The sequence below is a fragment of the Pteronotus mesoamericanus genome, unplaced genomic scaffold (genome assembly GCF_021234165.1).
Source record: "Pteronotus mesoamericanus isolate MK-2021 breed Mesoamerican mustached bat unplaced genomic scaffold, CSHL_Meso_final contig_20, whole genome shotgun sequence".
Classification (NCBI taxonomy): domain Eukaryota; kingdom Metazoa; phylum Chordata; class Mammalia; order Chiroptera; family Mormoopidae; genus Pteronotus; species Pteronotus mesoamericanus.
In genome coordinates, this window is record NW_026555085.1 from 72,131,896 (window position 1) to 72,203,984 (window position 72,089).

Sequence of the window (72,089 nt, forward strand, 5' to 3'; positions counted from 1 at the left end):
TAACCAATCATTGTGAAGAATGAAGTCACAGCTTCCATGCTATATAAGCTGCTTTATAACAATATGACTCTTAGCTTCATCCCATGTTTTGGTTGGGTGCTTCAGGCTTGCAAACTGTATTTTTGGTATGTGTACAATAAACTTTTACTAATTACCATTTTAGTGATTCATTAATTTTACTATTCTTCTGAATTTTTTGGCAGGTTAAAATTAGTGTTTGATGGGATCAGAGTTTACTTATATAGACCTACAAGAGAGAATACATATATTCAATCTCATCTTTATTTATATATTTTAATATGTAATTGTCACATTATATATAATATAATTAAATTATATGTGTGTGTGTGTATATAATGTGTATATATATATATAATCTGCCTCCAGTCCTAGGCACAAAGCTCCTACAACCTTTGTAAATTCCTAAGTGATAAGAGCAATAACAGTGTCTTCTGATCTAACATTTGTCTTTGACCATGTCCCTGACACAGGGCTTCTAAAACCCTGATAGACTCCTAACTGATAATATCATCAGGGACATCTTTTGTTTCATGAAAGACTTTAGATGGGCTCCTGGATGGTTCCTGGATGGGAGCTGGTCACCACAAATACCAAACCAAGATTGAAGCTTAGAGTTTTCAGACTCAGTCCGCATCCTCCACAGAGGAGAGATGAGCTGGAAATAGAGTAATAACAATCATACCTACAAGAGGAAACCTCTACAAAAATCCTGATGTTGTGGGGTTTGGAAATCTTCCAAATATATGAACATATCCACCCTCAGAGGGTGACACATCCCAACTCCACAGGGACAAAATATCTCCTATTCTCAAGACCCTATCAGCCCTTGCCCTATTTTTCTCTTTATCTGGTATGTTCATTTACAGTATATACTTTATCATGCTCTTTAATACATTGGTCAACATAAGTATTTCCATGAGTTCTAAGAGCCACTGTAGCAAATTAATCAAACCCAAAGAGGGGGTCAATTGAACCTTCTATCTATAGCCAGTTGATCAGAAGCACGGGTGACAACCTGGGCTTGCAATTAGCATCTGAAATGGGAAAGTGGAAATTAGGCAGGGGAACAGTCTTGTGAGAATGAGCCTTTAACCTATGGTATCTGACACTATCTTCAGGTAGATAGTGTCAGAGCTGAGTTGAATTATAAGACAGCCAGCTTGTGTCACAGAAAATTACTTGGTGTGAGGAAAAATCTCCACACATTTCATGACTGGAAGTGTCAGAAGTGGAGTGTTCTGTGTGAGTGGTAAAGAAGACAATAGGAGAGAAACAATTGGGAAGAACTGGATTTTTCCCTACTCAGGTGGAAAACTAAGTTTTTTGATATTACTGGACCATAACATGGCAAAAAAAAAGTAATTTCTTTTTCAAACTCTTAATTGCTGTTCACCAAATACCATCAGAACCATAACTGTAGTGAAAAAAAGTTGTGTATGACTTCTTTAAATGAAGGTAACCACATACCACATGGATCCTGGGGCATGTAAACAAGAGGATTTTTTTTAGAAAGACATGTTAAAAGGATTAGACTTGTATTGGGTGTTTTGGAGAAAGTTCAATGAAATGTGATTTTCCTGTGGTTTGGATAATGTTAGAAAGAGAGAGAAATTCTGTGTTTGAGAGATTTTAGACACACACACACACACACACTTTTTTATTTACTTTTTTAAATTTAGGAAGTAGAAGAAACAGAGTGAGGCTGAAAAATGAAAAGTATCTCATGAGGGAATTTTCTCAAGTGAGCCAGAAGAAGAACATGGTTTGTTATCTTTGTGAATCAAACTATATCCTTGCTTTTTTACTGTGTTCAAACATGTTTATGGAATTATTTTTAGTTCTCCATCATGGCCAGAAAGTGATCTCTGATAATGGTATACTCTGAAATTGTTACTGTTCATTAGGAAAATATTCTATGATGATTGAAAGGAATGTATAATATAGAAGATGTTAGAGAAGTCATTACTACTGATCTCAATGAATATTACCAATTAAAAAGAATACAAGTGTGTTTTAAATAAGATGTCATTATTATTCCTATTTTATGTAATCAAGAAATTGAGGCTGAGAGTGGTGAGTTGTGCCTGAAATCACACAGCTATTAAGTGACAAAACTGGCCTCACTTGAGTCTGTGTTCTTGTTGTAGCTCTGTTGGTTGGCACCTTCTCCCATTCAGTTGGCAACTGAAATGTTGAGGGTTTGATTCCAGGTCAGAGCATATACCTATATTGTGGGTTCAAGTCCTGGTCCAGATGGGTACAATCCCCCATCTGGACAAGTACTAGAGGTAACCAATCAATGCTTCTCTCTCACATCAATGTTTCTCTTTCTCCCTTCCTCTCACTCTAAAAGCAATGAAAAAAAAAGTCCTCAGGTGAGGATTAAAAACAAAAGAGTCTGTGTTCTTATCCAATAGGCCTTGCTCTCTCATTTCCTCCTTATGACTCACTAAGTTTCAAGGGACTAGACACTGTAGAAATGGATTTATTGAGATAAAACACTGTATAGGAACCATTCTTATTTGAGGGTGTTATAGCAGAGTTGAGTACTAAACTACAGAAAATTATAATTTCCACAAAGCAAGAAAGCTGAGGGTAGATCTATTATTCAGTAAATCTGGAAAAATCCATATATTCGATCTTACTGGCATTTATTTTCATTCAAGAACTAAAATAACCCTAAAATTATGTAAGCTTCTTGCTGTCACAGAACAATTAAAATTTCCAGTTGTGATAAGACCCTGTGTTAGGTGAATCATGTCATAAAAAGTTGTATATATTTATTTTTGAAATATATACCACTTGAGGGTTGAGGATAATGGGATCTATTTATGCTGTATCTGTCCTTGGTACCTCTTTGATTCTGCTAAAATGATATAATCTGATAAATCGAGAGAGCAAACTAATGTTTTAAAGATTGTGTGCTGGCAGGGAAATAGGCTTATGGAATGTTCTCTTTTTTCAATTGTAATCCATCTGATAAGAATCAGGAGCCAATAGCCATACCTGAAAAAATGGAGTGGGTTGATTAAAATGGCACTCTAAGAATAGTAATGTGGAAATAAATTGCAGGCTGCACTGAATAATTAGAGAGATTAAGTCAGGGGAAAAAATAAGAAATTTGCTATCACGGGACATGCACATTGATTTAGAGTAGGCAGTGGGAATGAAAAAGATACAGCAAATAAAATGCAATACAATGAATCATGAATTAACATTGGAGAAGAAAAATGAGAAAGAAAATTGTGAGAGTAAAATCCAAGAAATTAAGTATTATAGAATCTACACAATAAGGAAGCTGAAGAATGAAAAGGAGTTAGTAAAAGAGACATGAAAAATCATAAGTTAACTAATTATGTACTTATTGATAAGTTAAAGAAATATTTAATGAGTTCCTACTTCATTCCAGGAATACCCGTAGGTGCCAAGGCTATGGCAGTGATTGAAAAGACATAAAAACAAATTTCTTAACTTTATGGTGTTTACATCATTGCAGAAGGAACAGGTAATAGACAGATAATCATAAGTTAGATGATGAAAAGTGCAAGGAAGTTAGAAGGATGGTGATGAGAAAAAGATCGTGTAAGTGTTTCAGAAACTGAAAGAGTTTTAAACTGTCTGATTTATTTTAAAGTAAGTTGGTTTAAAACTCTGAAAGAAATTGAAATTGGTTTAAAAGAAAGATTGAAGACAATTAAACATTGTAATTTTTAAATAAATTAACATGTAAAATAAGAGTCCTAGCAATGGTACTGCTTTAGACTATAAAACGTTAAACTGGACCCCCAATCCCAATATTTTATCATGGGAATTTGTGTTTTCTCTTTCACATGTTATGGAGTGTCCTCGATGATCTCCCTTTAGCTTGGTTCCTCAAAGACTTTTGATTTGCATTGCATACAGGTCTGTATTTCTGACAGCCTTCATTTCTTTTTATATCTCAGCTATCATGCATTTGCTAAATTTAGATATAAATCATTATCCTGCCCAGTTGTTGCCAGTAACATATTTGTAATCTTGGAGAAATTATTTAAACACTTTGAATTTATTCTATCATTCATAAAATGGGGATAAGAGTCTAACAACAACTATTGAAAGAATCAAATGAGAACCTATATAGAAAAGTGTTCTGTAAACTTCAAATTCAATGAAATTTAATAGATGATGATTTTTTTAGTGTGTTACCTGAAGTGGCACATCAGTGCTTCTTAATACTAATGTAATTGCACAAGATTCCTTGACCGCATTCTCAGACTCCTGTTTCCTTTTAAATTTTTTAGCAGTGCAGATTTAAAAAAAATAGTGATATACATAAAGTGTCATCATTTATATTAACAGTCTCCTTTAATAACTATTTTTAAAATTCTATGACTTTAGAAGTTTTGGAGTTCTACCCTCTCCTATCAAACTAGTTCTGCTTCATGGAAATCCGCATTCTATTTTCAGCCCTCGGTCACTCTCATTGGATCTACAATTTTCGAATGCTGTTCAACTGTAAGTGGCTGACTCTGCAGTCTTATTATTTATGCCAGTTTTCAGTATCTCTTCCACATTTTTTCCACCAACAGCATATGGCTTTGCAAGGTCTATTCAGTAAATACTCATAATTATTCCACTGAGCTTTGGTGACGGTGAACGTGTGTTATTGGAGATAAATTGTGCAATCTGCAAGAAAAACAAAGATGAGCTTTTGCTTGGGTATTTTTATGCATTCTGTGGTGAAGGCAGATGCTTTACTCCATACTGAAGCAGGCCATTGCTTTGTGTATCCCATGCTTTGCTTTTTCTTTGTTAGTGCTTCATGATTGATTAGCATGCCTTCCACAAGCATTCTGATGTATGGATTTAACTACTTTCCATACAAGGTTATAAGATGAAGGCAATGCAAGCAAAAGATTACTCCTTACAATAAGCAAAACCCAAACTGAGTCCAGATGTAAATATTGCTAATATGCAATCAAAATATTTTAATATATTTGAATTAAGTATTCAAAGTTGCTTTTCTTCTTGTGTTCCAACACAATGGACATGTAGTCAGACAAAAGCAGTAGATGAAGTGGTATCAGCAACTATAAAGGGTTTTTGTTTGTTTATTTTTTACTTTTCCTCTGCTGACCATTACCCTTAAAACTAATAGAGAAAAGCATAAAGCCACTCTTCTAAGTTTTACAGTGAAATGAAATAGTTGCAAATAGTTCCCAGGAAACTAGAATTACTGCTGTCAAAGAAAACCAGATGCCCAATTACCAGAGTTTCATATTTCTGAACACAAGTAAATATGAAGTGTGACCCAAATTCTTCTGTGCATCAAAGTGGGAAATACACTGAGATTTTCTTTTCTGTGAGAAAATAATTCTTTATGAGAAAAGGATGAACCAGATTTAATGTGGTTTTACTACTGCCATTGCTGTCTGGGGTAAATCTTCACATTTTTCTTTTAAACCAAAAAGAAACCACAGGTCACAGGAGTGAGCGAGCCCTTTCATACAAGGTTGAGGTTTCACTCAGTAGAAACTTAACCCACAAATTCTATGAACAAGGACATGAAGGTCCGTATACTGAATCTGCAGTTTCATAAGTAGCTAATTCAAAGCAAAAGGGAAAGAAAAGAAGGAGGTATCCCTCATCTTCTGAAACATATCCTTTGGATTCTAGCACAGTCATTACAAAACACCAGGAGTACCTTCAGGCACAAAGCAATAATGCCCAGTCTTTACAACTTGTTTTAGCTTATAAAAATGACTGCAACCTCACTCCATTTTGTTCTTGACACTTCTGGAAAGCAGTACAACTTCACCTTATTTTAATACTCACCAGCCACCTAGCTAAACGATGTCAGTTAATCCCAGCTATAATGTGCAGAATATTAGTATTCTGAAGGAGGCAGGGAGAAAATTCTGAACTACATGATACTTTTGTATAGAAGCTCATCCAGTACATCCTTTTTTAAAAGGCTGCTAAGTAAGACAACAACAAATTTCCTCAGCAAACCCATTTCCATGGTCCTTTACCTCCCTTTGCAATCTCTTGCAAATGAAAGAAAATGGGGGTATCTCTGAGGTTGTATGAAAGCAGTGCAGAAGAAAAAATCGATGAGGGCAAAGTGCCTTATTTACATTTATTGGGTTCTTGGCCAGTAGCCTTTGCTCAAGATTCTGCTGGAGGCATTCAGGTTGTTTCTAGGCACACTTGACTGACTTCTAATGGACTGTTGAGGTCCTGCTCAAATAAAGTAAGATGGTTCAGGGCCACAGGGATGCCACTGCCATCTCCTCCTTCTGCATTTTGTCTTTTGTTTTTGACTTCGGAACAATCAGTCCTCAGAGAGCTATTATCCACACTGACAAATGAAACTTGATGAACTCTGCAGCGCCCAAGGGATGCACCATCAGTTCACTCATTAAGCAATGGTGGCCTCTCTTTTAAATTAGGGAATTTTGTTGCTTCCTAAAAGAACTCTCAGACAATGTAAATGTTCATTTGTTTGTCTCTATGTTTGTTTGCATAATTGTAGAAGAAGAAAGTTTCCTTCAACTCTAAGGTACAGTATACTCAGAGACACTTCTTTGGTTCTCAAGGACTACATTTACAGACATTTTATATGGCAGAAAAAGCACCAAATCACTAATGTTCTGTTAAAAAAGCCAAAATGATTGCATTTTGTGTGAGCCAAACTATCTCATTATATGTGGGGTAATATTTGTTCTCATTCATACTTCAGTAATTCATCATTGCCCAACAATTTTTTTCAAAATTGATTTATGTCATTTTGTAAAAATATCCAAATGAGGTGGACCTATTTTAAGGCAACTTACTCAGAAACAAATTTTGAGATAAATATTCAAATGAAAGTGAAATATTAAAAAGAGTTCTTAAGAAAAAAATATAGAAGACAGGGGAATTGGAATCTGGAAAAGAATTAAGGTTACATAAGAGTGTAATGTCAAGCAAAGTCTGCAAATCCGCAGTCTTGTCCATTCCACCTGAATTCAAACTACTTCTGATTATTTTCCCTAATGGGTATAAAAGAGAACACTCATTTGTAGATCAAATTGCATATCAACTTCCAGAGTTCCTGCTGATTTGTTTTAGCAAAGATACCAAATCTAAAACAGCAATGTGGATCAATAGCCACAGAATCCTTCAGGGACAATTGGAGGAATCACCACCAAATACACTTACCATTGTGTTAGAGGGTCCTTTCTAATGAACATTCATATCCTCTTTTAATGTATGGGCCCTTTTTTTTGAACCAGCTAAGGGTTAGTGTCCTCTGTTTGCATTTCAGTAATTCAGTGCTCCTGTTCTCTAAAAGTTTAATGCTGTCACTTAGTGTCTACTCTTCTGGAATCTTACTACACTCATTATCACTAGAGAGCTTAGTTTCATAAGTACAACCTCCATCATTAACCCTAATCTGTAGAGGACGACACACACTAAGTTTCTTTATAATGTCAGTGCCTCTACCATTAAAGTAATCTTAATAACCTAAGTAAAGGTTGTGCCTTCTGAGGCCTGTTAGAGGAAAAAGCCAAGTGAAGGTGGAGGTTGAGGTTATTGGGTCTTCCATAATTGATCCACCTAGAATAACCACCTCTCTTAGGCCATCTTCATATTCCTCTGCTAGGGCATTTCTGGCAATGCTGCCTCACTGCATATAAACTTTTACTTTTTTTTTTAAGCTTTGAATAGTCATCCCCATTATAGTCAAATATTATAACCAGATCAATAATCTTAAGCATAGGCTTGGTGTTTAGAGTAACGGAACTAGAAAAAGTCTAAATGCAGAACCTCTGCATATCTCCTGTGCTACAGTCACAGTCAGATAGGGAAAGAGTAGGACTCTAAGACTCAGGAGAGGTACATCTGAATAGACTCACTAAAGAATACTAAACCTCTTGGTCTGTTAAAATGCCTTGCTAAAAGATTGCAAAGATAGAATAGGTTTGAGGACCATACAGAAGATTCTATTATGGTGGATAACTGGCAAACTGATCATTTTCCTTATTCAAGACCTGACATCTGCCTCTCCTAGCTATGAAAATAATGGCTAGGTCAAGTTGCAGCATAACCAGCTGGGAAAGATAAGCCTTGTTAAAAAAAATAATAAAAGAGTTATTGCTTGAAAAAGCTATAGGTCCACATTAATGTGCAATAGAAAAAATGGCAGACCATGCCTGAGAATGGGTCTTTAGAGTGTTTTTCTTATAAAGGAATAGTGAAGTAGGACCAGGAAGAAAAGGGAACAAGTAAGGCTGCAATATCAAGCCATGTCTTGTAAAAGTTAACTCTGGCTCAATTTGAAAGAAGAGTTGTGGAAGTTATGTTGTTCCCGTCTCCAAACTGTCTGCCATACAGGGAAAAGATATGAATTATTTATACTCCTGTGCCCCATAGGTATTTGTTAAAAGTTGCCCCTCTTAATTAAAAGGAATGTATAAATTTCCAGGCAAAATGGGCTCTCTGTGGGCAAAGGCAATATGGTTCTCGCAGCCTGACAAAAAAATACTGATGTTGGCTTTTAAAATGAAAGTCTTACTGTGTATTGTGCATAACAGTGTTCTAGGAATTCAGACACGTATGCAGAGCATTGATAGTATTAGCCACAAACCCCTTTTTATTATGCTCCATGGTTATTTAGAAAAATTACTCTTTTATTCAGAGAGAGTGAATTTACAAGTTGCAAAGGATGACCGTAGGAATAATAAATACACTGTCAAGTGGTTTCATAGGTGACTGTTTTAATCTATTTTCGTTGGAATGTGTGCTTTTCCAGTTGTTCTGATGGGTTTATGTTAGATTGAGCCATTCATGATTTACAAGCAAAAATGTGGGTGATTTGCACAGAGCTAGGTCTTGGTGTGCAAACTACATCTGCAGAATAAATTTTTTTGTCCTTCAATGTGAAGCCTTTATGCAAGTAAGGCCTGATTAATTCTATGCACTAACACATTTAGTAAATGGCTTTCTGAGAAAACTAGATGAGGAATGAGGGCAGGCAAAGCAACAAGTAGTTTTCTTCAGAAAGAGAGATGGTAAATAAGGTAATCAAATCAGGAGAAATGAAGGCTTAAAGAGAAGGCACTATCTCTTTTTAAATATTGAACAAAAGACACAGTTACTAGAAAATTAAACTGTTCTTTCAACATGATATAAAAACTTTTGTAGATTTCCTAAAATGTACACAAAATTATTAGTCTTTTGGCAGACAACAAGACAGGGATGCATTTTTAAAAATTATATTATAGACTCATTTGTGGTAGGTATAAAATTAACTTAAATTGCATAATAAGGCAGAAGGAAAAAATGAATGAAATAAGGACTATTGCCATGGGAACACAATGTTCCTCATAATGTCTGGTTCAAAGAGAATGAAGAGGCACATGAAACCGCCTGGAATATCTCACAAAATGCTCAGCTGGCCTCAATGCTGAACCTCATTTGCCCCAAATGACTCACATGTATATATAAAAATATAAATAATTGTTGTGGAAAGCCACTAAGATTTGGAATGGTTTGCTATTTTAATAGATTAATATAATAGATCAGTCCTTTAAATCTCAATATTCTACTTCTTTTATACCCACTATATATTCTGACACTACAAAAAAATATATTAACTCTTTCCAGAAAAAGCTTTATACATCTCCAGGGAAGATTGGTTAGGGTCAGCAAAAATGAGGTTTTAATGAAATAAACTATTGTATTTCAGTTCTACCATTTAAACCTGAATTATCAATGACCTTAAACATCTTTCCAAATATCTGAACCTCAAGGGAAATGCCAGAGAAAATGATCTCTAAAATACCTTTAATTTCAATATACTGTGATTGCTTGCATTATGGTCTTTTTTTTTCCTTCATTTTTTTATTGTTGTTCAAAGACAGTTGCCTTTATTTTCCCATCACCACTTTCCCCTGCCCCACCTACCTTCACCTCCCACCCTCAATCCTTCCGCCCCTTTGGCTTTGTCCATGGGTCCTTTATACATGTTCCTTGATTTGACCCTTCCCTTCTTATTCCCGTTATTCTCCTCCCCCTCTCCTCAGGTTCCTGTCAGTTTGTTCTTTATTTCAATGTCTCTGGTTATATTTTGCTTGCTTCTTTGTTTTGTTGATTAGATTTCACTTATGGCTGAGATTATATGATATTTGTCTTTCACTGTCTGGCTTATTTCACTAAGCATAATGCTCTCCAGTTTCATCCATGCAGTCATGAAGGGTGGGAGCTCTTTCTTTCTTTCTGCCTGCTGTATAGTATTCCATTGTGTAAACGTACCATAGTTTTTTGATCCACTCATTTACTGATGGGCACTTAGGTTGCTTCCAACACTTGGCTTTTGTGAGTTGTACTGCTATGAATATTGGGGTGCATAGGTTCTTTTGATTTGTGTTTTGGGATTCTTAGGGTATAATCCCAGCAGTGGAGTTGCTGGGTCAATAAGCAGTTCCATTTTTAGCTTTTTGAGGAAATTCCAAACCGTTTTCCACAGTGGCTGCACCAGTCTGCATTTCCACCAACCGTGTGCTAGGGTTCCTTTTCTCCATAACCTCACCCGCCCCTGTTTTTGTTGATTTGTTTATGATGGCTATTCTGACCAACGTGAAGTAGTATCTCATTGTGGTTTTAATTTGCATTTCTCTGATGGCTAGTGATGTTGAGCATCTTTTCATATATCTCTGGGCCCTCTGTATGTCTTCCTTGGAGAAATGTCTGTTCAGGCCCTTTGCCCATTTTTTGATTGGATTATTTGTCTTCCTGGAGTGGAGTCGTGTATTCCTCATATATTTTGGAGATCAAACCCTTGTCCAAGGTATCATGGCAAAAATGTTTTTCCATATAGTTGGTTTCTTTTTCATTTTGCTGATGTTTTCTTTAGCTGTGCAGAAGCTTCTTATTTTGATGAAGTCCAATTTGTTTAATTTTTCCTTTATGCCCCTTGCTCTAGGGGACCTATAGGTGAAAATATTGCTGCATGGAATATCTGAGAGTTTCCTGCCTATGTTCTCCCCTAGGACTTTTATGATGTCATGACTTATATTTAAGCCTTTTTTCCATCTCAAGTTCATTTTTGTATATGGTGTAAGTTGGTGGTCTCATTTCATTTCATTTTTTTACATGTAGCTACCAGATCTCCCAACACCATTTGTTGAAGAGGCTATTTTACTCCATTTTAAGCTCCTGGTCCCTTTGTCAAGTATTAATTGACCATAGAGACATGGGTTTATTTTTGGGCTCTCTATTTTGTTCTATTGATCTATGTGTCTGTTCTTTTACCAGTACCAGACTGTTTTGATTACAGTGGCCTTATAATATATTTTGATGTCAGGTATTGTGATCCCTCCTACCTTACTTTTCTTTCTAAAAAATTACTGCAGTTACACGGGGCCATTTATGATTCCATATAAGTTTTTTAAATGTTTGTTCCATATCTGTGAAATACATCATTGGTATTTTAATAGGGGTTGCATTGAATCTATAAATTGATTTTGGGTAGTATGGTCATTTTGATGATGTCAGTTCTTCCAATCCATGACCATGGTATATGCATCTATTTATTTGTGTCTTCCTTAGTTTCTTTCTTCAATGTTGTGTAGTTTTCTGAGTACAGGACTTTTACCTCCTTGGTTTGGTTTATTCCTAGGTACTTATTTTTTTGTTGTTGTTGCTGTAGCAAATGGGATTTTTTTCCTGATTTCTGTTTCTGATATTTCATTGTTAGTGTACAAAAATGCTTTTGACTTTATATACTGCTATTTTGCCAAATTCAATTATTTGGTCGATTAGTATTTTGGTGGAGTCTACAGGCTTTTCTATGTACACTATCATGTAATCTGCAAACAATAACAGCTTTATTTCCTCCTTCCTAATTTGGGTGCCTTTTTATTTCTTTTTCTTGTCTGGTCATTGTGGCTAGGACTTCCAGTACTATGTTGAATAGAAGCAGTGAAAACAGACATCCTTTTCTTGTTCCCGATCTTAGTGGGAAAGCTTTTAGTTTTTGCGCATTGAGTATGATGTTGGCTGTAGGTTTTTCATATATGGCATTTATTGTGTTGAGGAATGCCCCCTTTACTCCTACTTTGCTGAATGTTTTTATCATAAATGGTGCTGTACCTTGTCTAATGCTGCTTCCACATCTATTGATATGATCATGTGGTTTTTGTCTTTTCTTTTGTTTATGTGATGTATTATGTTTATTGATTTGTGAATATTGAACCATCCTTGCATCCCTGGGATGAATCCCACTTGATCATGGTGGATGATCTTTTTAATGTATTGCTAGATGTGATTTGCCAATATTTTGTTGAGGATTTTAACATCTATATTCATCAGCAATAATGACCTGTAGTTTTCTCTCTGTTGTGTCTTTCTCTGGTTTTGGGATTATAATGATGTTGGCCTCCCAAAAAGAGTTTGAGAGTCTTCTCTCTTCTTGTATTTTTTGGAATAGTCTAAGAAGAACAAGGGTTAACTCTTCCTTAAATGTTTTGTAAAATTCTCTTGTGAAACCATCTGGTCCAGGGCTTTTGTGTGCTAGGAGTTTTTTGATCACTGATCCAATTTCACTGGCTATTATCAGTCTGTTCAGACTTTCTACTTCTTCTTGATTCAGTTTTGGGAGATTATATTTTTCTAGAAATTTGTACATTTCACCCAGGTTTTCAAATTTCTTGGCATATAGTTGTTTGTAGTAATTTCTTACAATCTTTTGTATTTCTGTGGTATCAGTTGTAATTTCTCCTATTTCTGATTTTATTTATTTGGGTCCTCTCCCTTTTTTCCTTGATAAGTCTGCTTAAAAGCTTGTTGATTCTGTTTATCTTTCAAAGAACTAGCTCCTGAATTTATTGATCCTTTGATTTGTTCTTTTAGTCTTTATGTTATTCTGTTCTGCTCTGATCTTGATTATTTCTTTCCTTCTACTCATTGTGAACTGTGCTTGCTGTTGTTTGTCTAGTTCTTGTAGATGTAGGGTTAGGTTTTTTTTTTTAATGGTTCTATCTTTTTTATGTAGGCCTGTATTGCTATGAACTTCTCTTTCAGGACTGCCTTCGCTGTGTGTCCAATAGGTTTTAGACTGTTGCGTGCTCATTTTTATTTGTCTTCAGAAACGTTTTTATTTCTTTTTTGATTTCATTATTTGGCCCATTCATTGTTTAATATCATGCTTGCATTATGATCTTTGTTAAGACTTGCTGCTTGGCTGTGTAAGTAACATGAAGTCCAAGTCCCAGGCCAGGATGCTAACTGTAATAGTCCCAATCGTCTCCCCACCTACTCCATTCCCTCAATTTCATTTTCATGAAACATAGGTGTATATAAAACAGCTACTCAGAGGTGATTTGTAGAAGTTATGGTTGCAAGTTAGCAGAGTAACACAAGCAAGTAGGTAAGAATAAGCAAGTTGTCATTATGTATAATAATGAAGAAATAGCAAGGTAGGTAAAGAAAACTGTTTCTGTTAACATTCACATCAAGGATGAGTGGTGCTAAACATGGCACTGTGCTTATAGTCTTTGTGATGGGCTTTCCATTCTTATGGGAAGTAGATCCTGATCAACTCAACATGTTTGGAATTACTCATATGTAAAGGACTGAACGTAAAGATGAACTGCAGGTGAAGGTGTGGTGCTGCTCTACACATACAGGCGTTAGTTACCCTGCTCCCTGTCTCTGTCACGGTCAGAATTCAATTATTCTGTCATTTTCTTCAACTGGAACGTGACTTGAAGAATGTCAGAAAGCTTCTTTCTCGAACTGTTTCTCTCAAGCTAGCTTAAAAAAAATACCTCAACTAGTACCACTGGTCTATTTCCAACATTTTCTGTGAATCACTTCTAGAAGGATGAAGTTACATCATTTTGTAGCTATTGATATATTAATAGAGATATTAATAAAGTAGCATATCACTGAAGATTTCCTCCTTTATCTCCATCCTCCAACATACAGTTCTGCCTTAGTGACTGCTAAATGAATTCTAATTCTTTTAGTTTTCCCTAATTCAGGTTTAGCTCCTCTTTTTCAACCACCTTCTAAATTCAACTATTTTTCTATATGTATTAATTCTAGATTTAAGTCAGACATAGTTTTGAAATTATAGTTTATATTGTAAAATACACATTTTCTTCTTTTATATTTAAAAGTTTGCTTAGATAATGTTCACTCGGTGTAGCATGTTAGATAATGTTAATTATTATCAAGGAAAATAACAGCAGAAAAGGGAAAAGAAAGTGAAAGTTTGCAATTTTAATTATAGTTTAAGGCAAAAATCTTGTAGTACCAGTAAATGGCATTTGAATCAAAATTTGAGATTGTGAGAGGATGAGCCATATGTTTATTTGGAGAACATGCCGGGGAGAATTACTGCAAATTGAAAAGGCTCTGAAGCGAGCACCGGCCTTCTGTGTTTATTGTTTAAGACAAAATAAGCATAAGAGAGACTTTTAAAACATGAGGTCAGAGAGATGATGGACAGATAATGAAGGGTCTTTAAGGACACTGTAAAGAAATGCACTCACACCCACAGACACAGAAAGCAGTGCGGTGATGACCAGAGGGAAAGGGCGTGGAGCTGTGTGGAGGTGGGCACATGGAAGGGAAATGGGGGGATCTGTAATAGTGAACAATGAAAAGAAAATAACATGAGATGGAAAGCCTTGGAGGGTTTTGAGCAGCAGAATGATGCAATCTGATTCAAGTTCTTGTTAGAATAACCTTGTTAGGTTATTCTAGCCATTGCCCTGGTCATTGATCTATAAGGGCAAGGGCAGATGGCAGAGAAGTTAGGAGGTTATTATGGTGATTTCAAGTGACAGAGAATGTGACACGGAGAGTAGAGTTATTGAGACCTGATCAGTTTCTCCAGAGATGTCGAAGCTCAAACCAACAAGTTTCTGGTAGTATTGGATATGATTTGTATTTTTACTTACATCTATGAAGCATAAAAAAGAAAATTTGACCTTACAACTGGAAGGACCGAGTTTCCATTAACTAAGATGACAAAGCAGTGAAGGGACATATCTGGAACTTGGGTTTGATTAAGTTATATTTAAGATGCCTAATAGACCTCCAAATAAAAGTAGAATAGGAAGTTTAAATGCAAATCTGTAATTCAGTGTAGAAATACAGGCTAGAGGTATAAATCTGGGAGACATGACCACATAAATGACATTCAGAGCCTTAACTGGGTGAGAGCACTAAGAGAATGAACGTGTAGGTGGAGAGAAAAGTATTGATCTATGTCAAAAGCTGCTGAAAGGTCAGAAGATGAGTAATGATTAATAACTACAGGATTTATCAACATGTAGGTCATCAGTAACCTTATTAAGTGGTTTAGCAAGAGTATAATAATGAAAGGTAAATCGTGGTTTTAGTAGTTAGAAAACACAGTTGTGAAATTGACTCTAATGAGGGCAAGTAAGAGTTGTAACTCATGAAGTGGTGTATCTTTCATAAACACTTCCTCCCACTAAATTCACCAAAGTGAAGCTAACTTTCAGCATGTGATTCTCATAAAAATGTATTTGCCCTTCTTTGTAACTCTGATCACATCTTTTCTCCTATTATGGTTATCTATGCTTATTGAGAAGGGGACTGTACCATACACAGCTATGCTGTACTTCACATTCGTGTGACTATTTTGTAACTTCTGTACTTCTCAATCCTTTCACCTTCTTTACCCAGTCCCCTCATCCCTCTCCCTTCTGGCAACAGTCAATCTATTCTCTGTATCTATGAGTCTATATCTGTTTTGTTTGTTTATTTATATTGTTCTTTAAATTCCACATATAATTGAAATTGTATGGTATTTGTCTTACTCTGACTGACTTATTTCACTTAGCATAATGCTCTCTAAGTCCATCCATACGATTGCAAATGAAAACCATGTACATTTTTCATTAAATTTATGAGGGTGACATTGGTTTACAAAACCATACTGGTTTCAAATGTACGACTCAATGAAACATCATCTGCACACTGCATCATGCGCCCATTGCCCCAAGCAGAGTTTATTTCCATCTCCATTTTCCTTCCCTGCGCCCTCCATTTGCCCCCACCCCCCTTCCCTCCGTCTATTAACATTATGTCTGTGTCTTTGTGATATAGATGCATGTGTGTGTATATATATGCGTGTGTGTGTATTTGTTTCTATATATGTATGTGTGTGTATATGTATATGTGTATATATTTGTTTATATATGTGTGTATATATATATTTGTTTAATTCCTTTACTCTCTTTCATCCAGTCCCCCAACTCTGCCTCCCCTCTGACAACTGCCAGTATGTTCTCTGTGCCTATGCCTCTGTTTCTATTTTGTTCATAAGTTTATTCCATTCATTAGATTCTACATATGAGATCATTTTGATGTCGAAAAGGTAGAAGTAAACATGCACAGTAGGGAAAAAGCAAATCAGTAGAACCAGGAGTAGTCTTACCAGGACTTCAGGAAAGTAAAAGATAGAAAAAAAAGCCCTGTGTTCCTAAGAAACGGAAACTAAGGTTGAGTTGTGAAGCAAAAATAGAGGATGGGCTACACTATTAGGTAAAGGATATCACAAATGCTACTTAAATCTCACTAAAATTTTCTCTTGTTCTTCAGAAGAATCAGCCTGCCTGAACCTTTGACTAGTAAAGTGAAGATATTTATACTGATTGAAGGTATATTGAGACTGAGTTAATAATTCATGATGTTCAATTCCAAGAGTGAAAATTTTTTCCTGCTTGCATAGCTTTACAAAGAAAATTCAGATATTTCTTTTCTGTAACTTTTCATATAATATATCATAATTAGTATAATTTATAATTATCAAAGCAATATACATAGTGAAATCACAGTCCTTTTGAACTCTCTGTCTCTCCCTTTATATATATTTCATACACCCACCATAAACCCTTGTGTGTGAGTGTGCATGGGGTTGCATACATTTGTGTGTATGTAAGGAAATATATTCAACAACAAAAATGATTTTCTCTGAGTAGGAAGATGATAAATGGCTTTTTTTATCCTTTTCTTTTTTTTTAGACAGAGAGCTTCTAAATTTACAACAATGGATATATTTTACTGTTAAAATCGGAGAAAAAAAGGTTACAAAGTGAACATCCAATAAAACCTGTAATTTATTACAGAGAATATTTTTTCTCAACTAGCCAACTCTGTAGAAAATAACAGTTTAGATATTAACTGATTTATTCTATAATCTCATTTGATTATGAGGAAAAGATATTCCTGGAAAAGTCCCTGGTGAATTGTATAATTTTCTTGTTTGAGCACAAGTGTTTGAATTAATAATGAATGTAACAAAATGTATTTTATTCTGAAAAAATGTATTTCTGTGGTGAGAGAAGACAAATTACACACACACACACACACACACACACACACACACACACAAGCTCTGGCCTGGTGGCTCATTTGGTTGGAGCTTCATCCCATACACACAGACAAGGCTGTGGGTTTGATTCCCCATCAGGGTACATACTTATGTTGCAGGCTCGATTCCCAGTTAGGGTGCAATGGCTTGATGTTTCTCTCTCACATCTATTCTCATTCTCTCTTTCTTTCTCTCTCTCTCTCTCTCTCTCTCTCTCTCTCTCTCGCATCTGTGAACATATCCCTGGGTGAGAATTTTAATTAATTAATTAATTAAACAAAGAAGAATAACAATAAGACAACACTAAGAAACTAACACATATAGCCTTTTCTCCCTTTATTCTGTAAATCACAGAAAAGTAAAAATTAAGTACAATTTGGATGATAAACAATGAAGAAAAAGGTGGATCTGTTGGAATATTAAGATTTCCTTTCCTTCTTTATCTTTTTAACCTCCCCTTGAATATTAATGTACTTAAAGAGCATCTCTTAATCAAGTAACAGCTATAGTCAGATTTTAATCAATAAGACGGAAGAGACCATTCCGAGTGTCCAACATCAATAAGATTTCATCATACGGAAAACCTATTCTCCTTATAGTGCATGAAGATTTCTTCTCTAATTCTTCAGTGACATGACAATTTTAACTAGGTTGCTTAAAGACAGGAACAAAAGAAACTAAAGTTTAATTATACGGTTTTATTTCCCTTGCAGCTGTGCCCCATTAGCTACTGAGCAATGGGAAAATTCTTTGTAATCTTTGACCCTCCTACCAACCCAGTCCTGTGCAAACTGGCAATTACAATCAATTATAGGCCACAGAATGGTGAAAAAGACACATTTTTTCCCACTTACAAAAGTCTATGAATTAATTTTATAGTCAAACTATAACTCTTCAATTTCTGGGCCTGAAGCTACTAATGAGTTTAAGATTTATGGTTGTCTTTAATATTGTAATAACCTAAGAACTGTGTTGTTTTCTAATTCTAATATTAATCTTTAGAGGTTGATTTCTTTTAGAGTGTAGGCATATTTTCACATGTTTTGGGGCATCAAAATCAAACAAAGCTCCTACTGGAAATGTCCATGACAGAAAGAATAATAAAAGCATGTAAAACTTTACTACATTTTAAAATACATTTAATGTATTGAGGTATTCAAATCTCACCATAAACTTAAAAAGTAGGTACCAATATTTACTCTCTTTGATGCCTGGGGAAGCTGAGGCACAGAGCAACGAGTATTTCTTTAAAGTTACACAATTAGGAAGTGCTGGTTCAAGGAATTATACTCAAGCCATTTAGGTCAGAGTTATCCTCCTAACCCATGTGCTCCACTGACTTGTTGCCTAGTGGGATTTTTATGCAACTATAAAACATTCATAGGAAAGGGCCATAGTAAAAAGAAGAATAAACAGGTAGAGATAGCACTTACTACACTACTGAACAGCACATGAGGATCAATAGTCCCTTAATGACCGCCTCTTCTCTCATTTAGCTTTAAAAAGAATGTGACTTTCCACTGAAGATGTGATTTATCAGATTCTCATCACATGCTCACTATAATATCATAAAGAAAAGGCAAATGGCTTAGGTCTGAAGGTTTAGTTTAAGTACCTAAAGATTATATCTTCTAATGTATCCCTGGCCAATGCAGCACTAAGTAGATGCTGGAGCTCTAAATAAAGAATGAAGGAAGGAGATAGTAGTAGGTGTTTTGAGACACATTCTTCCAATATGAGAGGAAGAATTACTACTTAAATAGTTGGCAATGCTTTGGATATGATAAACTAACAGCCTCTATGTCCTCCATCACAGGACCTGCCTCATAATTTTCACAGTCAAATTAAAAGTGAAAATGTAGGGCCCTCTTTTCAACAGGTGTTAAGAATTTCAAGGCAGTAAGAGCAGAATATTCAACCAGGCATGGGACCCTTCCGAGCACTGGGTCTTGTGTGGCTGCGCAGGTCTCATACCCATGAAGCTGACCTGGCTCTCTGCCATTTCTAAAAGTTGATTTTCACTAATCTGAGAGCACAGACCAGCTTTACTCACTCAAGTCTAACGCAGCTTTTCCTAAGGTTCTTTCTGTCCCTCCTGGCTAATAGTACAGGACACATCCTTCTCCTATGGAACTGGTACTTCCAAGACTTGTGATCAAAGAAATGTTTTCCGTCTCATACAAGTCTCCTGCACACCAGGCTAGACTTTGAATGTTCCCATCAGGTGTATAGAGATGAGACAAGCCAGTAGCCCATTCCTTCCTAGCCTCTGGCCTGGCTTGTCCCAGAGGTACTGACAGGGAGAATAATTCAACCCTCAGTTCATCCACTCTCTTGTTCTCGATGGCTTCATAAAAACTTGTTTTCCAAATATGGTATAGAAAAAAGTTTTCTCATTTTCCCTCCTTTGCAAAAGACTGAAAGATTAAGATAGCCCTATCAATGATCTTTCATATTTCAATGCCAAAAACTAGAAATAAAGTTTGTAAAGGTCAGTTCCAGGAAATGCATTTTAAGAAAATTATATAATAGTTGAATGTATCTTCATTCTAATATTTTTTTTGTGTTTCTGTAAAAAGAGAGCTTGCCCAAGGTTTTTTTCTTAGGGCTGTCTATTTCTTAGTCACTTTTTTTTTCTTTTTGACAGCACTTTTGTGGAAAGTTTATCTTTTATTAGCTTTTAGGTCTCCAGTCATCAGGCACTGCAGAATCCTTGGGGGCATGTTGAACTTTTATTCTACTGTTGTCTCTCTCTCTCAAAGTCTTATCACTATCATTTCTTTGAAAGGCTGTCCCCAGCCTAATATCTGAAGGTTAGTCTCTGATAGAACCTTTTAATCACACTAGCAGAGAATTCAACCAGCAGTATTACTATTCCAGTCTCATACTTACGAGTTTAATTAGCTTTGCTAGATATATATAGCAGAGAATCTTTGGCCATTAAATAGAATTTGTTGATAATAATTTAAATTCTTGCCTACCTTTTAACAATGTACCTGCATGTTCTTGTAATTAAATAATTAAATATAGTGCTGAGAGAATAATTTAAAAAACCCACTTCAAGTCATTCTTTCCCAGTCCAAGGATCTTTGGGAACCCAAGGACTTCAGCGCAGACATTGCCAAGTCCAAGAACCATATCACCTACAGACCGTCCCCAAAATGGCACAGAAATGGCATCAAGATGCCTGATTACAAAGATATAAGTCTCTTGTGGGGTATAGGGTAGGTGGCTGCAGTCTGGCTCCCTCACCCAGGTGCATGGGTAACTAGAGGGAGCAGCTCTTCTCAACCTTGAAGGAGTCTGACAAAACAGTGTTCCCACAGCCTTGAGCTCCTGTCTTACGGCCTTGAGCCCAGATGTGATAAACTACCAAGTAGCCTTGGATAGGCTCGCATGCGCAACTCATATTTACTTCACCTTCTGGCCAGTAGCCTGCTTTGTTTAGGGATAGTATTTAAGGGCTAGGAGCTTTGGACAAGGTGGGGAGTCAGGACACTAACTTGGACATGGGCTTTGTGGCCTGTGTGATTTCTCTGGACCCAGGCTTGCGCCTGTGTGACCCTCCCAAATAAAGGTATGTCAGACATCCCCAAGGTCCCACGCATCTTGCATCTACCTACGCCCTGAGTGGACCTGCCCAGCCTAGAGTGGCTGCAACACAAAGGGTATACCCCCAAAGTTCTTGAAGAAAAAAAGGACCTGAGGAACATGCAGGATAATGACACCAAAGCCACGAGTGCACATGTTGAGACTATCAAGCTTCTCACAAGCCCAAGGGGGTCAAGCCCAAGCTCCAAATGGCAGCTGCTGCAAGCTCAATCAACTTCCCCACAATGCTCACTCCAAGTTTGGAAAAGAGGTCATGCTTGCATTGCCAAGAATCAGTCTCAGACCCTGCTGGCCACAGTCCAAGGCCAAGGCTCAAACCAAGGCCCAGACTGAAGCTGCAGGTCAGGTTCAGGCTCAGGCTCCCAAAGGTGCCCAGGACCCCTCAAAGTCTCCCGAGCAGAGGCCTTTGTCTGCTAATGTCAGGACAGGAGGACAGGCGTGACCCCTGGGTGCTGTCTCTGCATAGGGCTGTGTTCTCCTGGGCTATTTGTACAAATAAAAGCCTGTTTAAAAAAACAAAAACAAAAACAAAACAAACCTTGATTATTTTTACAGATATATTAAAAATATAAACATATATGAAAATTATTATCTTAATTTCCCTTAGCTTTATACCTGTTTTCTTTTTTTAAAGATTTTTATTTATTTCTAGAGAGAGGGGAAGGGAGGGAGAAAGAGAGGGAAAGAAACGGAAGTCTGTGGTTGCCTTTCACATGCCCCTCACTGGGCACCTGGCCCACCACACAGGCATGTGCCTTGAGCAGGACTCAAACTGGTGACCCTTTTGTTTGCAGGCGGGTGCACAACCCACTGAGCAACACCAGCCAGGGCTGCAGCTGTTTTCTAGTGAGGAGCTAATTATCAATAGCATGTTACATGTTGTCTTTAGTAAATAGGTACCACTTAGATTAAAAAAAAAACACTGAAAAATCACATTAAAATCATGTTTTCAGAAATATCATTTTATGGTTTATGCCAAATATACATATTATTTAAATTAAGCAATTTAATTACGAAACACTTATGTTTTGACCCTGAGCATCGTGGTAGTCTTTGAGGCTCATTAGCAGAAGAACACACAAACCTGGAATGGTCTAAAGGAAGGTTTATTTTCTTTGTTGGGCTCCAACAAACTGCAGTAAAATAAATCTAGCACTTTTGCCAACTCCTGGAAGAGTAAGCAGTCCCAACTATAGTCTTTTGATGTGGTCATATATCTATTGCCAAGTTGCCTTTTAAAGTTCCCAAATAAACATGTCTGCCAATTAAACAGTATGAAAAAGGAAGGAACTTCTTGTGCCCTCATGCCATTTTGTCATTAATTCTAGGAAATGACTCTGGGAATTCTTTCCATTATTATCCAGTATATTAAATGATACCTTCTCTATTTGACTTGACTCAGGTAAAAGTGCCAGGTTTACTTTCATCTTGGACTCTATACTCTTTGAATGAAGACTAGACCAAAGAGTGCCCTTTGAGGTTGAGAATACCCTTCTTCATAATGCCATCTATTAGAGAAAGGTTTGAGGAAAGGTCAGTTTTACTTCAGTGTAAAAGGCAATTCATATAAAGCCACTTCTTGCTGCTTAGGAGTATTTTCATTTCAAGGTTTGTTGCAATAATTTTCCCATAAAAATAGACTTGAAATACCAAATAATAGACTAGAGGTATATTCATAATTAAATGACATATATTCTGATATTAATTTTTTTTATTTCAGACAATGCAGTTTTGAAATATGGGGGGAGAAATCATTAAATAGAGTAGAGATGGTCTCTATCAGTCTAGAATCCAGCAGGAAACAGCATAAAATATTAATTGAAGAGAATATAAAGAAAAAACTATTTGCCATAACATGGCCAAGAATAAGAGAATAAATAAGATGCTATGAAGTACACAATGACAAAGAACAGTGGAGAACCATGAACATCTCTAGGTTTATAGGGATAAGGGGACACAATAATATAGCCAGAATTGGACAAATGCTGTAGCCCTGGGAAGGAGGACTCAGTATAGGAATTCTGACTGCAAGTAAAGGAATATGACTCCAAAACTGCAGCTAGTGACCATAAGGATCAAAGTCTTTTCCTTTCTCTCTATTATCTCCTAATTATACCTTTCATTTACCAGGCCAAAGGAAAGCAAGAGAGAAGAGTACCCTATAAGATTAGGACTTCTGACCTCAAAAGAGATTGGAGAAGCACAAAACATTTATCTGGGAAAGTGAGGCAAAACTAGTATCCATATATTACAGATTTTCAACTTGGAAATTGAAACTTGTATTTCAATACATACATTTTTTTTTCAGCATTCTTACACTTTCTTTTTTCTTTTTAAAGATGTTATTCATTTATTTTCAGAGAGAGGGGAAAGAAGGGAGAAAGAAAGGGAAAGAAACATCGATCTGTTGCCTCTCACACACCCCTAACTGGGGACCTAGCCTGCAACCCAGGCATGTGCCCTGACTGGGAATTGAACCAGCAAACTCTTGGTTCACAAGGCAATGCTTAATCCACTGAGCCACACTAGCCAAGGCACATTCTTGACACTTTTTAAACAACAGAAGTCTGGGAATAGAGGTCTGCCAAATTGGGAATAGCTTGAAGAAAAAAAATTGTTATGGATAAAGACATTAAACATTTAAGCTGTTTCTCTCTAAGTGAAATCATTATGTTAAAAATTACATTATTTTTACTTCCTCCTCACATCACCAATACTAAGATGTCCTCTGATAATTATAACCAGAGACTTCCATTTTGATTTTAGCCCTAGCACATTAGTTATATAATCTTTTTAGAGATATTGCAATAATAGGAGCTGATCTCACATCAAAGAACCAGACTGGAACTTTTATTCACTTTATAATTCCTTGCTGTATACTTATAAAAATGTACACTTCAATGGATATTTTACTTTTCTTTTATCATTAAATATTACAGCAATGGAAACGGGGAACAACTATACAGATCCCCACATAGAAAATTTTTTGTATCTATATCTCAACCTAAGAATCATACTGAATTCCTCTCAATTCAGAAGGGGCATCCCACCTTTACTTATTTTTAATAACTTTATTGTCATCTACAATAAGAATCAAGACTTAAACAAATGAAAAGTTCCACATTAATGCAATTGAGTAACCAATATAATACAACAAAAAATCAACTCTATCATAGGAACAAAGCTCACATTCTGCAGTTCTGACATGTCCCAATTGGCCTTTAAATAATGCTTATTTAGCATTCATCCCTTTGGAAAAAAGATCCTATGAATATGCTCCTTGGCCTTGTGAGAAGCACTCAGCCCTAGGCTTCAAAAGAAATTTAATCAAATTATGAAACCTGTTGGTAATGTAATCTATGAATCAATTTCGGGCTTATAAGGCAGGATATAGGGAATAAAGACACTGAAAAAAACAAACAAACCAGTCACCTGGAATTTTCTTTCTCTGGGATTGATCACATATTCTTATTACTCTTTAAATAATAATTTGAGATTTATCTGCAATAAATTCTATAATGCTTTCATGTAGAATATATATCTGCATATTTGAAACAACATAAAATCCACCTATTTTATTTTGTACCTTAAGTCCAGATAAAACTAAAAATAGTCCCCAAATAATTGTGAAAGCTGTTTTCAGTATGGAGTTCTTTGTAGGCACTGCTTTTATTTTAATGTTTTTAGTTGCATACATTAAAATTGAGTCTTTTTTTTTTTTGTGGTACAACTCCAAAATCAGGATACCAAATGGAACCATAATCCCAAAAAAACTATCTTATACTACCCCTTTATGGTCAAACACACACCCTTCCTTACCCCATTGAAATACTCTCCATCACTATAGTTGTATCTATTCAAGAGTGTCATATAAATCAAATCAAAATTATTGATTGTATAAATATTTGATACTGATTTCTTCCCACTGGTGTAATGCCTCTCCGATTCAAGTTGTTGCACATATCAATAGTTTGCTGAGCTTTGTTGTGGTGATGGTTCTTAATTGCTGAGTTGCAGTCCTTTAGGGATTCACCACATTTTGTTTACTGATTCACCATTAAAAGACATGTAAATATTTTCCCAATGTGGTGTAATTATGGATAGAGCTGCTATAGACATTTATGTAGTTTTTTGATGATCGTAAGTTTTTATCCCTCTGGTATAAATAGAAGTGGTGTGACTGAGTCATACAGTAAACATGTTTAAGCAACTGCCAAACTGTTTCCCATAGTGGCTGTGCCAGTTTGTACTCCCACTGAGAGTGGATGCTAAATCTGTTTGCTCAGTATCCTCTCCCGTATTTGGTATGGTCAATATTTTTTATTTTATCTATTATAGTAGATTTGTAGTATGTCTCATTAAGGTTTTAATTTGCATTCTCTTAATAAATAATGATGCTGTAGAGAAATGGTATCTTCTTTAAGTAGTTGGTTGATTTTGCTAGTTAAATAATCTGATTGGTGACTTATTTTTAGAACTATTTTACAAATCAAATTTCTATAATAGTTACCTAATTTCTTTTCTATTCTGGGTGAGTTTTATTCAATTGTACTTGACGGAAAAAGACCCAGATCATCTGAGTTGCCAAATTCATATGCCTAGAGCTGTACATGTTCCCTGATTATGCTTTAAATATCTTCATAATCTAGTGCCAGTTCTTTCATTGCTGATATTGGTGATTTGTGTCTTGTCTTCTTGGGAGAGGTTTATCAATTATATTATTTTCAAAACATAGCTTTTAGTTAGTTTCATTGTTTTTTCAATTATATGTCTATTTTAAATTACTGATTTCTTTATTATTTCCTTCTTCTGCTTAATTTGAATTTATTTTATTCTTCTTTTTCTTCTTTAATCTAAGTGTAAACTTAAAATCTTCTCATAATATAAGCAGTTAATACTAAAAATTTCCCTCTATGTATTGCTTTAGTTGCTTTACACACATTTTGATAGTTGCATTTTCATTGAGTTCTGATCTTAAGGGTTATGTAGAAGTATGTTGATTAATTTTCAAATTATTGTTCTATTATTTTTATGTTTTTCTCTAGTTTAATTTCATCATGGGAAGAATATCTGTGGTTGTTGGGTATTGTTCTTCAGAAGTCCAATTGTTTCAGGTGGTTGATGGTGTTATTGATTTCTTCTATAAACTTCTAGATTTTTTGTGTATTAGCTGTATTGATAACTGAGAGATAAATGTTGCTATCTCCATCGATAATTGCAGATTGATCTGTTTTTCCTGTCAGTTCTGTAGTTTTTTGCTTCATACATTCTGAAGCAAATCTATGCATTTATATTTAGAATTATTTTGTCTTTGGTTTGCTGATTAGGATCAGATCCATAAATGTGCAATTTGGGGCTCCATCCAGGAGTTTATAGACAAATTGATAGCATTTATTGCCTGAGTTCTTCCCTCCTAGTGTTCTCCTTGGGCCTTACTTCCCTGGATCCCCTTTACTTTCCTTTAGAGAGAGAGCTAGAGCTTTATTTACCCAGATCTCTCACAGAGTTCTGTGGCTGCACCATCTCTGAAGATAAGGAGAGGAAAAAAAACACATGGGTTTATCGCCACAATTTTTGTGCTATTGTTCTACTAATCAAAGAGAAAAGTTATCCTCTCTCAGAATTTTGGATCCTGTGATTCCATAAGAATATTTTAGTCAAAGAATATTTAGTCAAAAACCTATTTTTTCTTACATGCTCATATAATAGAAAGGTAGCAATTGTTCATTAAGTTGTAATCAGTCTACTATAACTGGTCAATCTACTAATAGTAGCTGCTTGTGCTAGTTCTTCCCTTGTTTTCTTTTTATATTGTTACAAGCAAATAAAAAGAGAATTTAATGACATAAAATTTTAATTTATAGTTCTTAAACTCAAGTTAGTTTTTAAATTTTAAATATATATATTGTTTGTTTTTTTAAAAAAAACTTTGTTTATAAAGACATGGAAAACATCAGATGGTTTTCTAATAGAATTTCTTCACTCCTAGTTAGTGAAGATCTACATATAAGAAGCAAGAGATTTTCACTTTTTTATGAGGGTTGGTTTTATTTTAAAGTTGAACAAGAAAGCAGAAGTAGAACTTTAAGGCAATTAATATGGATGTTGTAATAATGGTTTTTTTTTCTGAATATAGTCTGAAATTTTTCTATTTGTAATATAACAACATAAATGAAAATTGTACATCAAATCTAAAGAAAACTGCTTCTTTCATAAAAGAATTTAAATTTATGTATTTCCCTTAGAGTTTTAAATAATCAGATTTATTATCTATCATTAAGGTAAAATTTATGCAATTTATATTTGGATATATTAATATGTAATGATAAACTTGCATTTGTTGAATTAATTTGACAAATTATGGAAATAAAGTCAAGAAATTCTTAAAATGTAAGTATTCAACTTTTTACATTTTATTAAAATTATCTTTAGATTTCTAAATGTAAAATATTTTTAAGTAGGTTAGCTACAGTTTGTTGAGAATTTGCTCAGGTTTATTTGAGGACTTTAGCATATTTTTCTCAACTTCCTTTCTCTACTAGTAATTTAAACCCTTACTATCTACATATATGTACAGTAATAAAGAGAAAATTTCATAAAATTCTTTTAAGTTTTTTATTGATTCCTTTGTGAAATTTCTAGCAAATAATATCCTTCTAGAACCACTACAGGTATGGTGTTGGATCAGCTTAATATCTGTGAAAGAATTAGTAGATACATAATTTTAGTTCTGTTCATAGATCTTTTGAAGAATGTGAACCTACTTTATTTCTTCCTTTAGCCCAATTCTGGATTATTAGGTAAAATAAGTGATTTCAGAAAAAAAAATTAGTTAAGCAGTCTTTTATTTTAAACTGCTGTGTAATACAAGATTGAATAATGTTAGGTTTAATATACATTAATATATAAAATAACTAAACATTTTAAGTGGTTAATAGTGTGATTAATTAAAGTCAGTCTAAAAGCTGGCACACTCCAAAAGACTTTTAAAGAATGATCTCCATTATGATTAACATGTTTTGCACCTGCCAGATAAAGCAGGTCATAGGAGATCTTACAAGTAATTTAGAAAAGAAGGGGCACAGCATGCGATTGGGTAATGCCTAACTTTCTACCTGTTTTTAGTTACTTTTAATGAACAAAAAATTCTCAAGATTCATATTTTTTGGTTTTAGGATTTTAAAGAAGTAATCAGAAAATTTCAAAAAATATTTTATTTCTGATGTTGTGCTTGCTGAAAAATGGTTGGCTTCTGGAATCCACAGAGAAACAATTTTCAACACTAAGTCTGTTGGTTTTTGTGACCTTGGATAAATCTGAGAATCAGATGTTTCAACTTAAAGGCTAGTGTAATTATATTTACATCATATGGTCATTATGCTGTTTTTTTATTTATTCTTATTTTTTCTTATTGTTCAATTACTTTTGTCTCCCTTTTCCCATCATCACTGTCCCCTGTCCCACCCACTCTCACCTCTCCCCCTTAATCCCTCCCCACTTTGGCTTTATCCATGTGTCCTTTATACATTTTCCTTGATTTGACCCATCTCCTTCTTTTCCCCGTTACCCCCTCTCATTATTGTCTGTTTTTTTTTCTTTCAATATTGCTGGTTATACTTTCCTTGCTCATTTTCTTTTGTTGATTATGTTTCACTTATCGGTGAGATCATATGACATTTGTCTTTCACTGCCTGGCTTATTTCACTTAGCATAATGCTCTCCAATTCTATTCATGCCATCGCAAAGGGTAGTTGCTCTTTCTTCTTTCTTTCCTTCCTTCCTTCCTTCCTTCCTTCCTTCCTTCCTTCCTTCCTTCCTTCCTTCCTTCCTTCCTTCCTTCCTTCCTTCCTTCCTTTCTACTGCACAGTATTCCATTGTGTAAATGTTTCACAGTTTTTTGATCCACCCATTTACTGATGGGCACTTAGGTTGCTTCCAACACTTGGCTATTGTAAATTGTGCTGCTATGAATATTGGTGTGCATAGATTCTTTTGAATTGGTATTTCAGGATTCTTAGAGTACAATCCCAGCGCTGGATTTGCTGGGTCAAAAGGCAGTTCCATTTTTAGTTTTCTGAGGAAATTCCAAACTGTTTTCCACAGTGGCTGCACCAGTCTGCATTACCACCAACAGTGTGCTGGGTTCCGTTTCTCCATAACCTCGCCAGCACCTGTTGTTTGTTGATTTGTTTATGATGGCCATTCTGATCTATGTGAAGTGGTATCCCATTGAGATTTTAATTTTCATTTCTCTGATGGCTAGTGATGCTGAACATCCTTTCACATGTCTCTTGGCCCTCTGTATGTCTTCCTTGGAGAAATGTGTGTTCAGATCCTTTGCCCAATTTTTAATTGGATTCTTTGTTTTCCTGGAGTGGAGTTGTGTGAGTTTTTTATATATTTTGGAGATCAAACCCTTGTACAAGGTATCGTTGGTAAATATGTTTTCCCATGAGGTTCGTTTCTTTTTCATTTTGCTGATGTTTTCTTTAGCCATGCAGAAGCTTCTTATTTTGATTAAATCCAATTTGTTTATTCTTTCTTTTATGTCCCTTACAGTAAGGGATATATTGGTGAAAATTCTGCTGCATGGAATATCTGAGAGTTTCCTACCTACGTTCTCCCCTAGGAATTTTATGGTTCCACGACTTATAGTTAAGTCTTTTATCCATCTCTAGTTTATTTTTGTGTATGGTGTAAGTGGGTGGTTGCATTTCATTTTTTTGCATGTAACTACCAGATCTCCCAACACCATTTGTTGAAGAGACTATGTTTACTCCATTTTAAGCTTCTGGCCCCTTTGTCAAATATTAATTGACCATAGAGACATGGATTTATTTCTAGGCTCTCTATTCTGTTCCATTGATCTGTGTCTATACTTCCGCAAGAACCAGCCTGTTTTGATTACAGTGACCTTGTAATATAGTTTAATGTTAGATATTATGATCCCTCCTACTTTATTCTTCTTTCTCAAAATTACTGCACCTATTCAGAGACATTTATGGCTCCATATAAATTGTTTAAATGTTTGTTCCATACCTGTGAAATACATCATTGGTATTTTAATAGGGGTTGCATTGAATCTATAAATTGCTTTGCGTAGTATGAACATTTTGATGATGTCAGTTCTTCCAACCCATGAACATGGTACATACTTCCATTTATTTGTGTCTTCCTTAATTTCTTTCTTCAGTGTTGTGTAATTTTCTGAGTACAGGTCTTTTATCTTCCTGGTTAAGTTTATTCCTAGGAACTTTATTTTTTTTTCTTGTTTTGCTAAACAAATGGGATATTTTTCCTGATTTCTGATTCTGGTATTTCATTGTTGGTGTACAAAAATGCCTTTAGTTTATGAATATTGACTTTGTATCATGCTGTTTTGTCAAGTTCACTAATTAGTTTGAGGAGTCTTTTGGTGGAGTCTATGGGATTTTCTATGTACACTATCATGTTATCTGCAAACAATTACAGTTTTAATTCCTGCTTTCCAATTTGGATGCCTTTTCATTATGCTAGTTTAAAAAGTTGTTGAAAGGACTAGAATAGTCTAGAATAGGGCAAAATATATTTTTATAAAACATCAGTTCAGTGATAACATTACTATATTATTTAATAATAATCAATAAAATAATCATGAAAGTATGAATTTGGAGTTAGGCTCATCCTAAAAGAGGCTAGCAATATTCAACAAGAAAGAGAGTAAAGTCAGGAGTAATAACACAGAGAGATTAAAAAAAAAACCTGACAAACCTTAACCTGACTTGTCACTGAGTTACAAATTGAACCTGGTGCTGGCTATTTCTTGACTGAGCATGATGGCATAGAAACAATGAGTAAGTAAAGTATCAAGAAGTCATTAAATTTTTTCTCTTACAACACATTTACCAAATATTTACATGTATGAATCAAATAGTCCCATGGATTACAAGATATTGAAGAGGTAAAAACCAAAACAAACTAAAAAACCTGGTTATATCAATCCCTTGTTCTCTATCTCTTCATCTTCTATCAAAGAAAGCTCATAAAAATGTGCATGAGAACAAGTGGGGTTATTATATGGGTCACCTTAGAAGTATTCTAATTAAAATACTAAATCATTTAAACAGTTCAATAACTTAACTCTAATTGTTACAGTATTATTTGATCAAATTCATAATGGAGCATGATGCCACAGTTCAGTCAGCACCACTGTTTATAGAAGGCATATTAAATGTCATAAAATTTTGAAATCTTATTCTTTGTAGTACTTCATTTATCATTATTGTTTATGTGGGCTATAAGTAGCAACATTTTTATAGTTTATGGAATTATCACTCTAATTTTATTCCATCTTACTTACCTAAAGCCACTCAGCATGTTGACCTATACTATATAGTGAAAAGAGTAGCATCTAGTGACAGCTCCTTTGAATTATATATTCAATTAAATTCTCAGGTACTAGTATCTCACCTAGTTTGTATTGTATTTTTAAAGTTTTCATTTAGCCCCTCTACTTCCTCTGGACCAATGTCTAATTCCAGAACAAATTTAATAACAAAGTGAACATCCCACTCCATATAGGTACAACATTATATATGTACAATGTCAGTCCTTCTGCCCCAACTATGAGCTCTTAGTAGACTTCAATAATATTGCTTCCTGTACTGACTACTTATTAACTGAAACATCTTCCAGTAAAGTTCAAGGACAACAGCTTCACCAAATTTCTTTTATCCCAATCATCAACACCATTATGATGGGTTGAATCAATTTCAATTTTGTCTTCTTTTAAAAGTCACTGACAGCAAAAATGATGTTTGATAAGCATAGCAGGCTATAGCTACCAGAGAAGAAAAGACACTCCTAACGTAATTTTTTAAAGAATGAAGAAATATTAAAAAGAATTTAAAACCATTGTCCAAGAGGATTCTGTCAATAATTTTTTTTAACCAACTCCATATGTGAACATGAAGGCCTGCATTTCAAGATACTCCGTGCTCATACATTCGGTACTCACTCCATAAATATTTACTTACACCTGCTGTAGACTGGACATTGCAATGGGCATTACTTCCCTTTGTTGTTTTTGAGCTGAAGAGAATTTCTCAAGTCAAAGGATATTCAGGCATTTTCTCAACATATATTTGTCCCAGAGTATGTTTTTAATGATTTCTCTGCTTTTGTATTTGCTTACCTTTTTTTTGAGGGATGCGAGAGCCACCTACACTGCAGGTGTTTTGGTTCTGGGAAGTGCCTGCCGGCTGGCTCACTGCTGTTCCCAGAGGCTGCTTCCACTTAAACCCTGGGTTTAACGGCAGGTAGGGAGCTGGACCAAGCATAATTCTCACTACAGCAATTTTCAGCAAATTGTTCTGCTAAATAGAAATATATTACTTGAAGGCTGGAAGAATGATGATAAACCTGACCCTTAAGCTCTGCTTTTAAAGGTCGTTTTGGTTAAATGTAAGCAAATTGTGGTACAAGGTACCTTTTGCTTGCTGTTTCTCACTTATTATATCTCCCCTCATACCTCATTATGCTAATATAATGACTTATTTGACAGAATAGTTTCATCCATAATCTTGGAAATATATAATGGATTTAATTTTCAAGGTTATATTTTCAGAAAACTATTAATGTCCCTTTCAAAGTCATTGAGACTGAATTATGCTTCAGCAAAATATTAAGTACATTAAAGGTCCCTTTTAGATTTGAGTAAAGTCAATTGGTAATCTAGTTGCAATTATTTAATAGCTTTGAGTCTTGAATTGTTAAACTTATTATGAATTATCCATGCTAACCATTATCTTGACAAATTAAACCCTCTGCCACATGGAAACTTCCCCGAGACTGTCACCAAAATAAATATGGATTTTTAAACTGTCAGAGCTTTTTATTTTTAAATGTCTTTTAGATAATGATCCTTAAGTATTTAAGAAATCTTTTTACCAGAATTGAATAAGATTGTCTCTTGTTAAAAAGTGACTTTTTATTTCCAGCAGAACACAAGTATTTGTGTATACCATCTTTACTTGCATGCAGGTAACCAGACCACTTAAGTTTGTGTATGAAATATTAAAAAACCACCAGTCCCAGATTTCCATAACAATGATTGGACCTTACAACTAAGTCATAAAACCCCTTCAGTCTGGGGACGGTTCTCATTAATAATCTGATCAAAAGCTTAAGAGAGAATACATGTCAACTGGGGGAAGTATCTACTGATTTGGCCAAAGAGTCCTTTTAGTTTTTTCCATAAAATAAAAGACACTTTTCATTTTCACCAATAACTTTATTGACTCAGATATTTTGAGTATGTTGATTATCTTACACCCATGTGATGTAACATTGATTGTTCTCAGTTAATGTCTCTAGTTGATTGCTATCAACTTCAACTGGTCTACCTGACTATGGAGCATTGTCCAGCGAGAAATCAACACAAAACCACAAACCATTTTGGACACATTCAATCAGTCTCAGTATCTTCTCTGTACATGGCACAACTATTTCTTTGTGATTCAGTTGTGTTTTTACCTTTCTTGAAATAATAAAGCAGAATATGCCAAAAATGTTGCTTATTTTCTTCCATCTTCAATATTAAAATGGCTACACAAAAATTCAGCAATTTTGATGTTTTTTTAAATGTATGCTTATATGACAGCTGTCAGCATATAACAAAATTGTTTTGAATGAAGTTAAAGACAACTAAATGCTAATAGAGCCATCTTATGGCAAAAACAAATGTACTTTTTAGCCAACCAAAAATTAATGGTCCTGGGAAGGCAGTCTCAGTATTCCTGAGCTAGTATGGGGCCGTTTAGAATCATCATTGGTCCACATCTTTCCTTGCAAAAAGATTTAGATTTCTTTTATTATAGTTACCCTGATGCTTATCCTAGAAAATTGAATACTTAAGATATGTCAAAATATACAGTTGATATGATGGGAATAAATAATATCAGACCTGCGTGTGTATTTGTCATAACTTTTTAAGCTTTCATGCCATTCTTGATACCTTACAAATTGTGCACTTACTCCCTTATTATCTAATATGTAGCACCAAACAAAAACACATAAATAGTGTATGTTAATACTTGTAAGATAGCATTTAACCTGGAGCAGAGAATTAAAAGTCTTCATCAGAGGTAAGAGGTGGTGAAGTTTTGGTGAGGTTGTGTATCACTTATTATGTATTCTTCTAACTCAAAGACATTATTCTATAACTTCAAAAGTTGAGTATGTATCAGAATTTTGTTTGTCTGTTTGGTTAAATCAACAAGGCCTAAGTTTCCTGAACTTGCTGCTTTACTACCTCTAGTATGCTAGGCTCACGCATTTTTAAGATGACTTACTATCCTACAAACATTCCAGCAGGCGAGAAAACGGACAAGATGAAGTGAGGAACCAGAAGTTGTGTACATTGCTGCACTCACATCATACTGGCTGCCCTGTAGGTATATGATCACTCTTAGCTGTACTGGGATCTGAGAAATCTGATGTTTATTGCGGATATATGTTTACTTGGCTAAAATATGATGCTCCTGTAACTAAGAAATACTTTTTTATAAGAAAAGCTCAAAACAAAACAGATATGCTGTGTAATTAGAGCACTGGGCACAATGTTACAACAGAAAGATAAAGATAGAAATAAGGTGGCCAAGCCAGCACATGTGAGGGAAGAAAGGGAGCATTCAAAAGGTCATTTACATGTTTAAGGATGGTTTTGTTTTTTTGTTTTTTTTTTAACTGTAAAACAACCAAAACCAACTCTGGTTATTCAATGGAAATAGATTTATTTAGAAGGCATCAGGTAGTTAATAGAATAAATAAAAAGACTAATGAAATTGGCCGAGAGTTCTGGAGCTTAGTATAAGACGAGATCTGTCCAGAATGTATCCATTCATGTACTATGAAAAATGGAGGCATTTATTGAAGAAGCTACAAGATACAAGAAACATTGTATATAGGACAACATGGCCTCAGTCCTCTTCAAAGTAGGCACCTTGGGACTTTACAAAATTTCCCCCAGTTGCCATCAGCTACCTTGTTATACTTTCCTGAATCTTATTGGTGGTGTGAAATCTCTTCCCATTCAAAGGTGATTTTAGTTTTGGGAAATACCAGAAGTTGCCGGGCACCAAATCTGGGCTGTCGGGGGGCTGAGTCACTTGGGTGATTTGATATTTCTCCAAAGAACTCAGCACAAGACGTGATGCTTGAGCAGGCATGTTGTGATGAAGTTGCTAATCACCAGTTGCTCAGAGCTGTGGCCTTCTGAATCATCCCAATAGTTTCCATGGAGGAATGTTCAAGCTTAACACAAATTTTGATGCAGATCCGTTGACCTACTCAGTCATTTTGAATGAGAAGGCCACACAGTCACATGCTCACTCAATGGCATCTACCGCTCCCACTGACTAATACAATGAAGTTGTTACTGTTCACACATGCGCATTCCAGTCCACTCTCCTTGGTTGCTAGGGTACATCGATGTTGCACAAACCATTCTCGTTATATTAACTATGCTTGGACTTTTTCTGGAAAGACCTCATGTATCGGATCCTTACCCTGGATCAGTGTAGTTATAAAGCCAACTCTACAGGCACCTTCACAGTCAAACACAGGCTGATAGTCTGCTGGACTTTCATCTCTATTGCCACTACTGTGGCAAAAATATCTTGCCATCTATTTATGTGTCTCTGTGTCCCTGTCCGCAGGACATACAATTGACTGAGAAACTGAATATACTGTACATCTGATTGTGCATTAAAATGTGATTCATAACATGCACCATACACTACACACACACACACACACACACACACACACACACACACAGAAACACATATCTTTTTTTTCCTTTTTCGCTATCAGGAATGCTAATTTCTGTGTAATATTTCACTCTCCTAATACAATGCTGAGTTGTGCTAGCCCAGTTCAGAGATATCCCACCTAATGATTCTGATTGCGTTACCCTTGAAAATAATAAGAAATTTGGATTATCTTCCTTGCTCAATTCTGTGCCTACAACAACTAGAATTTAGTTTTATTCTTCTTTATCTCTGGTATTTCCAATGTCTGCCAATGGGATAGAAACTACTTTTACATCTTCTTTCAGACATTCTAAGCCATTTCTAACTTTCCTTAAGTTTAACGTCTCAGATTATAAAAAATAACTATACTAAATTAGATTAGATATTCTCTGAACAAGATATTGCAGTCCACCTGTTCAGGACAGGGTGACACAGAAGCAGTGGAGCATCAAAGCTTCACGACATACCCACTTCATCATATACAACACACACACACACACGTAGACGCACACACAACTGAGATATATTTTAAAGAGACAATAGGTCAGAATTTTTCTTTTATTGGCTCAAAGGTCTAATGACGTTTTAATGAAAGGGGTATTATACTACCTGCTGCAATTTTGTTGGAAAAAATTCATAATTTAGTAGTAGATATAATGGTTAATGCCATTTTAAATATTCACAAAATACAATAAATGCATAATTATGCTTTCCTTAATATTTATTATAGAAAAACAAATGAAATTTAATAGAAAAATTCACAGATTTCTTTTCACCAACTCTCCAAATCACTTTCCACAACACCAATGGTTCTGGTGAGGATTTAAAATATATTAACAAATTCAAAAGAATTTTTGTTTTATCCAATAATTTTATACACTTAAAGCAAGCAAAAATATAAGCACATACTTTAAAAGTAATAAAATCTAAACATTAATTTAAAACCATTTGAGCCCCATTGTGAAAACAAACACAAATAATGGCTTAGGCAAATGCTTACTTCTAGAATTAGTCTTTCAAATCCCCTACAGAAAATGACAACTTAAGCCAGAATGAAGGCAAAATCAGTGAAGTAGATAAATAGAGCTGAGCCCTTCGAACAGCTGACAGCATTCTGATTAAAATTGACATACAATAATGTAGAAATCAAAACTGCAAACTAGTTAGCACCAAAACAAATCTTACAACTTTAGAAAGATCAACCTTGAAGACAAAGTCAAGAGTCAATAAATTGCACATAGACACTGAAAAGAATGAAAGGTGCTTCAGCCTAAAAGGAAAAATAAAGGTTTCTCTCAGTAAGAATTATAGGATAAAGTATAGCTTAATCCACATGTGTGTTATTGTACTTTTGTGTATATACTGTAGTTTTTAGCTCAACTATAAAGGTGGAGAAATAAAGTGAAATACAGTTCTATCCATTTTTTTAAAACTACAAGACAGAGAAGCATAAGAGTTTATTTTTGAATTCAAAATGAAAAAAGGTTAAAATTTTAAATAGTTCATAAACAACAATTGAAATGTATAAAACCTATCTCCAGTGAAGTTAAATCCATTTTCTTTAAGAACGAAGGATCAATGAAGAAAGAAATTAAGCCATGCTAAGTTGGAATGGGAAATTAAGTTAGTGAGGGCAGCAAATGAGAGTAGGTGATGGATTACTACTTTCATTACCTTTGGGAAAAGGGATATTAAAGACATATCATTGATGCAGCTTTGTACTTGCAGTGCCTGAAGTGACTCAAAAGAATGTCTGAGATAAATGTTTGCCCAAATATCCTTTGTTATAGATGAACAAATTATCACAACACCTGAGACCTTTTTCTAAAACATCATGTTGTTTAACTATTAGCTGGGGAAAAATATGGGAAAGAATGAGAGGGAATTGTTTTTCATAACAAGAATTTCAAAAACAAATATGTGGTATAGAATCTAAAGAAGTAAAAATCGAATAACTATTTTTCTTCAAGATTTTGTTAACAATTGAAAGTATACAAAGCAATAAAGTACTGATCCTGAAATGTGGAAAGTTCTCCATAAATGTAATAACAGTAACAACAAACAATAATAACAACATCATTAGTAACAGCAACAGGAAATCGAAAGATGACAGCCAATATAATATAATGGCCAAGGGAACTAGAAAATGAGTTTAATCTCCTGCCCTACTATTGCATATTTCTAAATTTGTGAATAATTCACTGGACTCCACCAAATATTAAACAGACTTTCTATTTCTCAAATGAGTGGAGTGCAGTTGCTATTCTTATTCTACTCTGCTTCTCAGCACTGAGGCCAGTCCCAATCGCAGAAACAGCCAGTTTTCATCACTGAAAATTGACTACATTGATTGTGTTGGATACATTGAGCTCCCAGTAACCAAAATTCATGTAGTCAACTTCAAGTAGCAGAAGTTTTTTAAAGACATATGAGAAAGACAGTATCTCATTGGTGTCCAAGGAACTCAGACATAACTTGGAAGCTAGCAAATATGCAGCATCGTTTACTCAAAATGTATCTATCACCAATTTTAGGGCTCTATTATCATGAGCTGATAGGGCTTGGCATTAGATTTGCTGTACAAAATATAGCCCACTTGGGTCAGTGTGCTAGGTGTTCACATATTCATGACATCATGGCTTCACTGCCAGCTTCTGCCTAGAAGGAATTCTCTTTGGGAGTGGGAGAGCAGAGCCATTTGGTTATACCAGCAGATTGTAAAGGTAATTGGCAATTACCTTTACAAAGCCTTTAACTCTTGGGCCTAGAACCAATCTCATTCACTGTTTTTTCCCCCACATCATAATACTAATAATATTAGTGCCTGTATAATACTAATAATCTCTTTTCCTATCATAAATCTGATAGATGGAAAATATATGCTAGACTGGCCAGCCAAATAGGACTGCAGTATTTTTAATCAATTATGCAAATAATGTACTTATAACTCCGAGTATTACAGTGGAAAATGTAGACTGAGAGGGAGGTCAAATTGAAGCTTTATACTCTCACCAGAATCTACTCTTTTAGTCTATAAACACAAGAAGCTGCATAACAAGCATCAGGGGGTCACTGAATAGTACTGATTAGTTCTAATGAACTTCGTGTCATCCCTTGAGGACACACACCATGTTCTCTCCTGCCTGTGTGCCTTCCAATATTCTTTGGCCTCTGGCTGAAATGTACTCTCCCACCAGTTCACCTGCCAAGTCGTGCTTCACCCCTCAATTCTCAGTTAAAGGTCCACCTACGTTGTGAGACCTCTATTCTTCCAACAGATTTGGATGTTCTATTGACCAGGCTGACATCATGTAGATTATCTTAATTAATTAAACTGATTACTTGTCCTTAAGCTATATTCCATGTTGTTGATATCAGGAATTTAGATTTTTAATCTTTCTATACCGCTGCAACCACAGTAGCGAGTAGCTCAGAGTTGATGTTTTAAAAAGAAATATTTGTTGCTTTGGATGTTCTGTGAAAATATCTCTACTCACTGATCCAGAGGGCAGAGTACCACATGCATGAAAAGGGATCATTCACCTGTATGTATTTCCATCTAATAACCAACAAGTGAGATTAATATTAGGACAAAATATTTAACATTTAAGTTGCATATTTACTAATTTCATCATTTTAAAAGTACTTTGGTTTTTACCCCTCTTATATTTTTAAAAATCATGCAAGTAACAGAAATATGTGAATTTTAATAGAGTTTTACCGACTAGTGAGATAAGGAAATTCAATGGGCCAACCAGCCAATGGATATTCAACACCTACATTCTACATGACACGAGTAGATAAAAAAAAATTACATGATATAATTTACAACTTCTAAATTTTATGAATATTCATTATTAACATCTGAATAGTAGGTAATATAAGATTAATAATAATAGTAATATGCTTTAAAATCCAGTGAGAAGAATTGACAAAGAGGCTGCAGAACTTTATTTTATTTTTTTTATTAAATTAATTTATTTACTTTTTAAATACATTTGTCTCTGCCTTTCCCCCACATCTTTCCCTTGCCCCCTCCCACCTTCCCTCCCTCAGCTCTTCCCCTTTGGTTTTGTCCATGAGTCCTTGATATATGTTCCTTGACTTTCGCCTTCCCTTCCCTTTCCCTGCCCCCCCCTTCCCTCTTGTCTCTGTTGATTTCTTTTCCTTTCAATGTTGCTGGTCATATTTTCCTTGCTTCTTTGCATTGTTGGTTAGGTTCCGCTTATAGGTGAGATCATAAGGTATTTGTCTTTCGCCCCCAGGCTTATTTCGCTTAGCATGATGCTCTCCAGTTCCATCCATGCTGTCGCAAAGTTTAGTACTTCTTTTTTTCTTTCTGCTGCGTAGTATTCCATTGTGTATATGTACCATAATTTTTTGATCCAGTCATCTACTGATGGGCATTTAGGTTGCTTCCAACACTTGGCTATTGTAAATTGTGCTGCTATGAACATTGGGGTGCATAGGTGCTTTTGTATTGGCGTTTTGGTGTTCTCAGGGTATAGTCCCAGCAGGGGAATCGCTGGATCAAAAGGCAGTTCCATTTTCAGCTTTCTGAGGAAATTCCACACTGCTTTCCACAGTGGCTGCACCAGTCTGCATTCCCACCAACAGTGGACTAGGGTTCCCTTTTCTCCACAGCCTCGCCAGCACCTGGTGTTTGTGGATCTGTTTATGATGGCCATTCTGACCGGTGTGAGGTGGTACCTCATGGTGGTTTTGATCTGCATTTCTCTGATGCCTAGTGATGCTGAGCATCCTTTCAAATGCCTCTGGGCCCTCTGTATCTCCTCCTTAGAAAAGCATCTGCCCAGGTCCTTTGCCCATTTTTTGATTGGATTGTTTGTCTTCTTGGAGTAAAGTCGAGTGAGTTCTTTGTATATCTTGGAGATCAAACCTCTATCTGATGTATCATTAGCAAATATATTTTCCCAAATGGTTGGCTCCCTTTTCATTTTGCTGATGTTTTCTTTCGCCATGCAGAAGCTTCTTGAGGCTGCAGAACTTTAAAAATGAGGTCTAATGCTCTCCCTGGGGAAACAAAAGGAAGCATATTTGGTGCTTTTATTCTTATGGTTGACAGAAAATACAATATTTTTTCCAATAAATGAAGATTACTTAGTTCAATGGAAAATATGGATCAGTTTGTTAAAAGAGAATATATTCTCTATTCTAAATGGATTTAAATTATAAAAATGGATTTAAATTATGCCAAAAGTAATGCTTGTTTGTGAGCTGCACATGCTTAATTTAACAGAACAATAGCCGGCTAAAGGATCAATTTGCCTAAAGTACATACAAATGGTACTACCAAAAATAAAATCCAACAAGATATTACATCTGCCCTCTACCCAAGGGCCAGTCACTGGAACTACATACCATACTTTCCTCCCTGGAACAGCTCATCATTACCCTCCAGGTGATTTCTAAAGCAACTCCTTCAGACTGAATGAATTACAATGGAACAACATATCAGATTGCTGGAATGGATCCAGTAAGTGAGCCCCTCCTGGAGGCAAGGTTGTATTTAATTGATGGCTGTCTTTTTTTTTCCATGGGGTGAATATTTTCAAGAAAATAACTTATGAAGAAAGGGGGCTTTCACAAGGAAGAAGATAAGTAACTGAGGACTGGCTTTTCTCTTGAAGAAGAGGGTCACCTGGGGGAGAAACCTCTCCTGATGAAGAATTAAACTTTAGTTGTCTTATCCTATAAATAAGAATTGCAGTCTAAATGAATCTGGGATACGGTGGAGGAGAATTGCTTATCCAAGGTTGAGAGTGGTTTCCAATCCAAGTAGTCTGAGTTTGGACCTTATTTCCCTAACCACTTTGTACCAAGCCTTTCCTCTTCAAATAATGTTTCCTGTGTACACTGTAATTTCTTTCTGAAATTGCTCTACCCATAGCCATTAGGAAAAGTTCCTTTGTTGGTAGTTTCTGAAGAAACAGTATAGAGGGAAAAGGAACCTTAACCTAATTTTCTTCTCAAAGGTTTCAGCATAGAGGTGGCAACAGCTTGGGGTGCCCTGTGCTCGGTGGCCGGAAGTGAGCAGTAAAGTAAAAAGGCAGCCCATGGAGACACAGGGAGTAATGAAGAGATTATCTCATTGTTCAGGAAACACCCAAGGCACACAAACTCAAGATGGACCAAATGCTTAACCCCAACAGCAAGAGGAAACTATTCTTTGAAAGAAGAAGAAAATCCATACCTCTGGATAAAAAAACACAACCAGCAATTTTCAAGTCCAAAATCAATAATTTTCAGATCAAACCTTTAATTCCACAAGACAGTTTTTTTTTAATAAAAACACAGTTTGAAGAGGCTGCCATAGTGAGGTAGTTGGTGAGTTGGTACTGAACTATGCGCATTGCTATATCTACCTGCATCAGATCTGAGCAGTATCCTACAAGGTGGTGCTCAATAGTTTAGCTACTCAAAAAATTGCAAAAAATCTAACTAGAGTTGAAACATGAGATTCTGGCTTATATGAATATGATGAAAATGTATGTACAGTGACATAGATTTAAAACCTGAGTAAAAAGAGGTTCATCATTAATGAATAAGTAAATAAATCATATGATATTTACATAAGTGACAGTAGTTGCACTGAGAATGTGGCAATAAGAATAAAGAAGCTACTATTACATTCAAGAATGCAGATGATCCCAACAAATATTATATTGAAAGAAAGAAACCAGACACCAAGAAGTACATATAATATGGATTCAATTACATAACAACAAACCAGATAATTCTAACCCTATTGCATTTAGACAGAATAATTCTTAACTCTGGGGAGTGGGGTAAATTGTGTCTGAAAGTGGACATAGGAGATTTAGAGGAGTAATATTCTATCTTTGATCTATGGTGTGGTTACATATATGCTCAACTTATCAAAATTCATTGAGTTGTATACCAATAATTTTGCATATCTATATTATGCACCAATACATAAAACAGCTTAAAATTTTGGAATAATTTTTATTCATTTATTTTTAAGGAGGGGAAGGGCAAGAAACATCAATATGTGGTTGTCTCTCACAAAGCCCTTACTGGGAACCTGGCCCGCAACCCAGGAATGTGCCCTGGCTGAGAATTGAACTGGTAACCCTTTGGTTTGCAAGCTGGCACTCAATCCACTGAGCCACACCAACCAGAGCTGGAATAAAACCTTGAACCCAGAGGAGTCCAACCTAAATATATCTATCATTTCAAGCTGCTCCAGTGGTTTCTTTTGTGGTAAACTTCAAACTGCTACTGGAGGGGAAAAATAGGCTTTGAAGAAGAGAAGTAGATATTGCAACAATTAGACATCTAATTAGCTCTGTGTTTTAATACAACTGACTGCAATTATCTGTACCCTCAGATACAAAACATTATTCTTTTGTCAGATAATTGACATTTTAAAAAGCTAAACCTATGTGGGAGGAAAAGAGACATTAATTCAAAATTTCTATATTTTACTTATTTATTAATATAGACTCGGTAAAAGAATAAGATTCTTCAGAAAAAAAATCATTCTGTATTCTTTTCTAACATCAGAAAGAAGTTAATAGTATTATTCACACATTTATTAGGCAGGAATTAGACAGCAAATATATACATAAAATGAATCCCTCATGGAAACTATTTGAAATAACACATTTATATTTCATTTGTCTTAATCTGGAAATGTTTCATATAAAAAATGTCTCCACATTTGTGATACGCTTTGCCCAGAGAACTGAGCATATTTACTTCAAGAGTGCTAATCAGGCATGCATGCTGTTGTGGTTTATATATCCAGTTTGATTGACCCACTGAAGCAAATATGACATCAATGCATTTGAGCAATCTCTCCTTTTCTTTAAATGCCCTGTGGTTGGTAACTTCATAATTATTTGCTTTGCATTGGGTAAAACAGTTCCCTATTAAAGTTACTTCAAGAAAAGGGTGACAAGTATGTTAGGAAAATCTGTGGACTGGAATTATGAAAGGAAAGTTGGATGGAATAAGACAGCTCTGAGGACCAGTTATTCTGTCTTTCTTTTAGGCTCCACTGGCTTTATCCCAATATTCTTGCTTCTGGGCACAAACTTTCCATTCTCTTCTAGATGCTGATAATTTCCCATTTCTTTTTGGTTTTTACCTCTTAGATTTCTTCTTATATGTAGTCTATGTTCCCTACAATCTGTAATATTTATTTTAAGATTCGTGACTGCATATCACATGAGCCAACTAAAGACAACTTAATTTTAAGGGAGTGAGGGATAGTAAAAGTAAAACAAGTCCTTTTGCAATTATAAAAATAAGAATAAGATACCTAGAAATGAACTTAACAAAAAATGTGATGGATCCATGTACTGGAAGCTACAAAGCATTATTAAAAGATATTGAAAAAGAGTGAAATGGAAAGATCTTTTGTGTTCAAGGGTTGGAAAAATCAATGTATTGAAAATGTCCATGTTACCTAAAGCAATATACAGATTTAATGTAATCCCAATCAAAATATCATTTTTTAAAGAAATAGGACAAAAAAATTCTCATTTTTATATGGAAACACCAAAGACCCCCCACTAGCCAAAGCAATCCTGAGAAAAAGGAATGAAACCAGAGGTACCACATTCAAATGACTTCAAATTATACTACAGAGTGACAATAATCAAAACAACACTTTGTTGTCAAAAAACCCCAAAAACAAACACAAAAAAACAGACATAGAAACCAATGAAACAAAACTGAGAGCTTAGAAACAAACTTACATATATATGGACAAATAATTTTTGGTACAGGGGACAAAAACATGAAAAGAAGGAAGGAAAACCTTTTCAATAAATGTGCTGGTAAAATAAGAAAACCACATGCAAAAGAATGAAACTAGACTACTGTTTGTCCTCATATACAAAAATTAACTCAAAATGGGTCAAAACCATAAATATAGAACTTAAAAAAATAAATTATGTAAAAGAAAACATAGGTACTAAACTTACGGACCTTATTCTTAGAGAAGATTTTATGCATTTGACCCCAAAGGAAAAGGAAGTAAAGGCAAAAATAAATGATTAAGGCTATATCAAACTAAAAAGCTTCTGCACAACAAAAGAAACTGCCAACAAAACAAAAAGGCAACCAATCAAATCAGAGAAGATACTTGCAAACAATAGCTCTGACAAGAGATTAATATACACATATAAAAATAACTCATACAAGTCAACACCAAACCAATAATCCAATTAAAAAATGGACAGAGAACCTGTACAGACACTTCTCTCAAGGAGACATACAAATGGCCGACAGATATATGAAAAGATGCTCAACTTCATTAGTCATTAGGGAAATGCAAAGCAAAGCTGCAATGAAAACCTGCCTCATACCTGTTACAATGGCTATTATCAACAGTAATAAGTGTTGGAGAGGTTGTGGAGAAGAAGGAACCCTCATTCACTGCTGGTGGGAATGTAAACTGATATAGCAACTATGGAAAATGGTATAGAGACTCCTCAAAAAATTAAGAATACAGTTACCATATGACCCAGCAACTCCTCTTCTCAGTATTTACCTGAAAAAAAATTGAAAAAAATTACAAAGATGTATGTACCTCTATGTTCATTGAAGCATTATTCATAGTGCTCAAGACATGGAAACAACTAAAGCATCCTTCAATAGATGATTGAATAAAGAAGATATGTTACATATATAATAGACTAATAGTCATAAAAAAGATGAAATACTGCCATTTGGAACAACATGGATAGATCTTGAGAATATCATACCAAATGAAAAAAGTCAAGAATCAAATGAATTCACTTGCATGTAGGATATAAAACTGAAAGCAATAAAGAAACAAAAACTCATAGACACAGACAACTGTATGGTGTTTACAAAAGGGAAAGGAGGTGGGAGAGCAGTAAAAGGTAAAAGGGGCCAGATATATAGTGAAGTAGGACGACTTGACTCTGGATGTTGGGCACACCATGAGATATACAGATGAAATGTCATAAAATTGTATACTTGAAAGCTATATAATCTTATTAACAAATGCCCCGCCCCCAACAAATTTAATTTAAAAGAAGACTTTAAGGGCAGATACACAGGTGGTCTTCAAGAAAGGAATCAGGAGTATTTTGACTTGAACATTCATCTCTGCTTCTCATTACATGTTTCTTTAACTTTTCTCTCTGTCTATAAACTTTCTCAGGTCCCTCCCTTCTCTTCATGATGAAATATGTTCACACAGAATTCCTAAGCCCACATTCAAAGTCTAAAAATGTGAGGATCCATCCTTTCTCTTCGTTCTAACTCCATCTTGGGAGCAAGCATCCAGTTGCAAATTTGGCCCCAGAGCAGGTATTTCCATTGAAACATGGCTGCTAGACTCATCTCTGAGGAGGGGTAAGCAATTCCAGGGTAGAAAGACTGAACAGAAAAGCCAGTAGTTGTAGACATCAACATGCAATAACTCCAGTGGCTGCAACTCTTTCCCAAGGCATCCTCCTCTTTGCATCTCTTAGCTTACAACAATTAAGTTTGTACTTCCTAATTTAAATTCCAGAGAGAGTGGATGTCATTTCAAAACATTTATTTCTTGCAGCCTGCTAAGTAGCGCATCATTAGCCTATCTATGATTTGACATCCTTTGTGCTGGAGTCTTGAGGCACAATACATTATTGCTTAAGCATCAGAGGATGGATTAGTGTTAAATTTTCCTAGAAGTCATGGCCGACACTCTAAGATTTGGCCTGTCTAGTACCGTAACATAGTTCTCTCAGTTATGTCGAAGAGAGATGTCACACATATATGTTTTTTATATGGCGATGTCAACCACAGCCATGCCAAGGACCATTATTCCTCTATATATACTCTTGAAGGAGAAAATAAAATTCCATGTGCAATTATGTTTGAGATAAACAGCAAGGCTAAGTTTCTTTTTAAGGTTTATAAAACATAATTAAATTATTAAGTACCTAGAGAAAAACATTTATACTTTAATCTATTTCCCATCTTCATTATATAATGTAACATAGTAAGAGGTATTATTTTGCAAATTACAGGGACCAATTCTTCAAGTCCTGTTACATGGGATAAAATAAGGGAAAAAATGCAACCCAACTTTACATATAAACTAGGAAAGGAACCAGTACGTTAAAGCTCTTCAAAGCTCAGGAGGATTCCTTTCCTGTTTTCCCTGTCTATTCTCCCTGAATACCTACCTCAGTCTTCTCTCTCAACAACTCTGACTCTGTACTCAAGCCATATGCATAGCAAAAGGTTACTACATTAACTTATTCTTTTTTTTAATTCTCACTTGAGGATACACTCATGGATTTTAGAGAAGCGGGGAGGAAGGGAGAGAGAGAGGGAGAGAAACATCAATCTGAGAAAGAAACACCAATCTCCTGCCTCCTGTAATCACCCTGACTAGGACCAAGCCTCCAACCCAGGCATGTGCCCTGACGTTTGGGTTCATGAGTCAAAGCTCCAACCAAGTGAGCCACACCAACCAGAGTTAACTATTCTTTTTTAATTCCCCTTTCAATGTACTGTTCAGATTTAAACTAAAATGTTTTTTTATTATATCTTTAAAGAAAATGGATTTGAGTGTATGATAAATTACTGACATCACTGTACAGGGTCAAAACCCATAAATTAAAAAAGGGAAGTAAATTCCAGGCAAAAATAAGGGCTGATAGTTCCTTGTCTAGGAATTCAAAATGAAGTATGTTCTAAATTATGGAAATTTATCATAAAACCAGGGTCAGCATTAATAGCACACATATTATGAAACAGATCCAAACACTCTATATATTTGAATTTATTTCATTACCATAGTAAAACTATGACTTAATACATGTGCTATTCTTATTTTTCAAATTAAGAAACCAAGGCATAGAAAGCTTAGGTAAATTGCCTAAAGACATACAAAACTGTAACTTTAAAAGTCAGGATTTAAACAAAGTACCTGACCTTATGGTATTGTGAATGTAAAGAGGTTTTGTTTTATGCATCTAGAAATGTAAAATAAAAGAAGACAAATTGTTTTATTCAGCCTTGAACTCAATGACAAGTGTAGCTATTCGAGTTTTTAGCATGCTATAGCTTAGTTTTATACAAATTATATAGCTATACCTCAAGATCTTAAATATTTTTTTCTTCTTTTTTAAAAATAGACAAACTCTATTAAATCTGCCTCACCTAATCCTTTTTAGTTTAATGTAAACTCTTTACAAAAAGTCTCAACCTAAGATTTGAGTATCTCAGTTGTTTGGAAGATTCAAATAAGGTATACTTATGTTTATTATCATCATGTGTGAATACCAAGACTTTATAGGTCCATTCATTATCTCTCATTGTCTGTTGAGGAGTGTTGCATATCAAACAGCAGATTTCATTTGTTGTAGAATGAGGTTATACATTTGGTGAGCTTTGATAAGCCACAAGGCTAAAAAAATAAATCAAATTAATCTCACTTTATACACCAACTATTTCAAATCACCTTCATAAAAGCAAAGCATGTCTTAGATGTTAGTTCCATTTGTACGTTTAACTTGCTTTCTAAAGAACCTATGTATTATTTTATGTTTAGCCTAGCTTAGGAAGCCAGGGTGGAATAAGAAAATAATTTCCTGAGTGGCTAAAGGAATGAGACCCCACTACATGTAGAAAGTAATTCGCTACTAACAGAGCATTTAGTTTGATTCTTAGAAGCTGGGCTAAATCCATGAATTTATACATTTTCTACCATTTAATAAAAATACAATTGAAAATAAATGTTTTAGCGAAGTTCACAGAACTACTCCATTCTATATTATATTTGTGAAACAGGTTAAAGATATTCTTAATTGCATACCTCTTGGAATACTGAAGATACTAAATCACTTCTCATAATTTAAATATGTATAATAAGATATATACTTGATAAACTGTTAAAGAAAAACAGTGATTTCAGGTTTTTAAAAATAGTGTTTTAAGTTTATTTGTTTTTAGAGAGGAGATGGGAGGGAGAAAGAGAGGGAGAGAAACATCAATGTGTGGTTGCATCTTGCACGCCCTTCCCCAGCGCTCTGGCCAGCAATGCAAGCATATACCCTAGACTGGGAATTGAACTAACGACCCTTCAATTTGCAGGTCAGCACTCGATCCACTGAGCCACACCAGCTAGGGCAAAGTTTCAGGTTTTTTAATTTAGTTTTAGTTTTGTTTTGTAACAACAAGAACTGAAGGATGCCCTTATCTTAATACAACATTAATGTATTTGCATCTCTGACTTGTTAAAAAAAAATCCTCATCTCGTAATAATTATTCCCAGATATTTAAATATATATTATTATAATGTAAATTCTAAATGGATGCTGTACCAGAGAAAAGAGTTATCTGTCAAAAATCCAGATTCTCTTTTTACTTAAGTGCAAATTTTTTTTCTGGACATGAATACTCAGAAAGGGACTGTATTGCCCAGACCCCATGGCAAGTAGATGTAACCTTGTGATTGAGCCTGAAGAAATTGAATGTGAGCAGAATTTCCGCACACTACTTCTAGGCTCAACCCATAAACATTTCCTTCAAGGTATTTTGTAGAAAGGATAGAATTTCAAGAACGATTAGATTGGCCTGAGGGCAAAAATGGTAATCAACCACATTTGCTTTTCAACTACTCTAAAATTAAATAAAGAAATCTTCCAAACTACCAATATAGTTACAAACTTTGCTTGCAAATGTTCTATGATTCCAGTATATGATTAATAATACATTGTCTCATGGACCAAATTATTAAATTAGTGTATTTATAAAAGTTTCTATAATTTGCTTTTTAGAGTGTTTTATTTAATGAGATTATTTATTTATTTGCAAAGTATAAATGCCAACAATTAAACACAATTACTTAAGCATTAACTATCTAAAAATTCCATTTTGTGTGGACTGATGCTCTAATTTTGATATACAATGTCTGCTCAATGAGGAAAACACAGTTTGGCGAAGACACTTAAATAAACTAAAGAACAATTCTTACGGTCCCCTCAGTGTTAATGATAGGTATACTCTCTACCCCTCTCCTTAACTAAAAATGTTTTCTTCATTAAGCAGACATTTTTATCAAAACTAGGGCATTATCTATATGGAATCCAAACAGAGCATTATAAAGTTCTAGATGATAATAAAAAGCCAAATATATGCAAATGAAAACAACGTGAAATAAATATAAAAGGCCCTATGGCAAATTTTGTGTAGAATTTCCATTAATCACACTGTTAATTATGATGCAATGAGAACCATGTTTAGAATATATGCTACGCACATTAAGTCTTGCATCATAGCAAGATAAACACCACTAGAAAAGGAAAGGATTGACTTTAATTCACCCATTTCCTTTATTTTAGTCTAAAATACAGGCATTCTCTTCCTTACGTATGTTTCAATAAACTAGAATCAGAACCATGTCTGGTCATTTCTTTCTGTAAACATCCATCCATTCAACCAATGACAACGCCAAGCATTAACACCATGGGATGCAAACTTGCTTAAGGAAATGTGCTGAAACCAGGAGTGGTATAGAGAAAGCACTCATTTATCTTCATAGACAACTATAAACTGTATCTCTTACTATTCTGTATTTCAGTCAGAAAATAATTGACCACAGTAGATGAATGGTTGTTAGGCATTGGAAATGGAAAACTATCAAATTTTAATAGCTCTCTTTCTGCTCAAGGTGACTAAACAAATAAACTGAAAATAATAAGCCTCTCAAAAGAATGGTAAAAATTAGGAAAATAAAACAACGTATTGGTACATAAAAAAGAGCACATTTATTTATTCTGCAAGAAACAAATAGAAATTTTTAGTAGACATCAAGTCCACTAAACACTTAGGTAAAATTCTTTGAAAAGGCCTAGGGACTTATTTAAATATATAGGCGGAAATGCAAGTGCAAAAATGTAATAAATAAATAAATAAATAAAACAAAAAATCAAAATAAAAATTTATTTTCTAAGTAGCAAGAGGCAGGCTTACCTATATACAATTAAATATAAAATGTGGGCGAAACCATTCCAAATGCCGAATAAAATGATAAAAATAAAAATAAAAACAAGTAGAGGTGAGTATTACTAAAAATAAAGAAACTAGAGTAATAGAAACAAAAATAAAAATCAAGGGTATAAAAAACCTTTCTCAAATTAAAAGATGAGCTTGGTTACAAATATTTCTTTATTCTTGAAGATCAAAGATTTTGCTACAATATGTTTAAGGGTCAGTTCAAGTATAAAAGAATATCTTACAAGTGTTCTAACAGGAAGAAACATAGTTTACCAATCAAGAAGCAAAATTCAATCTTATATGAGACGTTTTCTCTGCAACTCTAAATATTTTTTTAAAAATTGCAAGGCATTAATTAGAAACATGTTAATTCAATAATTTTATGATATGCTGGTTTGTTATTGACATATAAAGCAAAAGAAGATTCTCCAAAATATGGGTTTTTAAAATATAAAAAAAACTACTGTGAGAAGTATTCATCTTCTCGTGGAGTAAATCAAAATTATAAATTCAGAAAGACAAGGCTGAATATATAAAAAGATCAGAAGTAAGCAAAAAAAAATCAATTAGTCTGAAAATCCTGTGACAGTAAATATTGTGTCCTTTTGGCCGCGCGGTCTTTCCTCAGTCTGGACACAATGCCTGGCACAGAAGAGGCACTCATAAAGTACAAAATATATAAAACTAATTAAATAGTTGTAACTGTGGTTATCAAATGAAATTCAGGCAATATTGCTCAGGATCAGATATTTGTTCTTAATAATGTACAAATATAATCTAGCTTTATCAACAAATAAAAATTTATCAAAGACTGGAAGATGGAGAGAAAAGGGCAAAAAAAGTATCATAAGTCACATAATGCATTTCATTGGTCTTTGTTAAAGAGAAATTCATAAGCTTACATATGGATTTTATTAACTCAGTGACAGTCAAAAATAGAATTAGGGACAGACCTGCTATCTCTTAAATCTTACAGATGATAAATAGATAATATACGACAAACACCAGGAATAACCCCCCAACAAAATAGAATAAAATGAATTTAGATACATAAAACTTCATGTATCACAAAAACATAAGTTAAAATGTGAAGTAACTTCATATGGAGTATTATTGTTTTTTTGAAATCCAGTCCTATCGCATGTTTCCTTTTTAAAAATTTCTCACATAAAATAACTCAGAATGTAAGAGTAGAAAAACAGAAAAGATGTACCCTATAAATGTAATGAATTAATGAATTAAGCAAGCTAGCTGTAGTGTTAATATACCAAAAAAATATTCAAGACAAATTACACTATATTGGAGGCAATTTATATTAATGAAAATGAAAAGTGTGTAAGAGTGCACTCTCCTAAAGAGCAGGTATTTATGCCCATTTTGTTTACTGACTATCCCAACTACCTAAAAGTGTTTCTGGCACAAATGTTGTTCTTGTAATGAATGCTGTGGTGTATCCCTGAGATCCCAGAGCCCCGCCCCAGATAAAGCCATCATCCCCCATTTTCTGGGAGTGGCGGCAATGCGGCTCAGCTGATGTCATCTGGAAGCCTGGCATAGCCCACAGCTGAAGGCAGCACTTTGCCCAAGTTCCTTCCCTGTTTTATCCCAGACCAATGACCAATTGAGTTGAGGATATAACAGTCCTATTGTTTCACTTCAATTTAGGATGGGATTGAAAGGCTATGACAGTCTAGAGCTCTGTATAGGATCACCTGAGGCCTGTGTTGAAGTACATTCCAGCCAAACTCCTCTCTGCTCAATATCACTCCCTTCATTCCTTAACAGGTACTGAACGTGAGATGACTCCTCAATAACTTTTTGCACAAAAATCCCCATCTTGAAGTCTGTTTCACAGAAAGCCCAACCCAAAACAAATCTAAAAACTTTTGTTAAATGAATAAATGATGTAAAGTAATAGTGAGGATGTTCATGAACTTTATAGCAGCTTCAAAACTATGCCAAAGTAAAGCTGATGACTTATAAAGATAAATTTAAGCATTTGAAAGCAGATTGTATGATATCCACGTACTTCTAACAGTTTACAGCAGATCAGGAATATTTTAAAAAATATGTAGAATAATGATTCAGTTAACTTTAACTTTCTTTTACTTTTTAAAACTGTATTGCCCTTAATTGTACATGTTTATTTATTCTTTTGAAAATATTGATTTATGTAAGGTTAATTTTTGCTTACATTTTCAAAAATTACTTGTAGGGAGACTATTGTCTTGTTCATTTGCAGATTTTTTTAATTTTTAAAATTTCTTTGTTGCCTAGTAAGAATCCCTTTTCTAAATATTTCTTAATGCTAGAAAAGAGATATGTACTTTAGGAATTTATCTCTCCTAAACATATTAATAACACCAACAATGGCACTACACACTTTCATATCACAAAAATTGGCACAAGATTAAATCTTTAAAATAACCCATGACTGTCTACAAATATTGTTTTAGCATTACTATGCTTTCTTTTATGTGTTTGAACAGATTTCAAAACTTTCCTTTCCAGTTCTAATTATCATGTAATAAAAGGAAGAAATGACATAAATTATACCAAAATTATATTAGCTGAACCAACAGGAAACACAGAAATTCTTGAAATTAAAAACGTCTTTTTCCTCTGGGAGCCACTGTGCATGTTGTATTCAGAGCCACCACACTATTCATCACTGGGGGCATGGTTCACAAGCCATTCAGCTGGCACTAGTTTGTGACTTTGTTTTCCTTACAGAATGCAAAAATTTCTCACAGCTCTAAATCCATTTTATGTTCTTTATGCAAAAATTTGCATCTAGTTGATTTTATGCAAGTCAAATGCTATATATTAGAATTATCTATACATGTGTAATAAGGTAAGAAATATATTATCTTAGTGTACCATGCTAAGAGTAGCATGTGTTTATTATAAGCATAGAGAAAGTGATAAAGACAATGACAAATCTCAGGATGATCATTGCAATTAACTTTTTTTTTTCCTAGTCATCGATAGCCATAATAATAGATACTCTATGTAGTTTGAGATTATAATGTGTTGTTAGCATTCTTTAATTGTTTTAGGCTATATTTGCATCCATACCTACTCTCTTCTACAGCAATACCAGAGGTGTTCCACATTATGTTAAGACTAATCATTCTGTCTATGCTTCACATATTCCTTCCCACCAGTTCAATGCTTCCGTATCAGGACTACCCACTTTCTTAAATGGCTCTGGGACAAACACTAGAAGTTGAGAAGTCCCATCATCTGTCCAATTCTCTTGTGTCTTGCCTGTCTCTTCTCCAAAGGGTATACCAGTTTTAAAAATTCTTGGTTTCCTAGCTTTTCTTTCAGTATCAATTAGTCATGAGGCACAGTTCTAGCCAATAAGATATAAAGGGATTTCCAAGGTACTGCTTTTCCCCTTTGCTTTTCTTCCTTCCCAGAAGAAGATGTAAGATCTAGAATACAGTAGGCAGCTGATTATGAGGCCACAGGCAAGAGCAAAAAGGAAACATGTCAAGGATCATGAAGTGGGAAGCTAGAGAAAATCGCATCCCTGTGTCATGGTTGAGCATCTGCAACCCTTATCTCTGGGCATATTGTGCAAGAAATAACAAAACAGACAATAAATAACCTTTTTCTTTTCAGAACTGTTAGTTGTATTTTCTGTTATTTGTAGACAAAAATATTCCTATATATTATACTTCCTCTCCTTTACTTTCCACATGCAATTCTCAAGTACTATCAATTTTATTGACTCTAAAATTCAGTATTACTCATTATCTTCATGACTAATGCTTTAGTTGTAGGTACAATTATTGTTTTAATTGCTTACAGAGCTTCCTTGACACCCCACAGGTAATCTCACACACCACTAAATCCACATTCATATCATCAATATTTCTTGATTATTTTCAGGAGGAAGCCCAAGACTTTTATGATGATGACACATAATGCCATTAAAACTGCCTGGAGACCAAAACACATGTCCCCAGCTTCATATTCATCAAAATGTTCTTCCACCCTACACTTTACTGTTCTATCATGGCCTCACATGTTTTCATGCTTTTATGCACACTGCTTGCTCAGCGTGGAATGCCTTAGTTATCACTCTCCTTGTGTTTTTTTACTCTAGGCTAGATATCTTTCAAGTCAGGAAAGTCTTCCTCGATGCTTTGGTTAAGTAGTACTATAAGCATCCAAGACTAAATGTTACTATTGCAATTATTGCTGTGTTATGAATATGTGTTTGCCATCTATTTTTAGCAGGTAGTTCTTTAGATAAATTATTAATTTATTTTACCCCCATACACAGTGCAATGGCTAACATATAGGAGAAGCTCAATAACTGTTGAATAATTAACTGAATAGAGAAATGAAGGGTAGCAAATTAATTCATATATTATCAATTTATTATATCAATAATCTACATTTAAATTATTATTAACTTCTCAAAGTAAATTTACATCTGTTTTATTTTGTTACTCCTCCATCTTCGTGCAAAAATGTAGATAAAGTGTCATTTTTCACCTTTAGACCAGCAAGGGACAAAAAAGTCCAGAAAGGAGAGATGGTTTCCAAACCATAACACAGTTAAAGGTTAGAACTCAGGCTTCAAATTTTACTTTTGCAAATTTCCTGTAATATAAATATGTTGTTAAATCCTACAGAAGAATACTCAAAATAATTAATGTGTCATCGAAACATTAATTATTTCACACATAACTTGTTAAAAGTTCTATGTTTAACAAAGTGTTATTCTTCTAATAACACCACTATATAGTTCCCTCCATTTTAGGAACATTCCTAAGTTTGATTTTTTTTTTCTATTGGTAGAGGTGAGATGTGAAAATTTATTATTCAATTACATATCTTACTTGTGATCACAAAAGAAAAATAAAGAGCTTGCAAATATTTTTGTGGGAAAAATTAATACCTAAAGAAAGTGTTCTCAGAACAACAACAAAATCAAGAAGTCATCTTTGCCTACATCATTGTGATGACCTTCTCCTGGACTCCACACTCGCAACAGTCCACTCTGAAGAGCAGCCAGAGTGATCCTGATCAAACGTCTTTTTGACCATGTCCCTGTTTAGTTAAACTACCTCCAAAGACTCTCTATTTTTCCAGAGTTAATGCACAATCCTTATTAAATTTTAAAACCCATGTAAATCTGATTTCACCTGATCATCTTGTCTCCTTGTTCTGCCCTAGGTGCAGAGGCCTCCTTGTTTTTAAACACAGCAGATATGCTCCCATTTCAGGACCTTTGCGCTGGTGAGTACCTTGTCCTCGAGTGCCCTTTAGTGAAGGCCTCATTCCCTTAGTTCCTTCAAGCTTTTTCTCAAATGTTAACATAACACCACATTGGAATTGCAATCACTATCCCAACTGTCTTTATGTTTTTTAATAGTATTTATTACCTAATCAAGTGTTGTTTGCTATTTATTTTTGTCTTGCTTACTATTTGTTTCCCCCAAAAAATGGTTCACAAGGTCAGGGAATATGACCACTTTTGTGCAATGACGTATTCTCAGAGCCCAGAATAGTAGCTGGAGCATAGTAAATGTTTAATTTTGGTTGAATATATATATATATAAAAATAAAGGATTAAGAAAACAACTAGGGAAGAAACATCTCACAACTGAATTAAGGCATTAGCAAGATCGTGGAACAGGTGATTCTTGACTTCAGTCCCCTCATTTAAAAAAACCATTAACAAGACAACACACCTGTTTGAATCCCAGAACTGGGGGCAAGGCTGAGGCATACACTCTATACCACACATAAAAAAAAGAAAAAGAGAGGGAGAGAAAGGAGAGAGGGGGAGAGAGAGAGAGAAAGGAAAGACAGAAAAAGAAAGAAAGAAGAAAGAAAAAGGAAGGAAGGAAGGAAGGAAAGGAAGGGGAAGGAAGGAAGGAAGGAAGGAAGGAAGGAGAGAGAGAGAGAAAGAGAGAGAAAGAGGAAGAGGAAGAGGAAGAGGAGAGGAGAGGAAGAAATAAGAAAAAGAAAAGGAAAAACAATGTAAGAAGAGTAAAAAGAGCAGTTTCACTTTGTTTGCATTGCTTCTTCTCTTGGCAGGCATGGTACCTACCTAGTGAAACCCCCCTGATTCTACACTTTCTCCACTGGGAAGAAGAAAGTCTACGGACATACAGCTCCCACAGTGTTCCAGGATATTTAGGCCATGCTTCACAGAGATCACAGGAGAACTAAGCAGAACAGACCACCAGAGAACAGCTAGAGATGGAGAAGTGAGGTGCAACACACAGAAACCAACCTGTGGATCTTGGCAAATAGCATTCCAGCTGCTGGGAGTGCCTAGCAAAGATCTCATTCAAGGATTCTGTTCATCTGCAGTTGAACCAGCAAGATACAAAATAAACATACACAAAATCAGTGCGTTTCTATGCACTAACAATGAACTATCTGAAAATGAAATATGGAAAACTATTCTAACCATAATAACATCAAAAACAGTAAAATGCCTAGGAATAAATTTAACCAAGGAGGTAGAAGCTCTGTACACTGAAAACTGTAAGATAGTGATAAAAGAAATTGAAGAATATACCTAAAAAAAAATATCCCAAATTCATAGATCAGAAGAATTAATATTGTTAAAATATCCATTTTACACAAAGTGACCTATAAATTCAATACAATCCTTATCAAATTTTCAATGGCATTGTTTTACAGAAATAAAAACAAAAACCATATGGAGACACAAGAGAGTCCAAATAGCCATAACAGTCTTGAGAAAGAGGAATAAATATCATACTTCCTGATTTCAAACTATATTACAAAGCTGCGATAATCAAAACAGTAATGTACTGGCATAAAAACTGGCACAGAAACTAATGTAATTGAATAGAGAACCCATAAATAAACCCATGCATATGTGGTCAACTAATATTTGACAAGGTAGCCAAAAATACAATTTCTTCAATAAATTGTGTAGGAAAACCGCACATTCTCATGTAAAAAAAAAACCAAACAAACATGAAATTGCATCCTTACCTTGTAATACTAAAGAAACATGATTTAACATGCATTAAAAACTTAAGTGCAGAACCTAAAATCTTTAAAACTCATATTAAAAAACATGGGAAAAGCTTTTTGACATTGATCTTGGCAAAAAAATTTTTGGATGTGACACCAAAAGCATAAACAACAAAAGCAAAATAAATTAGTGAGACTACATCAAATTAAAAAGCTTCTTAACAGCAAAGTAAACCATCAACAAAATGAAAAGATAATGGGAGAAAATATTTGTAATCCACATATGGAGAAAGGGTTATCTGTGAAAGGGTCCAAAATATATAAGAAACTCAAACAATTCAATAGAAAAAGAATCATATTAAAAAGTGAGAAGATAAACTGAGTAGACATTTTTCCAAAGTAGATTTACAAATGGTCAGCAGGTACATAAAAAGTTACTGAACGTCACTAATCTCAGGGAAATGCAAACCAAAACCACAGTGAAATACCACTTCGCACCCTTTAGAATGGTTATTACCAAGACAGTAAGAGATAACAAGTGTTGGTGAGGACGTGGAGGAAAGGAAAACTTTGCGTACTATTGGTGGGAAAGTAAATTGGTGCAGCCACTATGGAAAATGGTATGGAAGTGCATTATAAACTATAGATAGAATTACCATATGATCCAATCATCCATTTTCAGTATGTGTATGAAGTGAAAACAGATCTTAAAGAGACATCTGCACCTGAATGTTCATTGTAGCATTAATCACAATAGCTGAGACATGGAAAAAACTGAAGAACCTAAATGTGGAATCTAAAAAAGCCAAATTCATCAAAATTGAGATTAGAATGGTGGTTAACAGGGGTTGGGAGTGAGGAGACATCGGAAGGTGTTGGTCAAAGGGTACATACCCTAAGTAATAAGATGAATAAGCTCTGGAAATCTAAAGTACAGCATGGCAATTATAGTTAACAAAACTGTATCGTGTACTTGGAATTGGCTGACAGTTGATCTTAAATGTTCTCACAGACACACCCAAAAAGGTAACTTTCGTGATAGATGAATTAACTAACCTTATTGTGGTAATCATTTAACAGTATAAATGTATATAAAATCATCATGTTGTACACCTTAAATTTAAACAGTGATGTTATTTGTCCACTAATATTACTAGAGAATGTTTCCTAGATTATGTTTCAAATTATGGCCCATGGACCATTGACATCATTTGGAATGTTTCAAATTATGGCCCATGGACCAGTGACATCATTTGGAAACTTACTAGAAGTGCAGACTCTTGTTCCCATCTAGTCCACCTAAATCAGAAATTTCATATTAACAACTGTAAATTTGTACACACATTTAAATTTGAAAAGCATTGACTTTGATACTCAAAGCCTGGAAAATAAAAAGCATGAGAAATGTTAATAATTTGACCCCTTATTTAGTGGTTTACTAGGATTCTCTCAGACATAGGGTCAGACAGTGCCAACAGTCAATTCTGAGTATAAGTTATTGTTTGGAACAATACCATCAACCAGATTTACATGGTGGTGTAAATCACCATCAACCAGAAGATTTGAAAAGATGCGAATTGTCGTTGACATTGCTTAGAATTTTTGGTGAATGCTAATAATAAAATACTGATTTTAGTCAGTTTTATTATTGTTTTTAAATTCTCTATATTTAATCTATCCCTTTATTGTTTGCTCTTATAGTGGACTAGGCATATGGCTTCATTTCTAGATATGTCTCTAATGTTTACAGAGCATTTTGTTGTTATTGTAAGTGGTTTTCTTTTGTGATGCTATTTTCCATATATATAAAATATTACATTCTTTGTAGATAGAAAGTGGTCATTATGGTACAGAATATGTTCTGCCAAAAAAAAATGGTCAGCATGAATGTAAAATGCAGAGCATATTATCTCCTGACTTTTGTCTAACTGTCCAGAAGAAGTAGTTCCATAAAATATCAATTTTCAATTCATCATAGGGAATGGAGTGGTGGCAAAAACAAAGAAATTAGAGAGGTATATGTACACATGTTATTTGTAGCTGAGAACTTTACTTCCAGGCTCCAACGGTTCTCCCGGTGCAGTCAGGTATGTGCGTGCCCAGGGAGGGGCAAGCAGTACTGACAACGGCCATCCAGTTCGCGTCTGTGGCATGAGGGCTCCATGATTATTCTTTCTTGTTTTAAACAAAGAAGATGAAAACAGCTTCTTAAAACATGTAAAAGCTGCATCTACCCTTGACAAGCAAGCAAAATATATTTTGGAGGCACTTTTTTTTTAACCCAAATTAAATATCTTTTAAAATTAGAAAGGACAAGTTAGTTTTACGGAAGTCTTTAGTACTTACACATTTTTAGCCTCTCACATTTCCTTTGTAAATCAGGTTGAGGGAATTCATAGCTTGCAGAGTAAAATGAATAGCACTTTCAAGAACATGAAGAAAGCAGTCAGTGTGAATGCTTTCAACCCAGCATGAGGAGTGCTCTCCAGCTCTGGCTGCAAAGAGAAGGTGCTGTGTTTTAAAGGAAAGCCACCTCACATGAGTACTACTCCACTCCAGGACCAGCTATCACAGACAATAAGCCAGTGTTTTCTCTTCTTTGCCATTTCTCTCTCCTGAAGTGAAGTCTCTCCATCATGGTACTGCCCTGTACCATGAGATGCATTTGAAATAGAGTTATAGATGTGGGCTATTCATCTTTGCTTTTAGTGCTGTATCCATTATAGAAGATGCATGTGTTGCCTTCATTTTATTACAAGGAAGCTCTGTCATCCTTCCTTTATCCCACCTGGCTTTATAAAACTAAAGAAACAATCTTATCTATACAGTGCTTATAATAGGAAAGTGAATGAAATGGTATTGCCAACCAACGTTCCCATCTCTTTAATTATTTCAACAAAGGCAATTGAAAGAGCACTGTAAGAATCTATTTTTAGTGACCAATTTGTGTTGTGGTAGTCAATGAAGAATATTGTCTTTGAGGTGAAGGAATGTGTTGATTATCATTCCTTATAATTATCAGAGGTCTCAGCTGAAGAACAAATGGAGCCAAGACACTGTTCAAAAAAGAACTAATTTTGTGGTATGGAATATTTGTTTAGGGCTAGTCCAGAATAGGATTTCTTTTCCTGGAAAGAGGTTAACTATTCTGTGAAACTGACCAAGTGACTTCCAGTTATGTTCACTCTGAAAAATCATATAACTTAAAAAATAATTATAAACAAATAATGGGTCACCAAAACTTGTTTACAACCAACTGATAAATGTTTAAAGAGTATGAAGTTGTATGAGTAGTATATATATATTGTCAGTTACAGTCACTGATTTAAACAATAAATCTTTTGCTATAAATATTTCCTTTAAAAACAGTAATGCATGGGCTTTTCCTGAACTAAAATATTTTATAAACCTATGGTTGTATTTGTACACTCTTTTGCCCACTCTTTTATGCTACAAGTAGAATCAGGAATCAATTGGAAGCAGGTACACGAGGTCACTGCGTTTGTTGGAGTGCAGGGCACATGACAAGGAGATTTTTAAGCCTCAGATTTTTTCTCATTTGGAGTTTACTTCTCAGGTGAAGTAAATAGGGCGTATGCTAAAATGTAACAAAAAACACAATGGCTAGATATGACTGTAACAGTTGTGGATTACAAATTGTAAATGCTGAAGAAATTAGAATTTAAAGTTTATTTTTTAAATTAAAGGCTATTGCAATTCCAGCTTTGCACATAGATTTTAAAAAGCACTACTTTAAATCCCAGAGTGTTTGTACTTTAAAAGGGCTTTGGAATCATAACCCAAGACCAATATTTATAGAAAGATCAGCAAGGACCAGAGGCCCAATGTCTTCCCCTACATCTCCTTTCTCAAAAGTTAGTGCTACTTCTGGTGTGGTATCTCAATATGAGGGATATGTGACTTATTCTTCTTCAACTGCTTCCTCAATGGCCTTTATTAATGTTTCACCTCCTCTGAAATTCCTACTCAGTCAGCTTTTTGAGTAAAACTTAGCTCTCTCATAGCCCAAAATGAGATGCACATGTTTGGTCTTGTAGGAAAATTTACCTGGACCTCACAGCTGAGTAGGTACCTCTTGGAGGATCTTTGTCACGTATGGATGAATGAAGCAAGGAAAGCAAATACTGGATTATCTGTGAAAGCTGGGTGCACAATAGTGTCAGCAGATGAAGGCAGGGGAGTCCTCCACATAAACCTTGTATGATATTATGTATGTTCTCTATCTGAATATTATGTATGTTCATTCAACATTCATTGAACAAATACTACTGAGCACCCACTATATGCTAGGCTCTATTCTAGACTTTAGAAATAAGCAATGCACTAAAGATACAAAGCCCCTGCCTCATGGGGTATATAATCTATTTGGAAAGGCAGACAATAAATCAAAAAATATGATGATATTTACATGATTGATATGATGACACCTTATCAGATGATAAGTTGTAAGAATAAATGGACAGCAAGATGAGGGTAAAAGGAACAAACATGAGTGTGCTTAAATATATAAGGTCTTCAGGTAAATTTTTCTGGTGAGGTGTCATGTGAACACATCTGAGTTATTTTATGAGTTATAAAAGAAACCTGAGAAACCTGAAAACAAAAGGGGAAAGGGTGTTCCAGGCAGTGAAAGCAGCCTGTTGAGTGGCCATGAATGAGGTGGGAGTGCCTTTGCCATGTCTGAAAAAAAATCAAGAGCATCAGTGTGGCTGGGTTGAGTGAGGTGTGGAAAGAGAGCTGGGAAACGAGGACAAAAGAGTGGCCAAAAGCAGTCACGTGCATTTTAGAACAGCTTCCTTGGCTCGCACTCTGCTAAAATAATTGATTACAACCTACTCCAGACTAGCAGATAGTTAAATGGGAAAAGGTCTCTGTCCTCCTGGAGTTCACAGTATTGAGAATGAGACAAACAGGAACATAATTGTAATGTATAATACTCTTTTTTTTAAAAATAAGCTTAGGTTACTAGGGCACACTTCAAAGAATGTGTGTAAATTTTCCTGGTGCAAACATAAAAGGCTAATTAGAGCATATAACACATAGGCTGAGCCTTGAAGGACAAATCAGAGTTCACCAGGTGACCAATGTGATAAAAGTATTCCACACTGCCCGAATGGTTTATTCAAATGTACGCAGGCATAGGAAAGCATTGCAATTTGAGCTTGAGTAGCTAGTGGAAAAGCAAACATCATTGAAGACAGACTAGTGTTCATTGTCTTTGAAACAGAGAACATTTCTTCTCATATAAAGGGATTAATTAGCATGCCTATCTTGAAAAACCATTGTGATGATTAGTGATTCTAAGTGTATGCATGCTTCTGGCTTATGCTGTGTGAACAGTAAATCTTAGTTATTGTTTTCATGTAGAAAACTTTAGTATTGCCAATAGGTACAAGGTTGATTTCCTTATCTTACTCTCAGCCTTTGTTCAGAATCTGAAACAGCGTGGGTGTTCAATGAATATTTGGTATGTAAATGAGTGAACCAGCAGGGTTACAATTTCACTTCAATTGCAGTAATGCAGACAATAGATGGCAAAGAGCTGGACCAAGATGGTGGCAGTGGATAGAGGAAAAAGGAGAGGTGATTTGGAGATATTTAAGAGATAAAAGTGACAGAATTTGTTACCAATTGGATATGAGGAAGAAGAAGGAGTCAGGATAACTTCCAGGTTGATAATTGAGTGACTGAGTGAATGTTGTTGACATTCATTAAAATGGGATGCCTGGGAGGGGAAAGAGCATGCTTAAGTTGGATATGGTATGAAAAAATGAAGTCGAGTAGACTTCGTAATTTTGAGATAACTATAGGCCATGGAGATGAAAAAATCCTAAAGGTGATCAGAAATGAGCTCAGAAAAGGGTTCAAACTAGATGGATATATTGGCAGTCATTGAAGCCTTTTTTGTGATTAAAATTTGGTAGGCAGGTTATTACAAAAGAAGGAAAAGAAGGATGATAATATATTCCAGACAATATTAGTATTTAAGGAGGTTTCCTTGAAAGAATCTCATGACTTCTCAGGGGAGTTAAAAGAATCATGAGAGACTGGAATCACTTTGTAATTTACGTGTCTGTGTATTTGTATAAAGAAAGTGCAAAGCATAGTTTGTTACAGCTTAAATATTCTCTCACTGAAGAACTCCCTAACTTAAATCACCTAATGGCACAAATTTTAAGAGCTTATGATGGTGTATGAGAAATGATCGATGATGTTGAGACTCATAACTTGGAATACAAAATTCTATTTGGTTTATGTGATTTAAACTTTATGAGATCATATTTCTCATTTTCTTATTGAACATTCAACTTAATATTATTTAGTAGGTAATAAGCAGACAACTCAGATAAGTGATGTTGTTGATGGAAAGTTTTCCTGGTAAGTACCATTTATATCATCTGCTCATTTTTAACCTTTATTCAGTTAGATAACACTTAAGGCTGTTTTACTGTGTTCTCATTATGCTTGAACATGCTGTTTGATACTAATTCAGAGAAGGCAGCCACTATCATTTAAAACAAATATTTGGGAGATCTGTAGCCTGAAACAAATGCCAACTTTTTTGTCAAAACATTCATCCAATAATTGTGTCTGAACATTTTCTCAGTTGTTTAAAAGCTATTTTTTTCTTAATTTTCAAAATGGTATATTTTCTATATTATTTTAGTTGATTATAATTTGGTGTTTTGGTGAATTGGGACTAAAATTCATTAAACTGTATTGTTTTGCTGTAAAGAGAAACTGTTATGGGAGTATAAGCAGGCATTCATATTCATTTGAAAAGTTCGATGCTGACATGATTATCATATTGTGATCCCAAATCTCTAAACATGATTTTACAAAAGCATAGACTGGAAAAGTCCAAATACAGTGAAAGCAAACTTCAGCATACTGATACAAAGGCCTCCATTACTGAACTAACATTTATATTGACATCTGAGTTTAAGACATGAGTACAATATATTAAAAAATTCCTGAACTGCTCGTGGCTGAAATAAGCAATCACATAACAAGTGGATACGGGGCCCTTTAGTTTCTTTCTCTATGAAAAAATTTTTCCCAATTGTAATAAATTCACATGCTCTAGGTAGGACCTGTATTATGCATGTTAATTACAAATGAAGATAACCTTCTCCAAATTTTGATTGGTCAGAAATTGAGGAGAAAAAGGATGAGCTGATACATATTAAAAGGAAAGATTCTACAGGAGAAGAATGAGAAACAGATAAACAAGCTGGGAAGGAGTTGTGAGTTCTGACTCAGGGAAAATTGAAACTAAACTTTATGAACTGGGGCTACAAAAGAAAATTATGTACTAAATAGCTAAATATTAACTTCAAAATAATTTTCCCTGGGCTGAATATTTCAAACTTAATACTACAAAGTTGTTGTTAATCATTGTCAGGGAAATAGAATTGGGTACATCTCATAATTTAAAGGGGAGAACGTGTTTAATATAGTATTATTTTCCTTGAGAAGGATGAGATATATAAGTCAACAATAGATATCACTTAATTGATTAAAATAAGAAATTAGATTATACCACAGATGCGAACTATGCTACTCTGCATAGGAGGATAATGTGAAGGGAAAATAGGAGCCTGTGTTCAAGACAGGTCTGTGGAAGCATTGTAGACACTAAGTGAGGGAGAGGGGCAGGCTTTGTTTTACCCAGATGGGATTACTAGATTTTCTAAATTTAATCCAGGAAAGAGATTGCTAAATTAGGTTATGTATCTCTAGAGAATTATCTGTATCAGGTGGAGAATATTTTATTTTCTCATTTCCAAGGGTGTTAGGATAATACAGTGGCCTGTGAGAGCTAAAACTTTAAGAAAAATCTCGCTCTAGGAGCTTCTCTGCTTGAAAGGAGCCAAGATTCTGGGGCTCTAGTGTACGTTCATCACGTCTGGGTAGCGTGAGCATACGACATAACAGGATTAAGTGATTTGGACGAGACAGTAGAACTAGTGACAAGATAGCGGAAAGCCAAGTGTGAATGATGTAATTACTTACTGTGACGTCACTGAAATGGAAGCAAATGTCCTAAACGGCCACAAATTCCAAGGTGATTCATCATCTGGAAGTAGATGGAGGATATGGTTTTACTTCATTGGATCTAACCCAAGTGTAGGAATATTATCCTGAAAAAAACAACAACTTTAAGCTCTGTATACATATTAAAACAAACAAACAAACAAACAAACAAAACAACAAGAAACAACCACAAGAGGAGTCCAGTGATTGAACCAAAGCAAGCAGAATGAGGCCGCAGGACAAAACCTGCAGCAGGCAACAAACGCGGTGGTGCCCCATTCCAGTGCTCTGTAGCTTCATCCTGAGCAAAGCCACAGCCACAGCAGAGGAGGAACCAGATGCTCCTGGATAAAAAAGGCCCTATCTACAAAAATTGGGTTGCATTCACCCTGGTTTGATGGTGAAACTCACCTTTCGTAAGAATCAAAAGTAAGTCCTTTCTAATGGAAAACATCATCCTGAACTCCAAGTTAATTTCTCCCCAATATCTAGCAGATATACTGTCTTTCACACAATTAAAAGCAATCAGAAACATGTGAAAGCAAGAGAACAGAAATAAAAATAATTTAGTAGCATAAGAAACAGACCCACATCTACATTGACTGAAATACCTAATAGAACCTAAAGTAATTCATATGTGAAATATAGTTAAAAATAAATATTATATATTACTTTGAAATTAATAATAAAAATTCACATTAGTTAATATATAAAATTAAAGCAGACAGAGGAACATGTTTAGCCAAATTTGTGTTTAAAAAAAGAAAACTTTGAAAAGCAATGAACAAACTCAATTATAAGAAACTAGATAAAAATGGGCAAAGTAAACTAAAAGCAGAGAGGAATAAAAAACTAAATGTAAAATAATAGATATATTTTTTCTTGTTTAATAGGTATAGAGAAGATTAAAAATTTCAATATTAAGGAAAATGTGATTTTATGTGTGTGTGTGTATATATTTTATATATATATACATATATATGATGGAATATCATTCAGCCATAAAAAAGGAAAACTTTGCTTTTTGTAACAACAAGGATGAATCTTGAAGACATTATGCTGAGTGAAATAAGTCAGACAGAAAAAGACAAATACTGTATGTTGTCACCTACATGTGGTATATTTTTTTAAAAAATCACAAAGAGTAAAGTGATAGCACGTGCTGAGGGACCAAGTAAATGGGGATATGTTGGTCAAAGGGTGTAAACTCCTGATCATAAGATAAGTTGTAAGATCTAATGTACAGCATGGTGACTATAGTTAACAATAGTGTCTCATATAATTAGAATTTGCCAAGAGTAGATCCTAAATGTTATTTCTTTCTTCACCACATAAAATAAAGGTAATTTTATGAGGTGATAAAGGTCTTTGCTAACCTATTACGATAATAAGTTTACAGGATACATGTGTATCAAATCATCACATTATACATCTTAAACACGTTATATGTCAATAAAGCTGGGGAAAAATCTAATATTTAGGCAGTTATTTGTCTGGTAATAAGACTAAAGCCTTTCTTGTATATACCTTTGAACAGTTCCCTTGGGTTCAGGAGGAGTCAATCTTTAATAAAAGGGAAAGTCTTATATTCATTATTAGAATATTACATTATATTAGAATGTATTCTATTCTAATATTTACTCATTGCCTTAAGAAAGAAGCTTTTCAGACTATATATGTTTAGTTATGAACATGACAAAGTCTCTTCCTTCATGGAGATGACTTGGGAAAAAAATAAGCAATAGATAAATAAATTAATTTATATTTAAGATAATTAGATTGTACTATGTTCTGTAAAGCAAATAAAAAGATTATCTCATGCCCAGGAACATACTCTAGTAGAATGCACCAGGGAAGGTCTCTCTGAGTAAGTGACAGTTGAGGTGATACCTAAGGTTAAAACGTATGGAGAAGAGCATTCCAGGACAACAAATAAAAGACCTCGGGAAGGTAATATGTCTGCTATCTTTGAGGAAGAGAAAAAGAAGCTCAGTGTGGCTGCAGTTCAGGGTGAGGGAAAAAAGCAATAGGTGAAGTTAAGAAAAGTGGAGAGAAATTAGGGTTTTACTATTGTCATTTATCAGCCGTTTGGACCTATTAGACTTTAATCATACCTATTTTAAATTACATACAACTGGATTATTTTCTCCCAATCTGAGTGTTAATGGTGAATGCTCTGTGATTTGCTCTGATAACTGTTAAATTTGTCTATATGTCTACCAGCTTATATTGTGTTTTTTCTCTTACAAGTAATTTTCTTACCACCTTGTTTTCCTGTTTCCCTTTCTTTTTTTGCCACACCTGGTTTAGAAGTTTAAAATTCTACCTGAAGATTTTTAATGGCTATGGTTAAGTGTTTTTACTTGCATATTTTACTTAAGAAAAAACAACTTATTATACTTAGTAATCTACCCTCTTCTAGGATAACAAAAAGTTTTAGAATGTTTAATTCCAATCACTAGCCTTGTTTTCATGTTATTAACAATATTTTATCTCATTTTGCTTTTATATCCATAATAGTCATAATTTTTATGATTGTATTATTCAGAACATTTTCACTTAAACGTATTTGTCAATATTTTTAAATACCCTTCTTTATTTTTTAAAATAACTTTCACTATTCTTTTATTACTGAGTTGTGATTGTTAATTTGCCCACTGTTTTACTTATTTAAATACCTTAATTTCATTTTATGTTTGAATAATAACTTAGTGATATATAAAGCTCTTGACTACTAGTTATTTTTTCACAGTGCTTTTAGGATATTAACCCAGTTATCTTGTGGACTGTAATGTTCTTGTTAGCAGTTATTATTCTTATTGCTGTTAAGATTACTTACTATTAATGTTTATTACTACTATGTTATTATTATTTTACAGTTAGGTTTTAGTATAATTGTTTTCCATTGGTTACAAATTTGTATTTCCTTCATATTTGATCATAAAATGTTAACTTTGTGTTAGGACCTCAGACTGCACTAGGGACAAATATATTTACTTATTTTAAATTCTTTCCTGAGGAATTGTTTTCCTGAATATGAAGATTCATGTCTGCCAACAAGGGTCAATCATTAGCTTTTTGAGGTCAAGTGGAGACTGGCAAATGGCCCTCCCATAAGCAGATCCATCATTTTGGTGATAAGCAGAATAAAGCCTGTCACAGAACTAAAGTCTTTAAAGCAGACTTTAAGCAGAAATAGGTACAAATACATATTTGTTGAATGACTCAATAAAATGCCACTGCAAACAAGAAAAACGATTTCTTCACTTATCTATATTTTGCAACAAAAAGCAACTATACAACAAGTTAATAATATAGGTTAAAAATCATAGGTCACAAATATGTGTTTTAAGGAGGTAAAATATTCCACTTAAATCAATTGGATTCCAAATTTTATATAACTTAAAAAATGAATGGTATTTGAGAAGGCTACCTCAATATCAAAACTGGCTTGTGTGCCGTGCTGTTAGTTGGACATTGTGAATGCAGAAAATAGCTCAGTGCTGATCAAATCAGTAGGCAGTTCCGTGGTCATCAATGTATGACCACTGTGTCCAGGAGAAAAGGTGTGCTTTTAGATGGGCAGTAAGATGGTGTAATGTTTAGAGTTTGAGACATACACAGAGAAAAAGAAGTAAAATCCATTGAATGGGCTTAATTAACAAGGGTATAATCAAATATTCCTGATGAACAGCATGAAAATTTTAGATAAAATAGGGTATTGGACTTAATATTTTCTCTGCACTAAAAATAAGATAAAAATGTCTACAGGCCATCTGTATGTCTTCCTTGGAGAAGTCTCTATTCAGGTCCTTCACTCATTTTTAAATTGGATTGTTTGTCTTCCTGGTGTTGAGTCATATGAGTTCTTTATATATATTTTGTAGATCAAACCCTGGCCTGATGTATCATTGGCAAATATGCTCTCCCATATGGTTGGTTCCCTTTTAATTTTGATGATGGTTTCTTTAGCTGTGCAGAAGTTTTTAATTTGATGTAGTCTCATTTGTTTATTTTTTCCTTTATTTCCCTTGCTTTAGGAAATATATAGGCACAAATATTGCTACATGGGATACCTGAAATTTTACTGCTTATGTTTTCCTCTAGGGTTTTTATGGTGTCACTGCTTATATTTGTCTTTTATCCATTTTGAGTTTATACTGGTGTATGGTTTAAGTTGGTGGTCTTCACTATTTTGTATCAGCCTAGTTCTCCCCACATCATTTTTTGAAAAGACTGTTTTTACTCCTTTGTATGCTCATCCTCTCTTTGTCAAATATTAATTGACCATAGAGGCATGGGATTTATTTCTGGGCTCGCTATTCTGTTCCAGTGATCTATGTTTCTGTTCTTAGGTCAGTACCAGACTGTTTTTATTACAATGGCCTTGTAGTATGGTTTTATATCAGGTATTATGATCCTTCTTACTTAATTATTCTTTCTTAAGATTGCTGAGGCTGTCTGGGGTCTTTTTGATTTCATATAAATTTTTGAAGTATTCGTTCTAGATCTGTGCTCAACATCACTATCCATGAAAACAGTATGGAATTTCCTCAAAAAACTAAAAATGGAATTGCCTTTTGACCCAGAGTTTGTGGCTGGGAATATACCCTAAGAATCCAGAATCACCAGGTCAAAAGATCTTATGCACCCCTATGTTCCTAGCAGTGCTATTTACAGTAGTCAAGTGCTAGGAACAGCCTAAGTGCCCATCAGTAGATGAGTGGATCAAAAAATGGAGGTACACTTACAGAATGGAATAGTACATGGCAGAAGAAAAATAAGGAACTCCTACCTTTTGTGACAGGATGGATGGAACTGGAGAATATTATGCTAAGTAAAATAAGTCAGTTGATGAAAGACAAATACCATTTAATCTCACCTATAAGAGGAATCTAATGAACAAGATAAACTAATGAACAAAATAAAACCACAGTCATGGAAACCGAAAGTGACCAGAGGGGAGGTGGGAAGGCAGTCATGATGGAAACAAGGGGAAAGGAGTAGCTAAAAAGCATGTCGAATGACCCATGGACATAGAGAACAGCATGGGACTTGACTGTGGGAGTGGGGGGTGGGATGGGCAGAGGAGGGCAAAGGGGGAAAAACTGGGACAACTGTAATAGAATAACAATAAAAAATCTTTAAAAAAATAAAGGTACCTGAGCATTCAAAAAAAAAGTTTTCAAAAAACTGAATTTTAGAGCTACATCTCCCTTTCACTTTTCAGAAATATGCATATTTATTACATAAATGTATATTATGTTCTTTGTAGCATATGTAGTTATACTTGTCTACCTATGAATAGATAATCTTCAAATGTTGTAAATACATTAATAATATTATGCATTGTCATGCAGTATTTCCTGAATTTCAACAATATCTGATGGGTTTACTACTTAAGTTACATGTCTGACAGTACAATACATGACCAAATACATTCTAACTAAGTCAAAGATTTTCGTTGCTGAAACAGGTATGCAAATGTTCACACTGGAGTGAAAATTATGTACCTTTCAAATTGCAGCCTGTTAGGTCAATTACATTATGTACTGTCACTTAATGGGAAAAATTCTGCTAAAATTGAGTATCCCTTGATATCCTATGAAACCTATGTTCCACAATGTCTAAAGAAATAAGAGTTTTATTTTCAGAAAAATGTTAGACATGTTAGTACTAAAACCCATTTAAAATATTATGATATATTTTTGAATAATATGAAATATAATTATAAATATTGCACAATCTTGTTTGACAAGTGTTTAATTTTTCTTAATTACATATGCATTAATTGCTAAAGCTGTAGGAACTATGAGGATATAGTTGTGTTTTATTGTTTAGTATCAGTGAAAGTACCTAGAAAATCCTGTCATATATTTTCCACCACTGACAAGAATGAGTAGAACATAAAAATTCAGGTCTGCTGTCTCCAATCAAAATCTTTGAGCAACTAAAGATATTTGTAATTTATGCATAAATCTTCAAATTTAAATTATTGTATATTTCTTTAGTATATATTAGGAAAAAAGTGATTTAAGCCTCAGAAGTTGTTTTCCCCTAATTATACTCTGAGTTCACCATTAGCAGGAGTTGAAGACTAAATAGGAATGGGCATGTGGAAGCTGATTTGAATTCTTTTTAGCTTTTAACTTTTTGCTGAATTCCTTTACTTTTGCTATTTTGAAACATTTGATATTTCTCTTACCCATTTCACTGCCCTTGATAACAACCAC